This window comes from Olea europaea, unplaced genomic scaffold, assembly GCF_002742605.1.
Source record: "Olea europaea var. sylvestris unplaced genomic scaffold, O_europaea_v1 scaffold2229, whole genome shotgun sequence".
NCBI lineage: Eukaryota > Viridiplantae > Streptophyta > Magnoliopsida > Lamiales > Oleaceae > Olea > Olea europaea.
Genome location: NW_019240323.1, coordinates 22,270 through 94,358, shown reverse-complemented (window position 1 = coordinate 94,358; position 72,089 = coordinate 22,270). Strand labels below are relative to the sequence as shown.

The following is a 72,089-nucleotide window of genomic DNA, read 5'->3' as shown; positions in this document are numbered from 1 at the left end:
TTCTCTTCTTTAACATCACTTCTTTTAAGAACTTGGCATGGTTAGGCATTTGGGCCAAGGTTTCTGCAAAGGAAATGCTGATGTGGATTTTCTTGAAGACCTCCAGAAACTTTGCGAATTTTTCATCAAACTCCTTCTTCAAATCCCTCTGCGGGAATGGTAGTGGGGGCTTCAAGATAGGTGGGCCGGAAATGAAATTGAGTAAGGCTTATAAATCTTCTTTGTTGCCTCTGCCTCAGTTTTCTGCCCTTCAGTCTGCTTTTCCCTTGCAAGAATGGGATCCGATGTAGGTACCCTAACCTCTCTAAGCTTGCGTTCTTCAACTGCTTTACAACTTCTTAGGGTGATAGCATTGCAGTGTTCCCGTGGGTTAACCTCTGTGTCACTGGGAAATTGTCCTTTTTGTTGAGACTGTATTGCAGTTGCTATCTGACCAATCCGTACCTCTAAATTCTTCACTGTAGTCCCCAAGTTGGTCATATGTGTCTCAATGCTGTCAAGTCTTGCCTCATCTTTGTTGAACCTCGATCTGGTCTCCGAAATGAAGGTTCCTAAAATATCTTCCAGTGATGGCTTTCGCTCAAACGCTTGATTATTGAACCCCTGATAGTAGTTGTTTCTTGAGTAGTTTTCCTTTTGATTGAAATTCTGATCGTTCACATACTGAAGATGTTCATTCTCCCTTTCAACTTTTCGGCATACAGTGGATGTAGCCATAATAGATTCTGATTTCTTTTGTGATCCATGTGAAGTCAATGCAGCTATTTGATTTGTGAGAGATAACATTTGAGTTGCAAGGGCGGTAATAAGATCTACTTCATAAAGGCCAGTAACTTTCTTTGCACTTGAACGCTCACTCGGCCATTGATAGCTATTAGTGGCTATCCATCCAATAATGCATAAGCCTCATTTGGAGTTTTGGATATTAATGCACCTCCTGCTGCAAAATCTACCACTATCCGTGTCTAACCTTTCAAACCGTTGTAGAAGGTTTGTATCTGCAACCAATTCGGGTAACCATGCTGAGGACATCTTCTGAATAGATCTTTATATCTCTCCCATGCCTCATAGAATGGTTCAAAGTCTAATTGTCGAAACTGTCCATTTCACTCCGTAATTGCGCTGCCTTCGAAGGTGGAAAGAATTTTGTAAGAAACTTCTGCGCTAACCCCTCGCAAGTTGTGATGGATCCATACGGCAATGATTGGAACTATGCCTTGGCTTTGTCTCTTAGGGAAAAGGAAAATAGACGGAGTCGAATTGCATCTTCAGTAACGTCATTCATTTTCATTGTATCACAGATCTCTAGAAAGGACCCCAAATGAGCATTTGGATCTTCTGTTGGAGCTCCCCAAACTGATTCTGCTGCACCATGTGTATAAGTCCTAGCTTCAGTTCGAAATTGTTTGCAGCAATTGATGGGCAAGCGAAGCCAGAATAGTTGTAATTGACAACCGGCCTTATGTAGTCCCGAATAGCCATTTGTTGGTTATCCTTATTGGCTGCTCTAGCATCCTGTTCTACCATTATTTCCCATTTGTTTCTTTGTATGCCTCTGAAAATGCGAAATGTGCGTTCTGGTTCAGGATCAACAGGTAGTAGTTCTAGATTTCTCGCCCTTCGCATAAACAGTTGAAAATAACCACAAGGAAGCTCTTAAAAATAGACACAAAAAGAATAAAATAAAAATAAAAATTACGATAGAAATACAAATCTAAAGTAAAATGAAAGCTAATTGGTAATAATATCAATTGAATCAAATAAATCAATCCCCAGTAACGGCGCCAAAAACTTGCCACGCGATTTATGCAACGTGATTTTTAAACCGCAAGTGTACGGTGTCAAGTTTTGTAATATAGTAAAGAAGTTAGGATGTCGAACCCACAGGGATTGATATTCGAATCTATTGAGTACTATAATTATTTTAGTTTTCCCTTTATTTAGACGATCAAATTTTGAGTCAATATTTTTATGCTAAATTAAAATTAAATAGGATGAACGATGCAAGTAAACGAGGGCAAATTATGAAGTTTCTTATCAAATTATGAATGCCTAGGGAATGATTTCACCGTACATTCGACAATATTTTTCAACCCTATAACTATTTCTATCAATCTTTCCAAAATTTATAGGCAAGAACACTAAATTGATTCTACTTCCCTCTCTCGAGTGCCAAATAAAATCTACTTTTCTATTTCAATTCCTATATCTCTATTCCGAATTAAAAATATAAAAATTATCAAGCAAGTGGTTCTTAATTTAAAACATGCCTCAAAGATTCACACTTTCTTTCGAAACCTACGAAATCTAGGTTATGTTGTCTTAGATCACGCCTAAATTTGCCTCTCTCGAGTGCCAAAATTTAGAACATCAAATCAATCAATTAGTGACAGTTAATTGAAAGCATTGCGCACAAACAACATAAATAAATAAACGGAAAGATCAATTGAAATAATTAAAACGGAATCCAAACATGTCTAAAGTAGGCTACATCATAACCTAGACTTAAAATTTAGTGCATAATTAAAGGAATTGACATGAATAAATTAATAAGAAAGAACATAGAGAAGAAAAGGAATAGAAAAACTCATTTTTGTCGCTCGATTTCTTCTTCTGTTGTTGCCAAATTCTCTCAATTTAATTCCTCTTCTTTAATTGTATTGACCAGCTGTGGGTTTGTCTCCAGATTTTTGCAATTGGCCAGCTGGAATCCCCTTGGATTTGTCTCCAGATTGTCCCCTTGAAGATTCTTGTAATTGGTCGACTAAACTCATCTTTCCAGCCACGTGTTCTTGCCGGTTGCTTCTAGTTTTCCTTGCTCGTTCTCCTCCTCTTAATTAGGTCTTTTAGGTAGTATTTATAGTCTCCTCAAGTGTTGGACGATTTTGGGTTGGAATGGGCCGAGAAAGGAGTCCCAAAATATCAAAATACGTTTCCCCACATAGGCGGCGCCTCAGCGCCCAATATGGGCGCTGCGGCGCTACCCTTACTGTCAAATTCAGATTCATGGGCGCCACGACTCCCGGTTATGGTGAACCTTCTGCATGTCCTTCAGTATTTTTAGCATAACTTTCTCGTTCGATGTCCAATTGAGGTGATTCCAAACTTGTTAGAAAGCTAACTCAAAGGGGTACAAATTTTCTTTAGATATAATTCTCTGCTTCGATCGTTTGCTATGTAAAAAATGAGTCTGAATGTGAGGCTGAAATTCTAGAGCAAACTTTTCGGTTGGAAATTGATTTGTGATCATATTTTGACTAAATTTGATCCCTTTGACATCTTTTTTCATCCAATTGACTCCTAGCATGCTCGGATCTTCATTGCAAGGTTCAACACAACTTTTCAATATTTGCGCTTTAGTCCCCAAACTTGGATCTCTTACAATTTGGCAATTTTCTCCGATTTCGCCAACTTTTTCTTATTTCTTTCAATTTCATCAACCTACATCACAACATCAAAATACACAATAAAAAGCTCTAAAATGATCTCAAGAGTAACAAAATAACAAATTAGGTGGCATAAATATTATGAGTGTAGAGCACTCATCAATCAACGATCTAGAAGAATAGACAGTAATGTAGGTAATCAAGGATTAGCAACTTTGAATACTTTTGGACAATTTGTAGTTAGAATGCCTAGTAGAAGAATAGAAAGAAGTATCAGTACTAGAGAACTCTCAAGCTCTAGTAGACCTCTACAAGTAGAAATTACACAACTTTACCTAGAAATAGTATTGATATTGATTTAAGAAAAAGTGAGGAAGATAATTTCCTTATATTAACAGAATATTTCAATAATCAAAATAACTATGAAGAAATCATAGCCCTTGCAGGATCTTGTACTAGCCATATAAGAGCATACTTAGTCGATCATTTAGTAGAAGAAAATCTGCCACAAGGAATAACTCTTACAGATTATCATGGAATTAAATATGAAATTAAAACATTTGTTAATCTTGAAATAAGTTTTATTGACATAGAAGGAGAACAATTTAAGCTAAACCTTAAAATTCATAAAGATTATAGAAAAGGAAAAGATACTAGCCCAATATTACTTGGAATGAACTTTCTTGAAAAGGTATCACCATTTGTTATTCAGAAAAACATACTGCAAATAACAGTTGAAGGTAAACAAAAAATGTTGCCTAGAGTTAGTAAAAACAAAGAATTAATTTATATGATACAAGGAATTAGATCAATCAAAACTAGTATTTTGAGCCCATATATTGAGATAACTCTCAATTTACCAAACTACTGTATGATAAGATTTCATGCAATACTTGATACTGGATCAAGAATTTGCCTTTGTAAAAGAAATGTGTTCCCAGAACACTATTATAAAAGCGATTATAAGAAAACAACTTACGATCAAATAACTAGTGATATTGTTGAAATATATAGAGATTTTGTGAAAAATGTTCCTATTATTATTGGAAATAGAGAATGTTTTATTTCACGAATATTCGCTACAGATAAAATTGGATGTGATATTCTCTTAGGAGAAAATTTTATCTATACATATAGCCCTTTTATGCAAAATAAAGATAGTTTTGAATTTACTACACCTTGTAATCACAAAATAGTTTTGAATTTACTACACCTTGTAACCACAAAATTAAAACATCCAAAATTTATAAAGCAATTGGAATTGCACATCATCCGATTAACCAAAAACCTAGACATCAGAGTTCTACAAGTAATCGTGGCGGATGTTATACAGAAATCAATCAAAAACAAAGAATTCTTGTATTAAGAATTAACAAGTTAGAAGAAGAATTAGAAAATATTAAAAATGAACTAAAAGGATGTTATCATGAACATCCCTTAGCGAAATGGGACAAAGATAAACCTATGGTAACTATTGAATTAAAAAATCCAGATGTTAAGATATCAGGAAAATAATTCCCTTATAGCAAAGAAGATAAAAAGTAATTTGAAATACAAATTAAAGAACTTTTAGGATTAGGAGTTATAAGATAATCATCTAGTCCATATAATAGTCCTGCATTTATGGTCAGAAATCATAGTGAAATTAAAAGAGGAAAAGCTAGAATGGTAATTAATTATAGAGATCTAAATTCTAAAACTATACCTAATATCTATAAATTACCAATAAAAGATTTGTTAATAAAACAAATCCAAGAAAGTAAATTATATTCTAAATTTGATTGTAAATCTGGATATTGGCAAATAAAATTAGACGAAGCATCAAAACCTTTAACTAGTTTTACTACCCCTAATCCATTAGGACAATTTGAGTGGAATGTTATGCCATTTGGATTAGTGAATGCCCCAGCAATATTTCAACAAAGAATAGATAAGATTATTAGACCAATAAAATTTTTTTGTATTACTTATGTAGATGATATCCTTATTCATAGTAAAAATTTAAAAGAACATATCGAACACCTTAAAAAATATTATTATATTGCTCAAAAATATGGTCTAGCCCTATTAGAAAGAAAGGCAGAAATAACTTAAACTGAAATTGAATTCTTAGGAAATATTTTTACAGAAGAGAAAATACTCCAACAACCTCATATTGGAAAAAGAGATTATCGAATTTCCAGAAATAATTAGAGATAAGAAAGTGCTGCAAAGCTTTATTGGGTTATTAAATTATTCTAAAAATTTTATAAAAAACTGTTCAAAATACAAATTCCACTTTACCAAAAAGCTTAGAAAAAGGAGTTGTATGGGAATGGACACAAGAAGATATTGAAATGATAAAGAAAATAAAGAAAATATGTGAAAATTCACCTGAATTAAATATTTCAAATGATGATGATTTCTATATTTTAGAAACTGATGCATCTCTATTACACTGGGGAGCGATCCTCAAAAGAAAAGAAAATCATAAAGAATTTCTTTGTAAACCATTGTGTAAATGCCCAGAAGAACTTGGTGCATACACTTCAGGTGCTTTCAAGGATGCAAAAACTAGATATGATATTAATCGTAAAGAATGTTTGGCTGTTAAGAAAGGAGTAGCAAAATTTGAACCTTAGTTGTTACCAAAGAAGTTTCTTATTAGAACTGATAATACTCAGGTGAAACCATTATTGACAAATAAACTTGGAACAAGTGCAGCTGAAAGGCCACTTATTAGAATGCAAATGTAGTTTGCGCCATTTAAATTTGATATTGTCCATATTAAAGGAAAAGACAATTTTATTCCAGATTTCTTAACCAGGAATGGAGCAAATCAAGAAGGAACTTGAAACATTGAAGTTCGAGATGAATGTGAAGATTGCTGCGATAGAATTCAGGATAACAATGATGGAAATGGTTGCTGCCAAGCCAATATCTGAGAAAGCCAACAGGGCTATATTATCTGAACGCCCTAGTGCCAATAAATCTGAAGGTTTTTATGCCAATATTGAACAAGAAACATTAAAGCTTCATAATCTATCTGTCAAGGAGAATACTACTTTGTCTCCCTCACTGGAGAAAATTTATACAAAGTATAGTATCTCTATACCATAGCTAAATCGCTCAAATATTATCAAAGCGTGCAACACCCCTGGTGTTATAGATATAAAAAATAAAGATGATTTTATTTTGGTATACATATTGTTCAATCTTGCCTGCTGCTGGTTCACAAGTATAAGAGGATGGATGAAAACTCTAACGTATGGAACTTATAACAAAGTTAATCTATGTCCGAGAGCCCCAGCTTATTGGGTTCGCACTCTTTATGAAATGGGAAATATAAGTTGTATTTACCCGTCTGAATCATTAAAAGAAATTTCTATGCTGCCAAAGGATGTTATCTGAGCTATTGAAAGATATTGTCAAGTTCTTAAACACAAGAATATTTATATTATGTTTTTCTCTGTTTGTCCTGTATGGGAAGATGAAGAAGATAAGTTGCTTCCAGTAAGCCATGTCATAAGAATAGCTACCACCTCTAAGCATTTTCAGCCTGAGAAAAGTGAAGTTCATGAAACTACACTAGAAGATACTATCAAGATGATAGCTTTCTGTAGAGTCAAAGGATATAAGGAGCAGTTGGAGCATATCCAAAAAGTTGTTGAAGAAGAACAAAATATTTGGGTTTATGAGTCACAAGATCACATGATTTATAGTAAAGCTGTTGCACCCACTAAATAAGAAGATTGGCACTATCTCGACACATGGTGTGATCATATCTTTGAAGGACAAGCTAGTGGGACACAGAAAACAAAAGAAGAGCTGTGCAAACAGTTTTGATGTTATCCTAATCATAAGTGTGAATGTTGTTGCACTGAAGGCGACATCTCACCAATCTCTCTTGACCCATCAGAATTTTCGGAAGAGTGGTTTGAGTCACATATGGAAAAGTAAGGGACCATTTATCACTACTTTATCAAAATCATTTTGATAAAGAAAAACTGTGGGTTTACCTCAATTATTTTCAGATTACGACAAGAAAACTTTAGGCCATAGTAAGATACCCAATATCTTACACAGTTAAAGCAACAATAATGAAAGACAACTGTGGAGCTTTTTCCAGTCTATAAATTGAAGACTAGTTCTCAAGAGCGAGGAGGGAGTCTTAAATAAAAAATTTATCTTTCTACCTTGTATTCCAAGTCTTGTAACAATTTCAAATTTTTTTCTTTGAAGTGAAGTGTGTAATAAGGTAATCTCTATGGAATTCTAATTTCCTTAGAGAAAGTACCAAGAGTGTAGCCGAAGTATATATATGTACTCTTATGTGAGAGATTTTAGTGTGATGTGTTTATAAAAGTTGTTTGAAAATGGTGTTTTCTCATCCTTATTACTTTATCAAAAACTTTTTTCTTACTTATACTCCAACGGTGAAAACCTTGAGGGTTAGTGCAAGTATCTTGTTGCTGTTTTACCGTATGTAGGTGTTTTTAGCATTATTGAGAAAGCATTGAGAATCCTGTTACCATTCAAGGTGATGTTTTAACAAGGAGTTGAAAGGAAAACTGTGATTCCGTGTGATCCATTGTGAGATGTGCAAAAGAGTCAGAGAGAAAAACAATTATGTGCGGAAGTCATGTTGGACTATAACCCACTTTCTTAAATTCAATCAGCACCGATCACTTATATATGCGTATATTAATATATGGGTGCAAGCTCAAGGGAAATCTCATTGATATTACTCTGTCTTTATCTTCTGCTTCAATACTGTAAGATCTTTCTTATTTATATCAACTACTTGCATTAATTGTTGCACTCATGTTATTTATGAAGTTCTTATGACTTTTATTCTAGTCTAAGAAGAAAAACTTAGGGATTATTTATCATAATATTGATAGTTTGATGCTAGGATATACTATTAAAAGATTAGATAATTTACTAGAAAAATTGTTAGAAAATATAAATAATATTACTTCTCAGTTAGAAAATATTAATATACTATCTGAAGAATATAATAGACTTAAAGAAAAATACAAACAATATGTTATAAATTATTCTAATTTATTAGATCATAGAATGGATTTATATTTTGATATTCAAAATAGAAGGAATACAAGATAAACCTAAAAGATAGAACTAATTTTGCAATATACTTATTTGAATTCATTAAGGATAATTTAGACCTTTTATCAATTGAAAATGTTAAGTGATTTGATCCGACCATTTTGAAAATTATCCCTCCGTTGCTCTCTATTTTACATCTAGGACAAGTCCGCTCAGCTAAGCTCAGTATAAAATATTGATTTTAATCTTCTAATAAATATCAATTCTAGATGTTCAAACAATGAATTCATAATATTATTTTTCATTATCTTCATGCTATAAAAAGATACATCGCAATCTAATCATATTAAAGATCATTAACTTTTTTAATTTTCAAACTTATATCTTTAATTTTTTCTTCATCGCATTCTTATTATAACAATTCCCTGATCATAAAATCTTGTCATTAATCATAATTTTTACATTATTATTTGTTTTGCTTGTTTTAAAATACAATTGACAAATGAGTTTTTATACTCTAACTTAAAGAAAAATATGGAGAAAAATCATAATCATGAATAATTTATGTTAACTTGAAAATAAAATGTAATGAGAAAATTTCAGACATAAATGTAATAATGTATAAAGATGATTAACCATTCATACAATTAAAATATAGTTTAGTTAATAAAAATGTAGTGTGAATATATTTTCCCATCCTTAATTTGTCGATCAAAAGAAACAAGATAGTCACGTGATAAATGACGCTCGAATATCACAAAAAAATAAAAATAAAAATAACGATAAAAAAGAAATTTAAGAAAAAGTTTCATCATCCCCATGAACCCCAAGGCTGACCATGAAGGTGTGCACGTGGGTCGATATCACAGGCGCTAAAAATTATAGGGAACAAAAAATGATTTCGTTATATATATGAATGTCGGAAGGATATTTTATATGAAGTTAAGTCATTGTTAGATCTATATTATTTTTAAAATGGAAAAAGCTATTCTACCAGTTTGATTTCTCTAGAATTAGTACATATTACTCACAATGGGATAGGTCCCACCCAATTAAAAAATAGCACAAATAATACCACACCCACTTACCTGTAAAATGTAAATGAATCTGGTAGTGTAGCATCTCTCTTTTAAAATATAGTTTTCTCTCTTTTTTAAACAACACATTTTTTAATAAAATAATATTACGTGCAAACTAAATTTTTTATTTTTTTATTTTTGACTGCACATTCTTCGTTAATCACTATAGTAAAATATATATTTTTAATAAAAATGGAGCTCAAACAGACTCTAATTAATACAATATTTTAGGAAAAATTATCTAAAAGCCTACCTTTAAAGATTAATTTTCAGAAAATAGGGGGATTAAATTTTATTTCACAAATCATAGATAATTAATTTTTAATAATTATAATTAATAAAAAATTAATTAAATCTAATATGCATATCCACTTTACCCAAATCCTACCCGACACACCTAACCATGCATCATCCCTTTCAAAATCCCTAAAAAAATTTCTATCACTACTCATTTTCTCTCTCTCTCTCTCTCTCTCTCTCTCTCTCTCCCTACCTCAACAGTCATCCTCTAACTCCGGCAACTACCCACCTTAACGGCGTTGTGAGACCGCTGACAATGAATCCAACAACTTAGTAGTGCGAGACTAGGAGCCAATGATTTGTGTTGACATAGAGTGGTGGGCGGGGTCAAAAGAGCCCTGACTTCAGAGTGTGCTTTTTCGACGAAGTAGAATGTGGAGTTGGAGATGCTGAAAGCTCAGGACAGGGTGAGGCACACTTGAACATTGTAGAATTTTGACGATGGCATCTTGGATTTCTTGATCATTGTTACCTCAAATTTGTGTTTACCGCTGTGATTGAAACAAAAAAAATCTACTACTGATGAGAATGAAATTCTAAAGGTGTCAGATTTTAGGTCGAGTGCACTGGCTGCATCAATGAATTGTGGGTTAAAAAGATTGTTGTGTATCTAGGCATTTTTGTTATGCTGAAGGGTGATGGAAAGATTGATTTGAACTTTTAAGGATTAACCAAGCGAATTTTTTGATCTGATTGTAACGATGAAGGATGGGTAGTGTTTTTTATCAGTTCTATTATTTAGCTAGAGTTTTGTGGTGACCCCATGTGACCAAGTATGGGTTTGTTGTAACTGTTCGTGACCAATTTTTTGTTAATTGTGACCAGTTGTAACTTGGTCACAGTTAAGGTTGACCTTGTCACAGACAGTTATACTGAATACAAATTTGGTTATAGTTAATCACAGATAACATAGATCAGTGAATTTGTTACATACAATTGCAAATTAAACGATTACGTATGGTCACAGCGATAATAAGTTTGATCACAACTAGTTACATAAAACACATGCATAATCACAAACAATAAATTTATTTATAGATAAATTTTTGAATATTTTTCTACAGTGGAGCATAGATTTTTTATTTTTTTTTTGAGATTTTTTTATCACCGGTGCCGAAGCAATCGTCGGAGCGATTGTTGGAGCAATTGCGAGAGCTGATGGCCATCTCCAGTAAAGAAGTGAACGGAAGATAGTGTAGTGGGATGAGGTGGTATGGGGTGGAAATAATTAATGTATATTATATTATATTTCAATGTTTAATAAATTTATTTACCACTTGATTTTTGAAATATTTTAGTGAGCTTGTTATTTATGAAATGTAATTTTTAGAACTAGGATTTATGTATTGATCCCAATATTTTATATATAGGAAAAAAAAAACTTGCACAAAATGTATAAATGTTATATCGACAATTTTTTTTAGTTTGACATATTATTGAAAATCAAAAAACAAAAAATAATTATTTAATTTTTCCAATTAATGATTTATTCTTTAAAAAATTCTATTATTTAAACAAATATTTGTCTCCTCAGCCCAATGTGAAAAATACTGGATCAATTAACCCACTCGCTGTAATATTAGCCCCCGTTTGGCCCCGATTAAATTTCATTACATTACATTTCATTTTTCTCTCTCATATTTTCAACCACACAATTTTTCATAAAATAATATTACACGTAAATCGAAAATTTTTCCTTCTTTTTCAACCACTTATTTTTCAAAAAAATAATATTTCAACCATTTTCATTTTCTGAAAATGGGGGCCAAATAGGGGATATCAAGTGTCCAATTAATTACTTATTTTTTTTCTTCTTTAAAGTTTTATTTTCTACCTATTTTATTCTCAATTTTACGAATTTCCTTCAATAAAAAAAAAAAAAAGAAATAGATATTGCCCTTGTTTGAGCACCATTTTTGCCAAGAAAATGCATTTTTGAATAGTATAATGATGTGAAATGTATGGTTAAAAAATAAGGAAAAGTTTTCGATTTTCGTATAATATTATTTTATTGAAGAATGTGTAGTTGAAATGATGTCAAAACACTGTTTAAGAATGTATTTTTTTCAAAAAAATAAGGCTCAAACAAGGGCATTATAGTCCACTTGCAAATTAATAGTATTTTTTTTTTTGAAAAATGGATGATTATAAAAGAATGAAAAGATTTCGATTTGCATGAAATATTATTTTATTGAAGATTGTGTAGTTAAAAATAAGAGAGAGAAAAATTTAAATTAAATTGATGAATTTTAAAGGGAGCCAAACTGGGGCATATTGTGTTCATGCTGATTTTGATCTCCTTCATTCCATGTCGTGCCCGTATATAACATATAACACAAGAAACAGTTTTCAGACATAAGCAAATCACTTATTACAAAGAATCCTGATTTGAATCAAGATATTGAAGAAAAACTCAAGATTTTACTTTAAAAGCTAATTCCAAATCTAGTTAAAATTGCACTCGAAATCCTCAAAACTCCGATATGCATGCCTACAAGATAAATAAAACGACACAACATTAAGATACAGTTCCATTCACCATAATTATCCTCAATGAACACCCGAAATCCCAATTTCGTACATTATATGTTTAAATGATAGGTTCCACACTAGTTAAATATCAAAATACAGACCAACATATAAGGATTTAGATCACTCATTTTAATAAGTTCAACTTTTTAAAATGGAACCCCAAATCATAACAATATAAAAGTAATACATTCATAAGTTCAAAGCACGCAAATTAATTTTTATGCAATAAAGCCTTTGCTCTTCAAACTCTGAACAGCATCCCTGATAATCTGCTCAATTGGAATAAATTCGAGACCCAAGTCCATTAACTTCTTCGACGCGTCCTTGGCCCTCAATAACCCAGGCTGAGTATCCTTGGGCAGCCTACAAAAAGTGCCAACACATTCAGCAATACTTGCATTTGAGAATCATCAATGAGAAAGACTGTGCAAATATATTGAGAGAGCAAGTCAAGAGAAAACGGCATAGATACAAAATTTTAAAAACAGGCATTTTTTTTTTTAATTGTCGATGAAATTGGACTAGTCCATAAACACAATGCAGTCTCTCTTTAAGTTTTAATAAGTTCTTTGTATTCCACCATCGTTTCAGAGTTCAAATTGTGTGGATATTTTACAAAAATATGCAATCAAAGCACCATACCTTGGAACCTTGTACTCCGGAAAAAGTTCCGCCACCTTAGCAGCAAAATCACCATAATGAGAGATTGCTTCAACACACAAGTGCCTTCCAGTTGCTGATATGTTCTCATACACCAGTATGTGTGCTCGAGCCAAATCTTTAATATGGACAGATCCAAAAAAGATATCTTCAAATACTTCAGTGCAGCCTAAAATCCAAGGGGAAAAATGACAAAAGTAATCTCAACATTATTCCCAAGAATAATTCTGCATGAAGTTTTTATCATTGTATTTTTTTAAACAATTAGCAAAAAGATCAGTGCTTGCTACTGATTGCAACTAAGATTCTAATCTTGAAACTAGGCATGAACACAGATGGAGTGTAAAAGGGAGTAGTACAGATAATCTATCTGTTCTTTTTAATAAATTAGAGAACAGTTTATGCTCATAATTCATCTCAAATTAGAATTACCCTGAAGAAGGCGCAGAAGAATTAGCATGCTAGCATTTAATGCCGGAGGGATAATAGGGCCCATCGCCATTCCAGGATTTACCACAACAATATCCAAATTGTTTTCCTTGCCAAATTCCCAGGCAGCTTTTTCAGCCCGTGTTTTAGAAAGGGGATACCATAGCTAACACAGAGAACAACAAAATTCCATTAAAGTCAGCATTATATATATATATATATATATATATATATATCTTGTTCTTGCCAACGAAATATTGTTATCTGAATTTTGGCATGCTTCTTTACCACGGGAAGGAGGAGCATCATCATGCATAAAAAAAGAAATCTTCCTAAATCACTTTGCACCTTCCCTCGCTTATGTTTGTCCCCCTGGATCCCTTTTATTTGTTACACCAACAAAACTGCGAGATGGTTTGAGTCGATAACATCCTCAGAAAGTAAATCGGACATCAGTTGTTACAACACACATTTTAATCTAGTCAAAATCAATAGTTAAATTTTCAAAGTCAAGTCAAATGAGGACTTGTATGAAATAAATCATTTTTATTGGGACTTGACTGACCAAATCATTTTATTTGGGTTTATCTTATAAATTATAAATATTTTGAAGGTTAAGTTGGACAATAAAAAATTTTGGGATTTATTTATATATTTTTGGAAGTTGAGGATTTACTTGTATGTTGTAATTAGATTTAAGGGACTTTCTTTGCAATTGAACATGTGGGACTTTATATTCAACCTTTGACCAACATTTTCTCTCAAAAACCCACACTCACACACACTAAAAAAGGGGCAGCAAGCTGGAAGGGCGAGAAAGAGAGAAAAACTTGGGGAAAAAGGAAGAAAAAAAGAGAAAGAAGGAAGAAAAGAAGAAAAGGGAAGAAGAGGAAGTAAGGTAAGGTTAATCTCTTCAAGTTTGGGATGAATTTTTCCATTTGTTTCAAGTGATGAAATATGATTTATGTTAAATTTTTAGGATTTTAACTTGGAGTAATACAATGTCAAATTTAGGTGATATATGTACGATTTGGTGCTCAAGCTTGGGGATTAATTAAGTTTCAGTAGGCAGTAAAATTTTTGGGGAAACCCTACAATTCAATTTTGGATTTTTGATTAATTAATTGTGGAAATGATTATATAAATGGAATATTTTACTTGGGAGTTGATTTTATGAAACAAAATGTATATTAAATGGATGGAATTATGGTTACTAGTTTCACTAGATTGGAGAGTAAAATTAGTTTTAAACTTGGGAAGAAGGTTTTGTTGATGAATTAGTTATTAGAAAAAGGATTAGAAAGTGGGATTAGCTCCAATTGATCAAAAGAATATTTGGAAAATTCATTCGAGCATCGACCAATTTTAGTTAAGTATTATAGAAGTAGATCTTAAAGTTTCGTAATTTAATAGTGGTTGATTAGTCATCTTGTTATGTATTTCAGGTGGTGTCGAGGTATTGAGGAGATTGGAAGAGCCTACCGACCATCTTAGGTTCAGCTTGTATTATTTGAGTGGATGAAAATTTATTTTTCAGCAATAAGTATTTATTCAATTTAAATTAAATCAGAAAATTTATTATTTCATATAGTTGATTTGATAACATGATTTTCATAATAAACTTGATGTATAAACAGTTGTTTTTAAAGTTTGATCCAGTTTAGTTAAATCATTTCATTAGTATGTTTTATCGATATTACGTGTTTCAGAATATTTAAAGTTATTTCTAAAAACCACCAGAATGTACCCAGGTGATTTTACCTTCGTATGCACTGGTGTGAATGTGTTTTCACAGTGTATGACTTCATATTGTTATTTTACCCACTCTACGCTAGTGTGAATGTGTTTCCACAGCGTATGATTAGTATAGTGATTTTATCCACTTTGCACTATTGTGAATGTGTTTCCATAGTATCTGACTATTTTATAGCCCTGCGCGCGTACGACCAGGATAACAGAATTTCAGAATTGAATAACCTTGCTATATATATCGAAGTGATGTTTCAATATTACATAGCTTATCAGATTTTAGAAATGCAGTATACAGAATAAAGATGTTTATGATTACAGTATATTTTGGTTTTGATAGTATTATCAGATTTTAAGCTAGAAAATTCAGCTTATTCAGTTTAAATAATAAATATTTTAGTTTATATGTCTGTGGAAAGAAATTTTATGCTATATGTTGATTTTCAGAAAGATTTTATGAATGGAAAAGTATACTTTTACAAATATCCACTCACTGAGTTATAGGCTCACATTTTTATCACTATTTCTCTTATCAGATAGTAGCTGAGTTGAGCACTACTGGGCCAGTTGTTCTATCGTGTTGAGCCATAGATTGTTAAGCATTGTATGAATCATCTTTTCAGTTTAATAGTTCATATTTTGGGATAAACACCTCTTTTGGTCAAAAATTAGTTCTATGTGTTGGGCATGCTATGTTTTGTATATATATTATGCATTTTGGGTACTATGGTTTATAAATTGTTGCAAAAGTCGAATTGTCAGTGTTGTATTTGAATAGATGATATTATGTGGGTCAGTGTACCCTATTTTAAACTATATATAACTATTTGGGATATTGAATTATATGTTTCAAGTGGTTTTAGTCCATAATTCAGAGGAAATTCTGCCAAAATTTTTACAAAGTATATTACAGTCTAAACAGGTCAAAGTTGTCTTGATGGTGGATTCGGCACTTAGCTGACATCTATCATCGGCGCACGACACATGTTGGGTCTATTAGGATGATTCGGGACGGGTTGTGTCATCAGTGGTTGACGTTTCATATTTGTACAAGTTGACAAAATCAAGTCTAGTCCCAATGATAACAGAACGCCCATATCATCGTCTAGGTTCATCTTATCTTGACCTAACTACATGTCATACACTCATCTTCAATCCATGTGTCTTCCCTTATTGCTACTTTATCATCAACCACGGTCACTCAACTGAGATTGGGTGCAAGAAACATTTTCCTTATTTTTATTTTCTCTCTATAATGTAAAAATAATCAGTAGTCAATTGCACCTCCACGTGGTTGGCTATTTTAAAGAAGAATGCACTGATAATCGCAACTCCTACAGTTTTATTTTCCTTTTCGAGTTTCAAACTTCCAACAGCAATAGATATTAGCATATATCTCAGAGTATGCCCTGCCTTCTGAAACAATTGCACGAAAAAATCCAATAGAGATTTCTTCATTTGAATGCATGAGTTTTTAATTTTATATACATGCTCCTCATTGACCAACCTAACTAGCTGATTTGAAATCCATTCTTTCTTTTTTCTTTCGGATAGCATTGCAATTATGATTTTTGAAGCTGACAAAATCTATCTTTTTATACGTATAATTTATTCTTTTTAACAGGAAGAGAGACTGTACCCCCTTCTGCTTGCTGTATTCCTCATCAGTCCAGCACTCCTCATTCTTGAAAACATCAGCAGGCCAATTAGGGCTTGGGACGATGGCAGTTACAGAAGAGGTCACCACCACACGCCTAACCCCGAGTTCTTTAGCTGCTGTGAGAACGTTAATTGTGCCTTTAATTGCTGGTGCCAATAGCTCATTCTTCATCAAACAATCCAAAAAAAATATTACAAATACAAGTCAAACGCATGTACAGATAGATATATGGATGGGCAGAGAAACGTTTGGTGCGACCTCAGGATCACGGACTTCATCAACAGTGCAGGGAGAAGCGAGGTGGAAGACACCGGTGGTGCCAGTGATGGCGGTGACAATGGAATCATAGTTAAGGAGATCCATTTGGAAAAGCAGGAGACGAGATTTAGCTCCTTCAAAATCTTCCAAATGCTTCGTTTCTTTCTCATCCTCTGAGTAGCATAACAACATTAAGAGCATGTTTAGCTAAGCTTAAAAATAAAGTAGGGAAACCTTTTTTCTCCCCTCTTACTAAAAAAGTTACTTATTTTGAGGATTTTTGGCTAAGCTTAAAAAATTAATTAAAATACATGTTTTTTGATTGTGATAGTTAGAAAAAAGTAAATTACTTTAAAAGAAATAAACTTTAAATTAAAAAATAAGAAAAAAAGTAAGTATTTGTTTGAACACAAAAGTTTTTCAAAATTAAGTACTATTAGAATTGAAGTTTTTAAAAAAAAAAAAAAATGCTTTATCAATGCAAATTAATCACAACGAAGAAGATAATGTCCAAGTATGAGAACAAGAGATTATAACTGAGATCTTTGACAGTGGCATGGACAGTGTATCCACGTTCGAGAAGGAGACGGACCAGCCATGAACCGATGTAGCCGCTGCCTCCTGTTACGCACACCGCTTCTCCTTCTCTCTTTGCCATTTCAGTACTACCACTCACACTCAAACCCTTATCACAGAAACTCTGAATTCCTTTTTCAACAGTTGATAAGCCAATGAATATGAGTGAAACTAGCACAGAAATTTCTTAAGAGTATTACGGTGTAACTAATGAATTGTGTATCCATAACAGCAATTAATAAACACTGCAATTTTAATGATCATATGGGACTGAACGAAGAAATTTGGAAATTTCGGAGACATAATCAGAGAGAAAGAAAATAACCGGTGAGGAGGGAGGGGAGGGGGGGCATACCGGCGGAGGCTTCCTGACTTCCTGTTGTTTGCCTACTGGAGAAGATGGATTGGTTCTCGTCATTTTGTCTGAGGTTAAAGATAGGGCAGCCCGACAAGGGAGGGCCGTGGTTGGCCCACCTTTAGTGATGGACCTTTCGGACTTGATGGTCCAGGCCTCATATTAGCTGTTAAAGACTAAAAATTGTCGGCATGTAACTTAGCCCGTGTTTGGTCCCATTACTTTCTATTTCATTTTTATCTATCCTATTTTTAATTACATAATTTTTCATAAAATAATATTACATGTAAATCGAAAACTTTTGCTTTTTTTTCAACCATTCATTTTTCAAAAAAATACTATTCCACTCCATTTTATTTCTACAAAAAGGGGGCCAAACAGGAGCTTAGGGTTTAGGGATGACAAAAATATATGTTGAATCCGATATTGGCGAAACCGGCCTAATTACTTGCTTAATTGGATAATCGGGTCGGGTACGGACGTGAAAATTTTTATCCCGAGTACGAGTAAAAGGGGCCCCACACCGCCCCCACCAGCGTAAATTTTTTTAATAAAGAATTCAATACTTTAAATAGAAAAAATCCACGAAATTTCATTAATTATTATAGAAGATGGCAATTAAAATTTTTTAAAGAATATGATAAATAATAAAAACCTTAGTTTATCAAATATATTTGAATAATTTAACTTTTTGAAAATAAATTAATTAATTAAAAAATTTAATAATTATATTATTGTCTCACTTGAATGAATGAGGACAATAAAACGAATTATTAAAAATTATTAAAAAAAAAAAAATTTAAGCAGGTACGTAAATGGGGCAACTGTTTTGCCCCACCATGCCCAACCTCGCCTTGCCCTAAACTGGTAACAAGAAGGGTACGAGGTAAGAAAATGCCCGACATGGTGGGGGCGAGGGAGCCCGCCCAGCTCAGAACTGAACCCGCCCTATTGCCAATCCTATTAGGGTGTAAATGTAGCAGTTACAAAATTGATAGACTCCCTTGTCCTTACCCAAAACCTTATATGTCCCATTGCCAACCCTATTAGGGTGTGAATGTTGTAGTTACAAAATTGATAGAAAAGATTGTGAATTCAAATTTATTATATACATAATTGTATAAAATTGCAACTAATTGTAAACAAGTTCGTCTTGTGTACAATGGCATTTGAAGATGATATATGGCTTTAAAAGTAGGCGGGAGATATTGTTGGGAATCAATTTAAACATGCGCAGCAAAAATTAAAACAAATTTCGATTTCCACCAAGGATCTCTCCGTGTTTAGACAGAAATTGTGATAGAAATCGTACCTTTAAAAATTCTGCAAACTTTTTGCCATTCTTTTCGTTCCAGCAACTTCAATCTATCACCTACACCTGTCCAATTGTCCAACCTCCAACGGTGATTCACACAGAGGAAAAGATTGCAATGTTATGATTTTCTTCTTGTACTAACAAGAATAATGAATTCTCTACTAAATTGTAAACCCTAATCAGTTATTTATATAAGTCCAAACGGGTTTGGTCTGACCCGATCCAATATTTAATTAATCCATTTAATTCGGTCCGCCAATTAACTAATCCAATTAATTAATTCGGGCCTATAAATAACCAGCCCAATTAATTAATTTATCCAACGCTTGTTAAATTAATTAATTGACAAATTCTCTTTTGTGTGCGACCCATTAGGTTCCCGATCACGATACCTAACAACGTGAAATATTATTTTGATCTAATTAAAATTGACAAATTAAAACAACTTCTTAATTTATCACCAATTCACATTCGCCGTCTCAGATTGACATCTAGCAATGTATTAGGGCAATACATGTGACGGGAAATGTCACGTGGTACAATAAAATCAAACACGTTCGTTTACCGTGAAACTATAATCTATTCATCAATATGATCCAATCAATTACAAGATATAAAAGTATGTCAATCTCGATTATTGATCATATCTTTCACTCCACTATTAAGTCAATATAAGTCGAAAACTCTTTTTCGATTTATGAGTACACCTTGGCTAAGAATTTCGTTATCAACTTGATTGAATGAAATGCAAATCATAATTTCTTACTATCTAAGAGCGATGAATCCTCTATTGGTCATTCACAACCTTCATACGATTCTTAACATACTCGAACAATGTCGTATTGGTGGCCCTTAGCAGAGCAACATCCAACACCGTCAAAGCATGACTGTCCTCATATAAAGTACTATGATGACCTCAAGTCAAATGACCAATCCCATTACCGAACGTTAGAGATTAACCACTGACACTCAAATAGTTATCCATTTGGAATCTCTAGGCGGGTATCCAATGTTTTGTTCTACAACAAAACATCCACGTGTTCATTCAAGTGTCATCACACTTTAACTTGTAAGATCAGCTACTTACTTCACAAGTAAGAAATGCCACACGTGATGACCTATCCGTAATAACGATATCCGTATCTTATTATTACTTACGATCACGAACGATTTAAAATTCAATCATATGTAATTTGTATCTCACAATCACAAGTTCTCGTGATTAACAAATTACAAAGATTTGAATCTACGAATTCTATTATTTAATTTAATTGTCTATTAAATAATAAATCTGCCATTAAATCGTATTAATCATATATTAAAGGTATTTATGTCTAAGGTTGATTGAACCTATGGTATAACACTTACAAATTCCCACTTGCACTAGATCCAATCACTTATGTATCCAATATCATAAGAGTTTACATGACGAGCATGTTTATACTATGACAACTCTTTGTCAGTGGATCTGCAATATTGTCAAATGTGGGAATTTGTTCATCTCTTTAGGTCATTTCTATGCATTATTTCTCTGATGTGATTATACCACCTTAATACATGTTTGGATCATTGATGAAATCTTAGTTCTTTCGCTTTCGCGGTGGCTCTATTATTATCACAATACAATGGCATGTGATCAACAATATTAGGAACTACTCCAAGTTCACTAATGAACATCTTGATCCACATTGCAACTCTTTGCTGCTTCTGAAGCAATCATGTATTAGGTTTCTACTATTGAACCAACAGTTGCTTCACGTTTGGAACCTTTCCAATATACCGTTTAAGAGTAAACCAATTTCTCCATTTAAAATCTTTTCAAGATTTTATCTATGTAGATTGGGATGAGTTGAGCAATCTTCTATATCTATGTTTATAGATCAAGTTACTTGTCCCATATCTTTCATGAAAAATCCTTTAACAACTATAATTTCAACGATTAAAATATAGGGATGTCGTTTCCTATTAATAATATGTCTTGCATTTAATATTAGGAATGCGACAATGCTCTCATTATCTTGTTGTGAACACACGATTCGTCTTCATATTTTATAAAATCAAACCTTTTGATTCTACATCAAATTGAAGACTTCAGCTCCAAGAGGTTTTTTTAACCCATAGTCATGGTATGTAACTATTGCAACTAAAATTCGAATAAATTTCAGCATGACTACAGGCAAAAGGTTTCATCAAAGTCAACACATTGTCTTTGTTTGTTACCTTTTGCTACTAGCCTTGATTTGTATGTATGGATATATCCATCTACGTCAACCTTTTATTGTAAACTATTTACAACCTATGGATTTTATCCCATCAGGAGGGTCAACCAAGGTCCAAACCTCGTTCACATAGGTCGAGTTCATCTCGGGTTTCATGGCATCTTGCTATCTCTTTTAAGCTAACATTTGACTTTATTTTTGTGCAATTAGTAGGTTCATCGTCCTGGATCAGCAATACCTAATTAATAATCATGGATTCGCACATTCTTGAAGGTGGAATGATCCTACTAGATTCACATAGAGCTGACATGTTCTCAGGAGTCTCTACTCCCTGATCAAGAGTATGTCCCATATCAGATATGGGATCAAACGCGGATTTATCTACTTGGTTAACTATATCTGTGGACTCTTGAACTCTTTCAGATTCTATTTTGCTCTCACTGTCCTCTTCTAGAGTAAACATTTTCTCTATGAGGACGATATGTCGTGAGACGAAGACTTTCTTCTCAATAGGTTAATAGAACTGATATCCAAATATCTGCTTTAAATATTTCACAAATATGTATTTATCGAATTTAGTCTCAAACTTATCCAATTCAATGTGCTTCGAATAAGCGTCACTGTCCCAAACTTTCATATGTGATAAATTGGGATTATTTCCTTTCATAACTCGTACGGAGTTCTGTTAACAAACTTAGATGAGACATGATTTAGTCTATAGCGCACTGCAATCAGTGCATGACTCCAAAACGACTTTGGGAGATTTGCATGACTCATTTTCAATTGGATTATATCTAATAGTTTACGATTCCTCCGCTCAAATACACCACAACGTTGCAGTGTATATGGAGGAATTCATTGCAAGAGAATCACACTCTCTTAGATAATCTAAATTTTATCTTTAAGATGTTCTCACTTCGATCGGATCTCAATGTGATGGTATCTTTACCTATTTGTTTCTCTACTTCTAACTTGAATCCTTTGAACCTTTCAAGAACTTCATGCTTGAATTTCATCGAGTATACATGATAATTGATGATATAAAAGAAACCTCATCTGACATTAATTGACATGGGTTCATATATATAACTATGTATTATGCCAATATTTATGCAGGCCTATTCCTTTTCAACTAAAAAGAGATTTTGTCATTGTGCCAAACAGGCATGTTTTACACTTGTTAAATGATTCAAAATCAATTGAATCTACATATACATATTTATGTAATTTTGAAATTGCATTTTATTTATATGACCAAGTCTGCAATGTCAGATTTAGGTATTATTTAGATTATCACTTTTATACCTTTTAACTTCTATACTCATTATAGAATGCTTAGTGTTTAGAATATAAATGTTATTTTTGTAACTTACCATAACCATTAAGATCTTAATCAAAATAAGCAGGAACAACAATTGTCCTTAACATTAAAATGAATTTCATGTTCAGACATGAACTATTTATATAAATATGAGATTCACATCTGGTATCAAATACCTAAGAATCTTATAAAGTAGATGTAAACCTTGCAATATTTCTTCCAATGACATTTTCATTCTATAATGAAACCAATGGTCATTAGACTTGGTATCCTTCGCTTTGACCGTCTCAGCCATATTGGATGCTTTCCCCAAAGCCCCTTAAGACTTCATCTTAATACCCTTAGTTGTATCAATGGCTTACCCACTTCTAACATTGATATTGGGCATAACAGTCATAAGCATGTTAAGCAACTCAATAGGTGTGCATTCGAACTTATTCATATTGTTACGCTCCGATCTTACACGTCTCGGACTCGCAGCACCACATATTCCGACCTGAAAATGACCCTTTCGAAGTGTCTCCGAAGTGATATAGTGATTCCTGCTACTGACCTGCCGAAGCATCTCGTCTCCGAGGTCGAGGTCAAGTGGACCCCGGTTAGAAGATCCGCCGCCAATTTGAGATTTGTGCCAAGATCCTTCCTGTACCTAAGGTTTAAATTGATTTGACGTCTCCATGAGGCTAGTTGATGTGACTTATCAACTTTATGTCAATTGTACTCAGAGGAAACAAACTGTCCACCCACTCTACAAATGCGGCTGATTGACGCCTATGAGCGGACGCTTCATACCATCAGATGTATACACGCATCCCACATCCAACGGTTCATACCACCTATAAATACCCATGGTTTGGCAAGAGGCAAAGGGAATGAAACTCTTACTACATAGCACTCCATAGCAAGTTTATACATTTTCTCCTCCCCCTTTATCATTGATTTGCATAGCCCCTGGGTACTGTTCCGATCACTTAAACCTAACTTGACCGTCGGAGTGTATAAGGTTGCCGCCACCCCCACTGGTTCCAGCTTGTGCACCTGATTATTTGCTGATTGTGCGCAGGGAGGAACACGTGGAGTAGCTTTCAGTTGGTCACGTGGAAGGACCAATTTTCGGGGTCACCAGATTGGCACCATCTGTGGGAACCACTCCCCATTCGAAGTTTTGCGTTCTCCATCGGAGTAGTTACCGGAAAACTAGCGACTAACCCTAAAAAGGGGGCATTCTTGAAAAAGAACAAAGTTGAGGTACAATCCAAGTTCTCACTACCCTTGAAAAAAGAGGTAGGATGAGCTACGACCATGAAGATGACAACCCCATGAGAGAGGCCTCTGAAGAAGAGGTACTCCATAACAATGTTACTCATCACAGACCACATCACCGGCGTCGCCGAGGTGGAAGAACAGCCATACTCACTGAAGGAATGGATCAGATAGCTGCGGGTATGAGAGACATAGCAGCTCAGAATATGGCGATGCAGGAACTTCTCATGCAAGCCCAGGGTCATCAGGGCTATCAAAGGCCCCAAGGATCTTATCCGGTGCGAGAAGCCCCTTCACCTCACTCCCGAGGCCACATGAGCCGACACACAGAACGCCCCCTCGAAAGGTAGATGAACGCCGAAGCAACATCTTATGTGCAAGGGAGTCAGCCATCAAAACCACGCTTGGGGGACAATTTCCCTCAAGAACACAAGGACCAAAGGTCGGTAAGCGTCTTCGACAGGATAGGGGAGGATCCTAGCGATAGGGTCCGCCCGGCAAGAGGATCAGTTCGTCCGGATCACGAACAAGAACATGCTCTCCCTCTTGCTCCTAGAAATAGGAGAGAGAGGAAGAACCTAGTCGATTGGGAAAGTTAAGGAGAAGCACCTCCACCTCCCAAGGACATCCAAGATGATGAAGGGTCAGATGGGCCATGTTGATCTTATGAGATTGACGATGATGATGATAACCTCCCTTTCTCAAGGGAGATCCAAAGCTTCCCAATGCCAGCGAATTTCATGCCCCCTAAGATCCCCTAGTATGAGGGAAAGGGGAATCCGGAGAAGCACCTCACCAAGTATATGACACAAATGAACCTTAGGGGAGCCTCGCCTGCTCTAAAATGCAGAGCCTTCCATTTAACACTAGGCGGAGCCGCCGAGGTATGGTATAGCAGGCTTCCTCCCCTAAGCATCAGAAGTTGGCCAGATTTGAAGAAAGCATTTTTGAACCAGTACCTCTCACGCAGGGAAGGAGAGGCACCAGTTCAACGCCTGCAAGACATGAGGCAGGCCCCTGGGGAGACGCTGAAAAGCTATCTCGCCAGGTTTACAGACGAAATTACTTATTGCGAATAGGTCACCGACAGGGAAGCCCTTTCAGCCCTAAAAGGTGGGCTCAACATGAACACTTTGTTCTGGAGGGACGTGCACAGGAAGAATCCCTCCACATATGACGAGCTGGTGGAAATGATGAGAGTGGAAATTGTTAGTGAAGAAATGATTGATCATCGCAACCGTGCCGCGCAGGGACGCCCTCCTCCTCAGAGATAGGTAGGTCGAGGACCCGCAGCACACCTTGTTACTCAGCAATGGACCCAAACAGGACATACCATAGCTCCCACATCCGGACAGGCCCTAGCTTCCGCCACATTGAATGCAGTACCGGTGCTGGCATATGATAATGCCCCTGTCGAAGCGGGACCATCTGGAAGAACTGATAACAATAAGAAGAAGAAGAAGAAGAGGTCAAACAGACCCTTGGCAGGAGCAAGGTTTTGTACATTCCATCAACTATATGGACATGACACTAGTGAGTGTCGTGATGCCAATCGATGCCCTGATCAAAGCAACCCGCACACTTCCAGCAGAAACGAACACCGTCGCAGATCCACCTCCCCGAGGAGGGGAGGGAGAGGTCACCAGGAACAATCTCCTCGGAGAAGAGAAACGAGGAACCAAGGCCAATCCAGACAGGGAAACCAAGCCTAATTTTCTGGAAGCCATGTCATCAGGGAAATCGATACTATCATTGGGGGGACCCCACGTCGGTGGCAACACCAGGAATGCCCAGAGAAATTACACAAGAGAAGCAAAGGATCCCCCAATGATCACTTACATTGTTAACGAATCGAAATCAGCAAACAAGATGGTCCCAATCACCTTCTCCCAGGAAGACTCAAAGGGAGTTCACTACTCCCATTGTGATGCTTTGGTTGTAAGAGCTGTAGTAGCTAGAAACGGGTTAAAACGCATGCTCGTTGACAATGACAGTTCCGTGAACATATTGTTCGGCTCCACTTTTGACAAAATTCAAATTGAACATGGGTCGATCCCCATGATCGACCCACTATTCGGATTCACTGGGGACAGCATCATCCCACGAGGGCAGATCACCCTGCCTATCGAAATGGGTTCAACACCCCGAGTGGCCGAGCACTTCATGGAATTTCTGGTGGTAGATCACTGATCGGCTTATCATGGAGTATTAGGCAGACCCGCTCTGAAAGATCTTTGGGCTGTGACGTCCATTCACTATTTGTGCATGAAATTTCCAACCGAACATGGGATTGCTATGGTCTGAGGCGATCAGATGGGCTTCAGGGTATGCTACCTAAACTCGCTACGAAAGTCCGAGCCCTGAACTGTTAATGTAATCCTAGCTGAGGTACCCGCTGAAATCGGTACGGACGTGGAAATGCTCGACGCCCCTGAACAAGTGCATACCTCTGAACAAGAGGGAGACGTCGACATGGAAGAGGCCCCTGAACAAGGACACTCTTTTGATGAGTTAGACCCCCAAATAATTGACTCTGAACCGAATGCGACCCCAATGGAAGAATTGGAGACTTTCCCCGTCAACCCGGAAGACCCCAGTCAGGTCTTGCGTATAGGGAAGTCATTATCACCTGAAGCAAAAGCTGAGATGATACGCTTTCTGAAACAAAATCTGGATGTCTTCGCATGGAAACATGAAGATATGGTGGGAATAGATCCTAGGATCAGTTGCCATCACCGTAACATCAACCCCTCCTATGCCCCCATAGACAGAAGAGATGTGCCCTAAACCCGGAACGGTACGAGGCACTGAAAGACGAAGTAAGCAAACTTAGCCGCAGTGGGTTCATAAGAGAGGCCATCTATCCGAGGTGGATATCCAACCCGGTTCTGGTAAAAAAAGCCCAGCAAAAAGTGGAGGGTATGCATGGATTTCACAAACCTAAATAAGGCGTGCCCCAAAGATAGCTTCCCACTTCCAAGAATAGATCAACTTGTGGACTCTACTGCTGGGCATGAACTACTAAGTTTCATGGATGCATACTCAGGGTATAACCAGATACCCATGTTCCGACCTGATGAGGAAGCTACATCATTCATTACGGACAGGGGCCTGTATTGCTACAAAGTCATGCCCTTCGGATTGAAAAATGCCGAAGCCACATACCAGAGGTTAGTCAACATGATGTTTGCCGAACTCATTGGCAAAACCATGGAGGTCTACGTAGACGACATGTTGGTCAAGAGCCTCTAGGCTACCGAACACGTGAGTCACATCGACCAAACCTTTCAGATACTTAGAAAGTACAATATGAAATTGAATCCCCTCAAGTGCACCTTTGGAGTGGCATCGGGCCAGTTCTTGGGGTATATTGTAAATCAGAGGGGAATTGAGGCAAATCTGGTGAAAGTAACAGCCTTACTAGAAATGAGGTCACCTCAGAAACCGAAGGAGGTCCAAAGTCTCAACGGTCGGATAGCCGCACTCAGTCGCTTCATCTCCAGAGCCACAGATAAAAGCTTGCATTTCTTCAATGTGCTGAACCAAGGAAAGAGATTCCAATGGACTTCAGAGTGCGAAGAAGCCTTCGAGGCTCTGAAAAAGGACCTGGGGGAAGCGCCCCTCTTGTCGAAATCTCAACCGAATGAATCTCTACTACTGTATCTAGCGGTTTTGGACGTGGCAGTCAGCGCAGTCCTAATCAGGGAAGAAAATGAGCGCCAATTGCCAGTGTACTACATCAGCAAAGCACTTCTCCCAGCTGAAACACGCTACCCAGACATGGAAAAATTAGCACTCGCCCTTATCACAGCCTCAAGAAAGCTGAGGCCATATTTCCAAGCCCACTCAATACAAGTTCTCACCAATTTCCCTTTAAAGCAGGTAATGTAGAAAACAGACGCATCAGGGCGCCTACTAAAATGGACAATCGAGCTTAGCGAGTTCGATCTAACGTTCCGACCTCGACACGCCGTCAAGGGCCAGGCCCTTCCTGATTTTATGGTTGAGTTTACCAAAGCCCCAGAAACGGAGGCAATAATGGAACTAGCCGAGCCCCCCCACATGGAAACTATTCTTAGATGGGTCCTCAGGAGAGGCTGGAGCAGGGGCAGGGATCGTATTGGAGAGCCCGGAAGGCCACAAGCTAAATTGTGCAGTAAGGTTCGGTTCAAAGCCTCGAACAACGCAGCCGAATACGAGGCCCTTCTGGCAGGTTTTAGACTCGCTAAGGAGATGTGGGTCAGGAAGCTCCTGGCGAGCAGTGACTCTCAGCTCACAGTAAATCAGGTCAATGGAAATTTCGCAACCAAAGATGGTAACATGCTTGCATACTTGAAGTTGGTTCTGGACATAATTCCTCATTTTGAAAGGTTTGAACTGACTCAAGTCCCCCATCTAGAAAATGCACATGCAGACGCCCTCTCAAAATTAGCCAGCAGCATGGACTCAGGACTGCTAAACATCGTCCCTATTGAGCACTTATCGAAGCCCTCCACCTCCGAAGGTGAAGAGGTACTGTGGATAGAAGGCACCACATTATGGATGCAGCCCATCATCGCGTACCTGAAGGAGCAAACACTGCCTGCTTCCAGAGGTGAGGCAAGGAAATTAAGGAGAAGGGCTGCACACTTCGTCCTGTAAGAAGATACCCTTTACAAGAGAGGCTTCACTTCACCTCTTCTTCGATGCGTAGGCGGCAAAGAGGCCACATACATACTCAGGGAAATCCATGAAGGAATCTGTGGAAACCACTCCGGAGGAACGACTCTGGCACACAAGGTTCTCCGTCAAGGCTACATCTGGCCTACCCTTAAAAGGGACGCTTGCCAATTTGTCCAGAAATGTAACAAGTGCCAGCGCTTCTCGAACATACAAAGACAGCCTGCTCAGAGCCTCTCTGTGGTAACCACCCCTTGGCCATTCGCCAAGTGGGGCATTGACTTCATTGGTCCACTCCCAAAAGGGAGAGGAAGTGCAACTTTCGCTATTGTCGCCATTGACTACTTCACTAAATGGGTCGAGGCAGAACCCCTTGCCTAAATTACCAAGGCTAATACTACCAAGTTCGTTTGGAAAAACATCATTTGTAGATTCGACATTCCCCACTCCTTAGTGTCTGATAACGGACGGCAGTTCAACAATAGGAAGATGCGAGACTTATGCAACAAATTGGGCATAAAGAAGGACTTCTCGACACCTCATCACCCCCAGGCGAATGGGCAAGTTGAAGCAGTGAACAAGACTATCAAACACGCCCTGAAATGGAAACTGGATACCTCAAAAGGAGCCTGGGTCGACGAACTCCCCCACGTCCTCTGGGCTATTAGGACTTCTTGTCGGACTGCAACTGATGAAACCCCATTTTCCATGACCTACGGAGCCGAGGTAATGAGTCCGGTCGAAGTTGGGGTCCCATTACATCGACGGATACATTTCAATGAGATCAGCAACGACAAGGCCCGAATAAGCGAACTACACCTCCTTGAGGAAAAGAGAGATACCTCCCAAGTGATCTTGGCAAAATATCATCGAAAGATGACCCGTTATTACAACTCCAAGGTCAGAAACAGAACTCTCCGCTTGGGCGACCTTGTCCTCAGAAGAGTTTTCCAATCTTCAAAACCAATCGGGTCAGGAGTGTTCGGCCCAAACTGGGAAGGCCCTTACCGCATCCGTTGGGAATCCCGACCTGGTACCTTCGAAATCGAAGATATGTCAGGAAAGGCACTGCCTCATCAGTGAAACATAGAACACTTGAGGAAGTACTACCAATAATGAGACTTTGATCTAATCCGATCTCAATATGTTATAGTGAATCGATTGTCCTGATCTGATCTCAATTGTGAAATTCCCTAAGTGATGGAATCGCCTTTGTAAAGGGTGATGTAATTTATCTTAGTAATGAATCTTCGGTTCCGAGCCACATCAGTTAGTGAATAGTTTCCTCAGTACTTCAGAAGGTTCATTTAAGCGATTCGATCATCAATTATTAGCTGATTAACGTTAAGCGGCTCTTCATGTTTACTTAAGTGGTCCGATCTCAAATTATTAACAAGTTGGCATTAAGAGTCACTTCATACTTGCTTAAGTGTTTTAACTGGTTATTGTCGCGAGGCAATTAGTCTGACGTTTGTCGTTCATACATGTATAAACAGATAGAAAATACAAAGAAGCAGAAGCCCAAATACTTAACAAAAAATATCATTTCATTAATAAATTTAAGTACAGATGAGCCGAACCCATTACAAGAGGTAACCCTAATTTGCTGGAGGGACTTCTACATTGGCTGCCTCCTGGGCCTCCGGAGCCCCCTTGACAACCCTATCAGGCCGACCTCTAGTTGGTCCCCTAAACTCTGCCTCCAATGAAGAGATGTCCAGAGTGGGATGCACCTCCTTCAGTCGACCCAGTAAGCTTTGGGCACTCCATGAGGCCCAAAAGTTGGCAAAGTCATCATACAAGGGATGGTCTTCGAAGTGGTCAATGAAGTTCTAGACTGCCACCTCCCCCGCAGACTTCAACTCCTCTTTCAAAGAGGCAATCTCTTCTGACTGGGCCTCTGCCTTCTGCCTCAGCTCTGCCTTTTCTTTGTTGGAGGCCTCCAGAGCATCGGTGGCGAGCTTGTGGTGCTCATTGGCGTGGTCAAGTCGCCGAGTCAAAGCAGTCACTTGGCATTCCACCTCATACAACTCTTTCTTTAGCCGTTCCACTTCTGTTTCGCGGCAATAAGCTGGGCCTCAGCATCTTTGTTCCCCTCCTCTGCCTGCGTGGCTTTGGCATGAGCCGCTCGCACGACATCCCCGTAATGCATCGCCTCCTCGAGGCGCTTGGCGAGGTCCTCCCTCTTAGAGTTAAGATCCTTCACGAAGCCCTCAAGCTAGATGCTTGTGCTCAGGGCCCGAGCCACACAGGGGCTGTTTGCGGCCACCAAATCCTCAGCCGTGCAGGAGGCGGTGTGGTCTCTCCACTCCTCCGTCCAGTATTTATTGTGGACTATCGCCACTGCAGCTGTTTCGGGAGGAAGAGCCTCCAACACTTCCCTTACGGGCTCCTCAGGATTCATGCCCAGAAAGTCGACCTCCTTAGAGGGACGGGGCCTTTTTCTCTTCTGCTGCCCCGGCGCTTGGTCAATTGGCACTACAGCGAGGGGGGTTGTGGCCGGGGCGGCGACGGGCTCAGTTGGAGCGGGCCTTCTCTCTGGGAGGGCCACCCCCGTGGAAATTGTGGTCTGCCTCAGAACTGGGGGTGGCCTCGCCACAGTTGGGCGTCTCGGAGGGGCGACACTCTTCTTGCCCTTCCTTCGAAGGTCAGCGTCCGGGTCCTTCGGTACCTCCTCCTCCGTCGGGGGCTGGAGCCTCTTACTGGCCTCCACCAACTCCTTCATTTGCTTTTTGTACGAGGAGGAGGAGGCCTTCAACGCCCGCGCCTCTGCCATCATCTTCTGGATGGTCTTGAAGTCGGGGCGCACTGGCAGCTTCTTATTAAAGTTGTCTGCAAAGAAACAAATAAGGAATTAATACAAGTCTTGGGAGTTCGGAATAAAAAGTAAAGACTTCGGTCCAGTTACCTTGGGATGCCATTAAATCGTGAGTAATGAAATGGATGTTCTTTCGGATCAGCCTGTGGTAGGACCTCTTCTTTTGAGGCAGCTGATAAATGACACAGATGGTATCAAAGTCCTCGGTTGACAGCTCGCACCGAGGAAGAGCGCCTACAAAGGAAATGTAACTGTTAGACACAATTCGAACCGAAGAGAAATATAAGGAGAAACTACTACTATACTCACTAAGTGTTGAATACTTCGTTGGAACCGTAAGAAGTGCCAGGGGGTCCCCCTCCATCGTGTCCCATCGCCCTGCGGCCCAGCACCATGAGCTCTTCCATTCTTTGATAGAGCTCGGCAGATCGACCACGAATGGAGTGTGGGAACCCCATGACGTAAGGTAATACCATCCCCGGGTCTTATCCCCACCTTAGGAATATAAAGGGTTTGGAAAATGGAAAGGGGCATCTCCACCCCTAATGACGCCTCTTTCCACAACATCCAGGAGCCCACCATCTGGCTCCAAGAGTTCGGATTGAGCTGCGTCAGGGCTAGCCCATAGGACCTAAGCACCATCCTAAAGAATGGGTGAATGGGCAGCCTAAGTCCGGCCCTAAGGATCGCCTCACTAATGGCCAAACAGCCCGGCCTAGGGTAGTAGGCTCTTTCTTCCTGCCCGAGGAGGATCAAACTACGCTATCAGGGATCCTATACTCTGTCCTAAGTCTTCCCAGGTCGGCCTCCCTTAATTTTGATGGGTAGTCCGACGCCCCCAATGCACAGAGGTATCTGGTGGACTATCCGGTCGTTTCCATATATTTTCCCCCCTCCATTATTGCCTCGGCTATTTCTAAGGAGGTCGCCACAATCGGCTCGTCCACCCTCACCATTTCTAAACCCCTCCCCGAACCAGAACTCCCCTCTGAGGCCGTTCTTTCAAAATTTAAAAGCCTAAATAGGTACTGAAACTTATGGGTTTGGAGGTTTTCCTAGCCGGAAATGGTGTAGGGTCGCCGGAAGTATAGTTTTCTCGCCGGAAATGCTTACAAAATGCCGAAAATCGCCAATAGCTCGAGAGCAAAATATAATGTTAGTTTCGCAAGGGTAAAAAGCCTGAGAAAACCTCAGAGTCCTCCTTTTATAGAAAAACAAATTCGATCTCCACCGTTGAATTCAAATGCGATCAATCTAAGCCGTTTATCGCATCTTTAATCTAGGCCGTTGAAATAAAATGCCAGATTTGATCTACACCCAAGATGTCGCTGTGACTTTCACGCTTGCTTAAAATGCGTCACCTCGGTTGCAACCAGCCGTCAATAATAATTAGTAGCCGCAGCAGCCTTTTAGGAGAATGGGCATGGCACCCAACTGTCACCTTGAAAACACGCAACAGTTGTCAAATCATTTCACGTTTGAATCGCCTCGGATCGAGCTCCTCCTCCAACTTGAAGGCCCTTTTGGGTTATCACCTCGGACGATGCGTTACCTTCCATGCTTTACAAAGTTTCAACCATCTCCCAACGCGTCGGCCTTTTGGGTCAGCGCACCGGTGGCAGATGAGCTCCACCTCCAACTTTACAAAGTTTGGATGCACCTGATGAGAAGGCCCTTTTGGGTTATCGCCTCGGACGATGCGTTACCTCCCATGCTTTACAAAGTCTCAGCCATCTCCCAACGTGTCGGCCTTTTAGGTCAGTGCACCGGTGGCAGATGAGCTCCACCTCCAACTTTACAAAGCTTGGACGCACCTGACGCGAAGGCCCTTTTGGGTTATCGCCTCGGATGATGCGTTACCTCCCACGCTTTACAAAGTTTCAGCCATCTGCCAACGCGTCGGTCTGTGGGGTCAGCGCACCATATTCTCGAAGCTTCGATGCACCTTACGCGAAGTTCCATGCTCGTTGACCGCCTCATACATTACGCACAATAACGAAACTTTGGCACGTCTGCCTGTTATCATAACCTCGATTGCTGTAACAGATCAACCCCCAAAACTCCCATGACTTGCGGTCCGATCAGGAAAGCAAGTCCACGCATGATATAAATATTCATCCCCGGACTTGGGGGACCACTGTTACGCTCCGATCTTACACGCCTCAGACTCGCAACACCACATATTCCGACCTGAAAACGAACCTTTCGAAGTGTCTCCGAAGTGATATAGCGATTCCTGCTACTGACCTGCCGAAGCATCTCGCCTTCGAGGTCGAGGTCAAGTGGACCCCGGTTAGAAGATCCGTCGCCAATTTGAGATTTGTGCCAAGATCCTTCCTGCACCTAAGGTTTAAATTGATTTGACGTCTCCATGAGGCTAGTTGATGTGAGTTATCAACTTTATGTCAATTCTACTCAAACGAAACAAACTGTCCGCCCACTCTACAAACGCGGCTGATTGACGCCTATGAGCGGACGCTTCATACCGTCAGATGTATACACGCGTCCCACATCCAACGGTTCATACCACCTATAAATACCCATGGTTTGGCAAGAGGCAAAGGGAATGAAACTCTTACTACATAGCACTCCATAGCAAATTTATATATTTTCTCGTCCCCCTTTATCATTGATTTGCATAGCCCCTGGGTACTGTTCCGATCACTTAAACCTAACTTGACCGTCGGAGTGTATACGGCCGCCACCACCCCCGCTGGTTTCGGCCGTGTGCGCCTGACTATTTGCTGATTGTGCGCAGGGAAAAACACGTGGAGTAGCTTTTAGTTGGCCACGTGGAAGGACCAATTTTCGAGGTCAACACATATCATAATTTATAATTAGCATGAATAACTCTTTGACAGAGATTGCAGAGCTGAGTCATTACTTAGTTCGTAGTTCATGACCGAACCTCATTGAGACAACCTCTCAATGACGTACATGAGCACCGATCGAAGATTGCTGCGTCATTTTGCACCGATGTAATTATTTGGAAGTCTCATATCCTTCCACATATGATTATTATCATACAACTCTTTGTAATGAAGAATTATGTGTTAACATTTATACTCTCAAGTTGCTTTTGTAACTCAAGTGACATAGTTGCAAGCATCACATGTGTGCAATATTATCTCATCACTGTGTTTATTATAGTAGTCACATTTTCCTTAGTTGAGTCATCATCAGGTGTCTTTGGAAAATGGCTACTTAAGGACAACCAACTTTCTCATGCTTGAGAACATTTTTCAAATTGCAGTACCAATCAAGAAGATTTAATTTGGTTGTTGGCATCCAGTATGCCTCTCAAATACACATGGTTACTCATGATTCAATAATTATAAATGACGAAAAAGAAAAGAATAATATATAATTTAACATGGACTTTTATTAAATTAATTATGCTCACACTGTTTAGATAAAATTTGTGACCCTCTCACATAAATTTATGGAGTCCATACTTGACTCCCAGTCGGCTGGGCTTCCATCTGTTATATTAAGGCCTTGAGTGTACTCAACAAGTTTTAATAAAACATTTGGGTAGATACTATTATCAATTGTATCTCCATACAAATCCCAGATCATTAAGTCGACAACTCTTTGTTTTCACACATCTTATGTGTTAGCTTAATATGCTTCTAAAATTTATCTCCTTAATGTACTCAACAAAAGACAAATTTCAGTTAAGTTAAACTCGTCATTCAGAAATATCAAATATTTCATAGTATCAAAGATATCCCTAATAGACAATCCATGAGTGTACTCAACAAGTTGAGACGATTTGGGACTCCGATTTTTCACTATAATGATGGAAGGCAATTATAAATGTGACTTAATATTTTATTGAGGGGTTTTGCATTCAGAAGTCTCATCGTAACAATCATATATGTTGTATTACACATCTACCATACAAATAAACATATATATAATATAATGTAATAGTGTGAACGATTATGTATTTTACTATCTAGTCTTCCCGAACCATAAGGAAGACTAGTTGGTCAATTTCTAGGGAGTATTGAATTGATCAGTATCAATGTACCATCTCTGTAACACCCCGAATTTTTCTTATATGGACCTAAATTTAATATTGGTTATCTAACAAATGAAATAGTCTATACATATCCTTGTTGTCACACTAGAGTTCAAAAGTTAAAATGACAAACTCGACCTACTCATTTGCATAAATGATTTATTTGCTTACATATACTTCTAAAATTTTATCAAAAGTTAGTTGGGTCGAATATTTAAGTATTTAAAAGTTCATAAAAAAAACATATTGATATTTGTACCTCGTATTAAATAACATAAATTGGCTTAAGAAGAAATATTTTTAAATTAGTTATACCCGAATTATGTTGATATAAATAAGTATTCTAGATTTATATATTTTATTAATAAAATCAAGATGTAAATAATAATAAAATAATGAAATGAAAGTAATTGCATGCGTTGGAATTTGAGTATGAAAGTGTTGTAATACATTAAATTAATAAAACATAATTATCCCATTAACAATAACTAATTAATATAGTTCTTAATTAATTGTGGAAGGCTTTTGATTTTCAAGTGTTTAATATGAAATTATTGATTTAAGTTACCGTGAGAATTTTATATAAATAGGCGTCATTTTTTTCATTTTCATACTTATACACATTTCATTTTGTCTATCAATCTCAACTCATATTTTAGAATTTTTTATATCGATCAAGGTAAGAATACATCGTGCAAGTGGTAAATTCTTATTCCTTGATATTTGTATAATTTTTGGCATAAAATTCTATGAGACCTTCAGGTCGAACTCTATGTTAAATCCTTCAAGATGGATCGTTAGGTCAAAAATGTTAAATCTTTCAAGATATGGAGATTCTTAAGAAATTTCTTGTGCTCTAAATCTAAGAAGATGTTGGTAACACATCGAGCTATTTTATTTAAAAATTGTTAAATCCTTCGGGATAGACCGTTAGACGGGACCGTTTGATCAAAGATGTTAAGTCCTACGGGATATGAGAATTCTTAAGAAATTCCTTGAGCTCTAAACCTAAGAAATGTCGGTATGTTATGACAATTTCATACTTATATCATGTGAATAAGAATGTGTACGTATTTTTATGGAGTGTTTTCAAAATACTCACTCTTACTAAAATTTTAGATTAGAACGGGTCATGTGGACGCATAGCGGATTGACCAAATGATGCTTATGAGATCACCAAGTAAATGTTCTAGAAAAGATAATTGTCAAACTTTTACTTGAAGGACATTTTCATATTAAATTTTGTGCACATTGTTTAATAGCTATTTTTATGCATTTTCAATACTTAATGAAAGTGATACTTTCGTTTAAATTACACAAAGAAGATGTTGGTAACACCTCGAGCTATTTTATTTTAAAAAAATAATAATGAAAAAGATCTCGGGGCGTTACAATCTCCATGGTTACCTCCTTTTCGTGTGTCTTCAATTAGTCTAGTTGTAACATGTATCCTATACTAGTTGACGCGCAGACCTAGATGAAAATGGACTTGTAGGTCCAAAATGATTAATAGCTCGCAGACCCACAATAATAACAATAATAATGGGCTCGTAGGCCCAAAATAATTAAGAGCTTGTAGGCTAATAAAACGACAAGAATAAAATTAACCATTCAATACATCCATATGGCCGAGTCCATAATCATCTACTAATAATGTATTTCTCACATAAATGTATTCATATATAATATCTAATTTTATATACAAACATGTTTCAAGTTTCTAGCAATTAAGGTCGTCTAAACTCTTTTAGACAAATGGATCGAAACAATTAAATAATTAATTAATCATATTAATCAATTAATTTAATTAGCGGTCATATTTAATTAAAATCAAATTTTAATTAAATATCGAATTAGAGTCTTACTCTAATTCCACAATTATAGGGCGAAATTATTTAATTAAAATCAAGTTTTAATTAAATTTCAAATTAGAGTCCAACTCTAATTATAAAACTTAAGGCGGTTGAATTTAATTAAAATCAAATTTTAATTAAATAACAAAATTAGACTCTAACTCTAATTCCAAGATTTTAGGGCAAGACAATTTAATTAAAATTAAATTTTAATTAAATGTGAAATTAGAATCCAATTCTAATTACAAGAACATATTCGGGTGAATATTTAATTAAAATCAAATTTTAATTAAGTATTAAATTAGAGTCCAGCTTTAATTTAAATTGAATTAAGATTTTAATTTAGGATAAAACTCCTATATAAAATAAAATTCAATTAGGGGTCAAAGTTTATTATTTAAGTTAAAATCTAATTTTAACGAAAATATAAAAGTCATTAATTTTAAATAAAATTTTAAATTTGGGTCAAAATTAAAGTTATAGGTCAAACCCATTCAAAATATAATTTTAAAACAATTTTAAAATTAAAATTCAAAACCATTTTAGAAATTGCAATTTGAGCCAATTAAAATTTATTAACAGGGCCCTCAAATACTGAAATTGCATAGGAGCCCCTCCATTTAAAATTTACATATTGACCCCCCATTTTAATTGCAAGCAGGGGGCTCGTAATTTCACAAATTGCACAAGAACCCCCGCCTCCAACTCTCCCTCACCCGACTGTTGAAAACCCCTAGGAGACCAAAAAATATTTTTTTTTTTAGTTCCTCCCTGTGCCGGTAGCGATGTCGGCGTTCATGATGGTGGCGGAGGCCGCCGTCGCTAGCAGCAGTGCCATTGTTGTTGCCATCCAGCAGCGGCGCTCATTGCTGTTTTTGACAGCGGCAGCGGTGGCCGTTGTAGACCCGTGCTCGCTGCCGGCTCCTCGTCGTTATCGCCGCCTCAACCGCCCTTTTTTATTGATTTCGACCCAAAATTTATTTTCTTTTTAAATCAAATTTTGAATCAGATTTCAAAATTTATTTTTCTTTTCAAAGTCAAATTTTGAAAATATGAAAATCAAATTTTCTAAATTGCTAGATCCAAGAAAAACATGAAGAATCAACTTTTGATTTCATTAATATCTAAATTAATTTTTAACAAACACAAAGTAGGCTCTGATACTACAGTTGGAAATCTACTTAAACATGCGCAGCGAAAATTAAAACAAATTTCGATTCCCACCAATGATCCCTCTGTGTTTATATAGAAATTGTGATAGAAAATTATACCTTTAAAAATTCTACAAACTTTTTGCCATTCTTTTTGTTCCAGCAACTTCAATCTGTCACCTACAGTTGTCAAATTGTCCAGCCTCCAACGGTGATCCACATAGAGGACAAGATTGCAGGATTATGATTTTCTTCTTGTGTTAGCATGAATAATGAATTCTCTACTAAATTTTAAACCCTAATAAGTTATTTATATAAACCCAAACGAGCTTGACCTGACCCGGTCCAATATTTAATTAATCAATTTAATTAAATTCGGTCCGCGAATTAATTAATCCAATTAATTAATTCGGGCCTATAAATAACCAACCAAGTTAATTAATTTATCTAACGCTTGTTAAATTAATTAATTGACAAATTGTAATCTTCCAATTCTCTTTTGCGTGCGACCCATCAGGTTCCCGATCACGATACCTAACGACGTGAAATATTATTTTGATCTAATTACAATTGATAAATTAAAACACCATTTTAATTTATCACCAATTCATACTCGCCATCCCAAATTGACATCTAGCAATGTGTCATGACAATACATGTAACGGAAAATGTCACGTGGTATGACAAAATCAAACTAGTTAGTTTACCGTGAAATTATAATCCGTTCGTCAACATAATCGATCAATTATGAGATATGAAAGTGTGTCAATCTCGATTATTAATCATATTTTCACTCTACTATTAAGTCAATATAAGTCGAAAACTCTTTTTCGACTTATGAGTAGACCTTGGCCAAGAATTTCGTTATCGACTTAATTGAATGAAATGCAGATCATAATATCTTATTATCTAAGAGCGACGAATCCTCTATTGGTCATTCACAACTTCCATACTATCGTTAACATATTTGAACGACGTTGTATTAGCGGCCCTTGATAGAGCAATATCCAACACCGTCAAAGCATAATTGTTCTCATATAAGGTACTATAATGATCTCAAGTCAAAAAACCAATCCCACTATCGAACGTTAGAGATTAATCACTGATACTCAAATAGTTTTCCATGTAGAATCTCTAGGAGAGTCTCCAATGTTTTGTTCTATAACAAAACATCCACGTGTTCATTCAAGTGTCATCACACTTTAACTTGTAAGATCAACTACTTACTTTACAAGTAGGAAATGCCATACGTGATTGTCGATTCGTAATAACGATATTTGTATCTTGTTATTACTTACGACCACGAACGATTTAAGATTCAATCATACGTAATTTGTATCTCACAATCACAACTCCTTGTAATTAACAAATTACGAAAATTTGAATCTAAAGATTCTATTATTTAATTTAATTGTCTATTAAATAATAGATTTGCCATTCAATCGCATTAATTATATATTAAAAGTATTTATGTTCAAGATTGATTGGATTTAGGGAATAACACTTAAAGATATGAGATACTCAAATTTATAAATAGTAGAGGTTAGTGATATTTTTAAATGTGAATGTCTCTTGTAACATTAAACTTTTGTCATACATACATGACTCCGATTTGCCAATTGTTACTCGTGAAAACACTGTGACTTGATTCTTATTCTTAACAACATGACCGAAAAAAGATAAACCGATTTCTGTGCAAAGAATTTAAGGTTCCGCTTGGAAGGGATTTTGAGAATTGATTTTTTGACCGTTAGAAGAAAAGTGGGGTCTATTTTTGAAAGAAGAAGTTAAAAATTACGGCTGAAATAGTGAAATAACGGTCAAAAATCAATTTTTGGGGGTAAAAAATTCCTCCCAAACAAGCTCTAAGAGTTGCTGCATAATTTTGCTCGCGTAACAGAGTTAAAGTTAACATGCTCATGTGTAAATTTATCTTCAAACTCGATGTTCAGAATGTATTATCTGTTTTAATTAATTAGTTTATTTGTTTGTTTTTTTTACAATAAGGGGTATTCTAAACCAATCTTCTCCCATTCACAAAATGATAACGGGAACCTTTATTCTCAATGAATTTTTCTTTAGCATTTTTTGTTATCCATTAACAAATTAAATTGTTTACAATAATAACATTCTTTACCACGCATTCGCACAATAAAATATTTTACATACAAATCAGTAAAATTACTTTAAATTTTAACCACACATTCTCGAAATATGTTATTCAAAGCTCTATAATATCTCCGATAATAAAAGACACACAAGCTCTTAAATTCATTTTCAGTTACGCGTTCTCTTAATATTATAATTTTACACATAAATTTATGAATTTTCCTACTTTTCAACCATAAATTCTTCTAAAAATCATTATTCCAAAATTTATTTTTAACAAATAAAGGGGCTCAATTTCATTATGCATTAATTGAATTTCCTAGCTTCCAAACTCAATGTTAAGATTGAACTTTTAAGTTTTAACTTAAAATAATTGTAAAAAAAAAAATAATAATAATAAATAAAATAAATAATAATAATAATAATGCACGCCTAACTGCGCCTGGTCAACGGACGCCGTTCACCGCTAAATAAGGCGCTAGGCGAGGCCAATGCGAGCATTTTAGAACAATGCCTGTAGCACTATTCAAAAATAAATATAGTGAAGAGCTCCATATACACAAGCTCTTTTAGATTTATATTTTTAGCAGCGGAAGATACGACACAGTTGCAACAATAGATGAACACAATAAATCACTATTTTGATGGTTCAACAAGAATTCATGGTAGATGCGTTGGGTGACATAGGCTGTGCGTTCGACGATGGACCATACGGAATTCCTCCGAGGAGGTGTGGGAGACAATTTTGGATCTAATATTGAGACAAAATTCAACACAAATCTTTTTGCTTCCTTTTATGCCAAAATCTTTTACGAAAGGGGGAGGATTTAATGGTATTCTGAATGACACGTGGGCTACAATAGTAGAAGGGAATTGTAGAACTGTTTGTATCGTACAAGAGTTAATTACCCAAAAATTAAACATGAAATCACAAAATTATTTTTCATCCTTACAAAAATTAACATATGTCGACCAAAACAAACGAGATAGTACACGTGATAAACGATGAACTTATATAACAAGACAATAATGTTAATGATGCAACGTGGACGATAAGATCAAATTACAAATAAAACGAATGATCCTAAAAACACGTTAATTCACGAAGAATACCACGAATTTAAAAGTCAAATATTTGTTGATTCTTTGGAAAGCATACTGAAATCTTGATTTTGACTGTAAATCGTTGATTTCAATTAAGTACCAATTTAGGACCAACAAATAGAAATAAATTCAATATTTGGAGAAAAATTCTCACTGAATTTTATTATAATCAAAACTCATTTATTAAGGCCTACGACCCTTAATTAAAATAATGATAACGAATATAATCTGATCATTCATGAGTTAATTCTAGTTAATGACAAAAATTAAAATGTCTTAAATTGAATTTTAAATTAGTTTACTAAGGACCTGCTTGGGAGTATTGGGCACCAACTATGAGCATTTTTTTTTAGCATCAATTTTGAATGTTTATGTACAGTCGATTTTGAGTAGTTTTAGTAATGATTTTTACACGATTGAAAGTTTATTATCTATCGATTCTGAAAATTTTTTAAAATATCAAAATTATATATACTTCTTTAGTGAAATTTTCAATTTATGATTTCTTGTGTTATGTTTTTTACTCATATGTGATATTTTAATTTTTTACATATAAGTTAATATTTAACTTTAAAAAGTAAATGTTTACCTAAAATTTTTAAGCTAATATTTTTACTTATAAGTAAACTTTAAAATTATAAATTAATTTGTTCTTTTAAATAATTTTTACATATAAGTGATTTTTTTACTTATAAATAACTTTTTATATTTCCTAAATAAATTTTTATCTTATTAGTAGTATTTTTGCTTTATAAGCAAATTTGCACACCAAATTGAATTTTTATCTTATAAGTAATATTTTGCCTATGAGTTATTTTTAATTATAATGTCATTTTTTTGCTCTTAAATAATTTTTTTAGTTAATATAGCTGATTTTAAACAAAATATGTTGATTGAAATAATTATTTTATAAAGAATAAAACTAGAAGAGAACATGATAAAAAAACAAAAAATTGTCAATTTGGTTAGTTGAGAGAATCAATCAAAATTACATTACACTGATTTTGGATAGTTTCTAAAGTTGGTGTCCATGAAAACTCGCAAACAACGATTTTTCGAGCCCTGCATAGACGGTGCCACCAAAATCAGTGAATTTTTTTTTTTCCTAAGCATGCCCTGCAGAAATACTAACTAAAAGATAATTTAAAACTCCTAAATGTAAATGAAATATATAACACGGATAAAAATTGCATAAATTAAATTAAAATCAACCATATATCTACCTATTTTATTTTGACAAATTCCTCCCTTCAATAAAAACAATGGAAGAGAAATTGCAGTTCACAAGCAAAATTAACCATCAATTTCAATGGAAACCATTCAAAATAACCAATTGCACACCTAATGGCATAAGTTTGGAACGTCAGTGACAAAATTCGAAGATTTAGAACAAAATGCAAGAAGTTCAAATGCTTAACCTCTTAAACTTTACAAACCTCCCAACTTGTTTAACTTATGGAGATAAATAATGCTATTTGCGGTTACTTACTGTCGCAATCGTCCTACATAGCATACATGTGACGATTAATAATTTGATATATGAGATAAGAAAATATTATATTATAAATAAATCAAATCACAAACCGTGATGTAGGATGTCATATAGAGCGACTACTATAATGAGCGATCATAAATAACATTACTCTATGATAATAGATTGAAAGAGATTTATTTTTATTTTTATTTTTTTTTAAGGTTTTCCCAATGATTAATTCCTCAATTTTATTTTCCATAGAGTTTACACAGCCTTTAGCATTAGAATTGATTTTTAGTTTCGAGATTATACAGAGATATTGTTTCTTTGCTGATCTCTTCAATTTCCCCTAAAAGGCATATGCATTCAAAAGGAACCAACCACTCAATAATCAAAACAGAAGCTGCAGACGCCCCCCGGGGCACATCCAAGTTGGCAGAACAATCACATTGGGGGGCTCTGGAACCAAGCGTGGGGAGTTCGATTCCTGGAAGGCACAACTTGGAAGGCAAGATTTATCTTGGAAGGCAAGTTGCTGTAAGGCAGTGAAGAGGCTCCCTTTGGAGAAGGAGTAAAAGCCATGTGGGAACCTGGGAACCAATAAGGACACATCTCGCGATTTACCTCCATGAGCTGCTGAGGGGCCGGAAGTTCAGGGACGAGGATATAGTCTGGCGCAAGCTGGGACACCTCGTTATAAAAAACACAATAGGTGAAAAGAGAACATTTGGATATCCATTCACCATAATATAGGACTTCAATATAGAAGAAAAATCAAAATGGCTACTTAGAACATTTCTGAATTAACACTATTATAAATATACTCTTAAACCTGCAATGAAAATTGAGAAAAAAGAAAAATATGAAAACTAGTTTCTTTTGTTCTTGCCTATGATAAATTGTTCTCTGAATTTTGGCATACTTCTTTACCATGGAAAAGAGCATCATCATGCATGTAAAAAAATAAAAAGTAAAAAATCTTCCAAAATTTCTTTTCATCTTCTGATGAGGACATCTTTTTATTATTTTGGGCTATACTACTTTGGGTTTGTATTGATGGGCCTGACCCAAGCCCATAACTTTTAGGGTTATATTTTGTATAAGTGGCTTGTATTTGAGGGATAAAAGAGAAGGACAATGATGGGAAATTAACAGGCTTTACTGCCCTCACGTTTTCTCTCTCTTCGGGTATTTTCTTCTTTCCTTTTCTTCTCCTGCTTCCTCCTCTTTATTTCTCTGTTTTCTCCTTCTTCCCTGTTACTGCTGCTCTCTTTTCCTTTTCTTTGTTACACTAACAAAACTGCGAGATAGTTTCAGTAGACAACATCGACAGAAAGTAAATCGGACATTAGCTAGATCACTTATCATTTTTGTACAAGTTGACAAAATCAAGTCTATTCCCAACAATAACATGACCCCCATATCATCATTATACTTCTGCTAGGTTCATGTTATCTTGACCTAATTACGTGTCATACACTCTTTTCTGCCTTTCCATTTTTAGTCCATGTCCTTCACTCTAGCTACTTCATCATCAAGCGCCGTCACTCAACTGAAGTTGGCTGCATGAAATATTTTCCTTCTTTTCCTTTTCTCTGTGTATATCCTTCTTTGTATTGGGTTAATGTATATGCAGAAATAATCAGTAGTCAACTGCACCTACTCGCGGTAGCCTATTTTAAAAGACAAAGGCAACGTCTACATTTTTTTTCGTCTTCGAGTTTGAAACTTCAACAGAAATAGATATTAGCATATCTCCCAGCGTATGACTTGCCTTGTGACAATTGTATACAAAAATCAAATAGAGATTTCTTGAATTTTTATATATATTCTCCTCATTGCCCAACCAAGATGTGACCCTAGTTGTTTTGAAATCAAATTACAGCAATTCTTCCACTTTTCTTTTGGATAAATTGTAATTATAATTTCAATGCTGACAAAATCTATCTTTTTATATGTTTATAAGAGTTATATTATTAATTTATTCTTTTTTGACAGCGAGAGAAAGACAGTACCCCCTTCTGCTTGCAATATTCCTCATCCGTCCAGCACTCCTCATTCTTGACAATATCAGCTGGCCAATTAGGGCTTGGGACGATGGCAGATGTGGATGAGGTCACCACCGCACGCCTAACGCCTAGTTCGTTTGCTGCCGTGAGTACATTAATTGTGCCTTTAATTGCTGGTGCCAATAGCTCATTCTTCATCAAACAATCCAAACAAAAATACAGGAAGTCAGCATATAGCAGAGTACTAATAGAAGTCATATGCATGTACAGATAGATATATGGATGGCAGAGAAAAGTTTGTTGCAACCTCAGGATCTCGGACTTCATCAACAATGCAGGGAGAAGCGAGGTGGAAGACACCAGTTGTGCCAGTGATGGCGGTGACAATGGAATCGTAGTTAAGAAGATCCATTTGGAAAAGCTGGAGACGAGATTTTGCGCCTTCAAAATCTTCCAAATGTTTTGTTTCTTTCTCATCCTCTGAGTAGCATAACAACATTAAGAGCATGTTTAGCTAAGCTTTAAAATGTCAATCATACTACATGAACTTCGGGTTTGATATCGGGGATGTCCGCATACCCACACATGGATGGTCAGACCTTATTTTATTCACAAGGGACCCAAGCATCCATGTGAGTGGACGGTCATCCTCCCGGATCGTTCGGCTTTACTCTTAAAATGTAGCTTAACTCTTTTATTACCTTTAAGTAAGAAAAAAGGAAAAAGAAAAAAACTCCCTACCAGAAGAAAGGATGACAGGGGCTTTGATCGCCTCTCACAGGAGCCGAGACCCGCATGAATAAATAATTGGAAGAAAAAAGTGGCCTCACCCCCTATTGTGAGGGTCAATCAGGGCTTCGGTCAATTTTTTTCTGACAGTATAGCTCGGTTGAAAAAAAAAAAAAAAAAAAAGGGTTATATTGAGGATGTTTGGCTACGCTTAAAAAGATTACTTAATAAGTTTTAAAATAAATGTTTTTTGTTTTGATTGTGAAAGTTGAAAATAAGTGAATTGCTTATTTTGATATTAATGTAAGAGTTACTCTGAGAAATAACCTTTTTTTACTTATAAAAATAAGAAAAAGTAAGTATTTGTTTGGACACAAAAGTTAATTAAAAATATGTCACTCTTAGAATTAAAATTTTTAAACTTAGCCAAACATGCTCCATCAATCTAAATTAATCACAACGAAGAAGATAATGTCCTAATATGAGAACAAGAGATTATTACTGAGATCTTTGACAGTGGCATGGACGGTGTATCCACGTTCGAGAAGGAGACGAACCAGCCATGAACCGATGTAGCCGCTCCCTCCGGTGACGCACACCGCTTCTCCTTCTCTCTTTGCCATTTCACTAACATACACACACAAACACACACTTAGCACTAGTTTTCCAGAAACTGTGCATTTGTTTTAAACAGTTGATAATCCAATAAATATTGGTAAGACTAGCAAAGAATTTTCTTGTTTAAGTGTATCAAAGTGTGTAACAACTTGATCTTCCACACGCCCCCTCAATTTGAAGGGGAGACTTCGGACTTTCCGATTGTTTGTGACGTTTGTAGTGCTCTTGAAGACAATTTTGCTTCTCAGTCTAGAGCAAGAGCTAATATGTTTGTACACAATTGGCAAATGCCAAATACGGTGGACAGTCTGCATTAAAATATTTCCTTTCTATCATCAGAATTAACAACTTCATCTTCCAAACAGTGTAACTAATTAATTGCATATCTATAACAGCAATTAATAAACACTTAATTTACTTGCAGTTTTAATGATCATATGGAACTGAACGAAGAAATTTGGATATTTCGGGACACGATCAGAGAGAGAGAGAGAGAGAGAGAGAGAGAGAGCGAATAACCGGTGAGAGAGGAGGAAGACATACCCTCGTAGGCTTCCGTCGGCCAATTGACTTCCAGTTGGAGAAGATAATTGGAGATGGATTTGGTTTTGGTCACTCTGGGACTGTGGTTCTGCCTGAGGTTAAAAGGTAAAGTCCAGGCTCAATAATTAAAGTTCTCGTAGGTGTTCTCTCTTTCAAATCTAGCTGCTGTTTGTTGGAATTAAATTCAGATATTTTTAGTAGTGAATCATGATGTGTGTTATCGATATTAATTTTAATCATACATTTTATTAATTTTATCCAAATTTATTAAAATTTTAATTTTAATATACACGACAAGATTGATTGAAGAGATTGTGAATTCAATTTTTCAAATAAGTGATTAAACCAAAATGAGGGGCAACTGTCGAGGAATTTTAGAGTTATGTGTAATTTTTGTTTTCATAGTCTAGTCTGGGTCCCTCGAGACAATCTTCGTAAACAATTGAAAGCATCAATACTATGTTAATAGAATCTTTATTTTCATTTTCCACACATTTTTCCTTGAATTCTTGATACACTGTTTTTTATATGAAAGAAAAAAAAAAATCGAAACTATCAATTAGATTTTTATTTTTCCCAGTAACCAGAAGTTACTCTAAAATTGATTATGGGACATGATTAATTAATAATATTGAGGCAATACTTGAGACACCCTTTACGTATCACTAACCTCTCGAATATTTAGATGACAGGAGGGGTGTTGGGGGACCCTTAAAGTTAGGGTTTAACCTTTTAGATGACAGGAGCTCGGTTCACACTGTTTGTAGTTGGACCCCACATGTATTAGAAAGAAAAATTTGTAGGCCCCACCCCCACCTCTTTCTCACCTGGCAAGAGCATATGAAACAGGCTCACGTACATGCATCATTTTTCTATTTAGATTTGAGTACCGCACACAATCATTTTTTGCGCTCTCTCCCTCCACATGACATGAAGAAGTTCAAATCGATTTTAGTGCAAAAAGTGTTGCTTATGCTACTAACAAAGTTGAATTTAACATACTAATATATAATTTACCTTCATACCCAATATTCAGTATGTATCATTCATGTTGCATGTAAATATTATTTAATTAAAATTGAAAAAAAAAATTAAAGATTTGCTTAAAAAGAAATAAAGAAAAAAAGGAGCTTAAAAAATATTGGAACAGTCGACTCAAGACGGTTAACAGTTTGGTTGCCCCGACTGGTCCGCACAACTATTAATCGTCGGGTATAGTCATCGATATAAACACTAAAATCGCTACTACACTCAATAATCTACCTTAATAATGAAAATTAAATATCATAAACACCATAAAATACACAAATAAACATCATAAAATCCACAACTTTTTGAAACATTATAAATGAAAAATCGATATCATAATCCACAAAAAACCTAAATTGTTGAAGATAATGCATGCCAGTAGTTGGGTTGTGTGGTTGTCAGACGATGGGGATGCAATTTTGTCTAGATCCCAATGGTTAGACTGTGCGAGTTTTTTTTCTTTTTTCCTCTTCCACTCGTTCTCTTTGCACTGCAATGAGAGTATTTTTGGCTTTTTGTATTTAACTTCACAATTTTATCTTTTAACTCTTTTTTTTTTTAATGGTCAAAGGTTGTTATGGAAATATGGCCAGGTCAACCGGCCATTTCCATGTATTTCCTCCCGGTTTATATGACAGAAGATGTCTTAGTGTATAATACAAATATCATAACAACAAGAGTATACAAGCATTCAGTTCCATACACCATAATTATCCTCAGCCAACACCTGAAATTCCAATTATATTGGTAGTAAAGTCGTAGTTCAAAGCACGAAAATTACTCTTAAGAAATAAAGCCTTTGCTCTTCAAACTCTGGACAGCATCCCTAATAATCTGCTCCATGGGAATAAATTCGAGACCCAAGTCTATCAACTTCTTTGACGCGTCCTTTGCCCTCAACAACCCAGGCTGAGTATCCTTGGGCAACCTAAGGAAAGTGCCAACACATTCAGCAATACTTGCATTTGAGAATCATTAATAAGAAAGACAGTGCAAATATATTGAGAGAGCAAGTCAAGAGAAAACAGCATAGATACAAAATTAAAAAGAAAAGAAAGTAAAATCAGGCACTTTTTTTTTTTAATTCACGGGAACTCTTTCTCCTTTGAAGTTTGAAATAGCAACCCACGACCCAGAGAAATGAATATGGGAGAAAACAAGAGAAAAAATATGTATTATAATGATATTGGACTAGTCCTAAACAAAATGCAGTCTCTTTTAAGTTTCAATGTTCTGTATATTTCGCCAACGTTTCACAGTTCAAATTTGAGGATATTTTGCAAGAGTATGCAATCAGAGCCCCTTACCTTGGAATCTTGTACTCTGGGAAAAGTTCCGCCACCTTCGCAGCAAAATCACCATAATGAGATATTGCCTCAACACACAAGTGCCTTCCAGTTGCTGATTTGTTCTCGTACACCAGTATGTGTGCCAGAGCCACATCTTTAACATGGACAGATCCCATAAAGAAATTTTCATATACGTCAGTGCAACCTAAAACATCCAAGGAAAAAATGACAAGTGATCAAAAAATGTCAATTGATCTCAACATTATTCCCAAGAACAAATGGTATAATTCTGCCACAAATGAGTGTAATAGTTTTTATCATTCTTTTTTTGAACCAATTAGCAAAAAGATCAGTGCTTGCTACTGATTACTTACTTTTGCAACTAATATTCTAATCTTTGAAACTAAGCATGAAAACAGATGGAGGGTAAAGAGGAGTTGGACAAATAGATCTCAGTTCTTGTTAATAAATTAAATTACAGTTTACTCACTCATCTCAAATTAGAATTACCCTGAAGAAGGCGCAGGATCATTAGCATGCTAGCATTTAATGTCGGAGGGATAACTGGGCCCATCACCGTTCCAGGATTTACCACAACTATATCCAATTTCTTTTCCTTGGCAAATTCCCAGGCAGCTTTCTCTGCTAGTGTTTTAGAAAGGGGATACCATACCTAAAATACAGAACAAGAAAATTTCATCAACATACAGCATATAATACAGAAATTAATTATTAGAATAAAAGTATGGACGATAGGTGAAAAGAGAACATTTGGATATCCATTCAGCATAATATAGGACTTCAACATAGAAGAAAAATAAAAATGGCCACTTAGAGAACATTTCTGAATTAACACTATTACTCATATATTCTTAGACCTGGAATGAATTTTCCCCCCTTTTTTTAATAGGTACTTAGACCCGCAATGTAATTGAGAAAAATATGAAAACTAGTTTATTTTGTTTATACATATATCTTGTTCTTGCCTACGACACATTGTTCTCTGAATTTTGGCATATTTCTTTACCACGGAAAAAGGTATCATCATGCATATAAAAAAATAAAATATTCCAAGATCACTTTTCACCTTCCCTCCCTTGTGTTTGTCCCCCTGTATCCCTTTTCTTTGTTACACTAACAAAACTGCGAAATAGTTTCAGCAGACAACATCAACCAAAGTACTCAGACATCAGTGGTTGACTTTTCTAGATCACTTATCATATTTGTAAAAGTTGACAAAATCAAGTCTATTCCCAATAATAACATAACCCCCATAATTCTACTTCTAGGTTCATGTTATCTTGATCTAAATACATGTCATACACTCTTTTTCTGCCTTTCCATTTTCAGTCCATGTCCTTCAATTTTGCTACGTTATCATCAAGCACGGTCACTCAACTGAGATTGGCTGCATGAAACATTTTTCTTCTTTTCCTTTTCTCTATGTATATCCTTCTTTATTTTTGGTTAATGTATATGCAGAAATAATCAGTAGTCAACTGCACCTACTCGCGGTAGCCTATTTTAAAAGACAAAGGCAACGTCTACATTTTTTTTCGTCTTCGAGTTTGAAACTTCAACAGAAATAGATATTAGCATATCTCCCAGCGTATGACTTGCCTTGTGACAATTGTATACAAAAATCAAATAGAGATTTCTTGAATTTTTATATATATTCTCCTCATTGCCCAACCAAGATGTGACCCTAGTTGTTTTGAAATCAAATTACAGCAATTCTTCCACTTTTCTTTTGGATAAATTGTAATTATAATTTCAATGCTGACAAAATCTATCTTTTTATATGTTTATAAGAGTTATATTATTAATTTATTCTTTTGTGACGGCAAGAGAGAGATAGTACCCCCTTCTGCTTGCAATACTCCTCATCCGTCCAGCACTCCTCATTCTTGACAACATCAGCTGGCCAATTAGGGCTTGGGACTATTGCAGATATGGATGAGGTCACCACCACACGCCTAACCCCGAGTTCTTTTGCTGCCGTGAGTACATTAATTGTGCCTTTAATTGCTGGTGCCAATAGCTCATTCTTCATCAAACAATCCAAACAAAAATACAGGAAGTCAGCATAGAGCAGAGTACTAATAGAAGTCATGTGCATGAACAGATAGATATATGGATGAGTGCAGAAAAGTTTGGTGCAACCTCAGGATCTCGGACTTCATCAACAATGCAGGGAGAAGCGAGGTGGAAGACACCAGTTGTGCCAGCGATGGCGGTGACAATGGAATCGTAGTTAAGGAGATCCATTTGGAAAAGCACGAGACAAGATTTAGCTCCTTCAAAATCTTCCAAATGCTTCGTTTCTTTCTCATCCTCTGAGTAGCATAACAACATTAAGAGCATGTTTAGCTAAGCTTAAAAAAGTAGGGTAACTTTTTTCTTTTACTTATTTTGAGGATGATTGCTAAGATAAAAAAGATTACTTAAGTAAATAAGTAAGTTCTAAAATAAATATTCTTTGTTTTAATTGTGAAAGTTGAAAATAAGTAGAATACTTATCTTGATACTAATGTAGGAGTTACTTTAAAAGAAATAACGTATTTTACTTAAAAATAAGAAAAATGTAAGTATTTATTTGGACACAGAAGTTGTTAAAAATAAGTCACTCTTCCAATTAAATGTTTTAAACTTAGCCAAACCTGCTCCATCAATCTAAATTAATCACAGCGAAGAAGATAATGTCCTAGTATGAGAACAAGAGATTATAACTGAGATCTTTGACAGTGGCATGGACGGTGTATCCACGTTCGAGAAGAAGACGGACCAGCCATGAACCGATGTAGCCGCTCCCTCCTGTTACGCACACCGCTTCTCCTTCTCTCTTTGACATTTCACTACCACAAAACTTAGCCCCAGTTCTCCAGAAACTGTGCATTTGTTTTAAACAGTTGATAATCCAATAAACATTGGTGAGACTAGCAAAGAAATTTCTTGCTTAGAGTATTACAGTGTAACTAATTAATTGTATATCATTAACAGCAATTAATAAACACCTAATTTCAGTTTTAATGATCATATGGAACTGAACGAAGAAATTTGGATATTTCGGGACACAATCAGAGAGAAAGAGAATAACCGGTGAGAGAGAGGAGGAAGACATACCCGCGTAGGCTTCCTTCGGCCGATTGACTTCCAGTCGGAGAAGAAAATTGGGGACGGATTTGGTTTTGATCATTCTGTGACTGTGTTCTGCCAGAGGCCCACCCTGGAGGGCCATGGTTGGCCCACCTTTAGCGATTGACCTTTCGGGTCCGAGGGTCCATGCTAAATAATGGACTATGCTAGAAGTTTAAAACCAATTACAAAAAGTTTGATAAATTTGACACTTGGCGGCTGCCTGTTGGAGGGAAGGCTGTGGTGCCAACCACCCCTCCAACAGAGGGTCGCCAAGTGTCGAATTTGTCAAACTTTTAGTAGATTATTTTGTACACATATATTAATCCATAATTAGAATTATTCTTATTGTATATTGGGGGTGCCATAAGGGTCTATACCCATTGCACCATCCAAATAATTAAAGTTCGCGTGGGTTCTTTTCTCTCTTTCAATAGCATGTTTGGTGAGGATTAAAATTATATTTTTTAATAAATTGTGATAAAAATTTTTGAAATGTGCTTTTAATATTGATTGTTTGACTTTGACGTAAATTTAAATTAAAATCAAATTTTAATTCAAATCAAAGAGGCTCCAAATTTAGCTGTTGTCTGGTGGAATTATATTCTCATACTTTTAGTAGTGAATCCATGAAATGTATTATCAATAATTAATTTGACAGCTGTGATACCTGCACAGACCCATTTGCACAGGGGCTATCACATGAGAGGTGCACCCCATGTGCATTGAGCTTTTTTCTTAATTTTAATCACACATTTTATCAAATTTATCAAAATATCGACCAATAGGATTTAAATGTGGCCATTACAAAACAGAAATGCTTCACTACCAAAAGAATGGGTGATTCCTGGCCGACCCTCATGGCAATGGGAGACCCCACTTTTTTATTTTTTTGAGTAGTTTTTATGCGGGTCCCACAATAATGTGTCTATTTGTCAGCTCCTACGTCAAAAATCTTTTGGCAATTCAACTTTATTCTTACAAAAATAATAGAAGATATTATGAATTCAATTTTTTAAAAAAGTGATTAAACCAAATCAAAAGGGCAACTGTTAAGGAATTTTTAGAGTTATGTGTTGTACCGATTTTTGGTTTCATCGTCCACTCTGGGTCCCTCGAGACAATCTTCATAAACAATTGAAAGCATCAACACTATGTTAATAGAATCTTTATTTTCATTTTTTCCATGAATTCTTGATACACTGTTTTTTATATGAACCAAAAAAAAATAAAATGTAATTATCTATTAGATTTTTACTTATATATATATATATATATATATATATCATTTACGTTGCATGTAACTATTCAAAAATATATTTTTCCCAAAAATGGTATTCAAACAGGAGCTGACTAGTTAGTATGAACTTTTTCTACTTCGAAATTTGAAATATTCGGGTATGTACTTATTAATTATTCACATCTTGTAATGCATGCCTTTGACGCTTGTTCTTAACCAAAAGTAACGGAGAATTTGTTATTCTCTCTTTGTGTAAAATCATGAATATTAAGATTGATGCATAAAAATAATTGCTAGCTTTTGATAGCAAGCTTCCACAATTAGTTGGTGTATATTAACATTATTTTGTACGTTAACGTAGGGACATCTCACACAGTCGAGTACATAAGACAAATCAGTCCTTATTTTCAACTAATCTTCTGTGAATACCATAAACTTTGACATTTTGTTAAGTAAAATGTCTAAATACTTGGAGCCGTATTATAGTACAATTAATATCTAAATATTTATTAATGTCGTTTTTCCAATAACTTTCATCGACTTTCAACCACACAAATTTTATAAATTTTGATAAAAATTTATAGAAAAAAATTCAATTTTATGGCTAAACCAAACAAGGGCTATGACAAATATAATTATTGACATATTAAAGGCTTGTTCGGTAGTAATTATAAAAATTGATTTTTTGACGATTAGAGAAAAAAGTGGGTCCCGTCTATGAGTGAAGGAGTAAAAAATAACGGCTGTTCTAGGAAAGTAACGGTCAAAATTTCGATTTTTTGGGATGAAAAATCAGAACTAAACAAGCACTAGGCCTCTTTCATTTACTGACAAAATTTTGCCGTTGGAAATTTATTTTATAGACATACATTAAATCAAATAAAATGCCTCATTTTCTAATTATGTGATTATTATAAAATTTTATAATTTTTGTTAAAGAGGATTCAAAATTTAAAATGGTTGCTAGCTTTTGAGTGCAAGCTTCCAGGATTAGGTGTGTATATTCACCTTATTTTGGATATTGAAGAAGGGACATTCCATAGCGTTCCGTGCATAAGACAATCCAATCCTTTATTTTCAACCTATCTTTTGTAATTATCCTAACATAAACTTTTGGCTTTGCTTGTTTAAAAATTTAAATATGAGAGAGCCGTATATGTTTGATATGTCATGCAGGATAAATCAATAAATAAATGATAATTACTCTTTTTTTACGTGATTGAATACCATTTAAAGTTTGCTTTTAAGTAAATAAGTAAGTTACTTATTTGATTATGTGATTTAATTAGTAACTTCTAAATTTAAAATTTAACTCAAACATTCTCACTGTCCTATCTCTTTTACATGTCGATCAAATGAAATGACCACGAAAGCACAATAGAGAATGGGGGCGGCATATATTCGATCATTATATTATTCAGTATTATATGATAAAAAATGACCTTAAATTTAAAGTATTGAGCTATGTAAGATTACAACTTCTTGAAATTGTCGTTAACATGTTAAGTTTGTATTTCAAAAACATGTAAACCTAGGAAATTGAAGTTGTTTACTGAATTACATTAATTAATTACTTCTTTAAATGATTAATAACAAAATTTACTGACAAAATTAAAAATCAACGAGTCGTGTATGTTTGATATACCATGCTGGATAATTCAACAAATAAATGATTAATACTCTTGTTTTGCATGATTGAATACACTTTCAAGTTTAGTTTTAAGTAAATACGTAAGCTACTTATTTGATAACGTGATTTAATTTGTAACTTCTCAATTTAAAAGAAGAAGATAATTTTAATTCAAGCATGCTCACTATCCTATCTCTTTTACATGTTGATCAAATGAAGTGACCACGTAAGTACGATAGAGAATGGGGTTGGCATACATTCAAACATTATACTATTCAGTATTGTATACTAAACAATGACCTTAAATTTAAAGTCTTGAGCTGTGTAAGATTACAAGTTCCTAAAATTGTCATTAACATTTTAACTTTGTATTTCAAAAACATGTAAACCTAGCAAATTGAAGTTGTTTACTGAATTACATTAATTAATTATTTCTTTAAATGATTAATAACAAATCAAGACTACATTATCGTTGGCAAGACAATATTTTGAAGGCCAAGGTTTTTTGAGATTAGTATATATCTATTTACACTTAAATAATAAATAGTGTACTTGTCAAATCATTTTAAATTAATCTCATATTTATTAATTTTAATTTCAAATTAAAAGCCCCGTCTGGTGAGATTAAAATTATATTTTGACATTAACAAATAAAATGTGTTGTTGAAAAATTGTAAATCCCATGAAATTAAATTAAATTTAGATTTTAATTCATACCAAACAGGAGTTAAATAACATTACGTAACAATCAAAGATTTTGAATTTATATTTCATCATTTATTATTTGTAAAAATTTCACATGTTATGCATTTATGAAAAATACATTAAAAATAGAGTTGTTACGATTGTACAATATTTTGAATAAATAAATAAAGTTGTATAAACACGTGTATATTTTATAAGTGGCCTTACAATTAATAGTGAGACAGTATAATGTGGGAGTAAATAAGGCTCACGAGGAATAAGCTCCGCCGGTTTCAAATTAGTTAATGAGAAGCGACAAACACACCTTAAATGGCACGCACAAATTGTAATTGATTATATATTATAATTTGAATTAAAATACAAAATATATCTCGTACTCTGTGTAATTTTTATTTTTTTCTTGGACTTTGGATACTTTTGTTTTTCTAAGAAATAATCTTCACAAAGCATCAATGTCTGTTTATAATTAATTTGCCACCGTCAACTCCATAAAAGGGCTGCAAATTCAACTAAGAATGCACCAATTTATTTATTTATTAAATATTTTTTTCTTGTCAATATATCCTTGTCGAAAATAAGATTATAAAAAACATTTGTTGTTTGATATTGACGGTTTAAATTTTTAGATGTACAAAATGTTTATTGGTGCAAATTAGAAATTGAAGTGAGACCTAGCCAAATGGTGAGATACCGAGTAACTGTTCGATTTGTTCAAGCTCTTTTTACATTTTGTCATTGTTCTTTTATAAAAGATTATAAACGTGAGAGATCTTTGATTGAAAAAAGAAAAAAATAATCTAGTTCGTATGTAAAGGCACATGCTGAGAATATTTGAACGAACTTTTTCTTATTTTTTACCTACTCATGCCCCCACTGTGATGACGCGAGGTGAAAACATGAAAAATGATGGAATTTCTTTTGTTCTTGACATAAAAAAGTTTATAGTGTGAGGCTCCTACAAAAAGTTATTAGTTCATTGGTAGAGCGCGATCCTATTAATAGCTCAATGGACTTCTAGGTTGGTAAGTCTTGCTAGGTCTTGATCTTGACTATGAATCCTTTTAATTTACTTGTTCTTAAAAAATAGTTATTATTTAGCTTCAACAAGAATAACCTAGCAATTCTTATAAAAAAAAGTATTTGTATTTTAACTTCGATAAGAATACACATTCAATTAAATTTAAAAATAAAATAAAAGGAAAGTGACTAGAAAATAGGAAATGTTTGAGTCTCATTATATCTTAATAATGTATTTTAGAATAGTAGATTGATGGAGAACATGAGCTTAAAAAATAAGAAAAAATTTTGAATCTACATTTAATATTATTTTATTAAAGAATGTATAATTAAAAAAAAAAAAAAAAGAGAAAAAATTTATTTTAAAATGAGTGGAATCAAACAAGGACTCAACCTCACTGCCAATTTCAAAATCCTGCTGTTTCATGTCACGAGGTTGCACGCCTTCGTAACGCTATTCAATCAAATATTTATTTGGATGCATAAGAAAAGGGAAAAAATTAAAAACGAAAATAAATTAAACAAAGCGCACGATACATGAAGGGGCTGGTGGAGGGAATGAAGGGTGTCCTTTTTTTTTTCTTTTTTTTGCCTTTTTACTATATAGTCCTTGTTTGATCTCCATTTTAGGGGAAAAATACATTTTAAATAGTAGATTGCTGAAGAATATGTAATTAAAAATTAAGAAAAAAATTTAAATTTGTTTGTAATATTATTTTATTGAAAATTTTGTAATTAAAAATGAGTTTTAAAAAAATAAATTTTTAAATTAATGGGAATCAAATAAGGGAATAATTTTTTTCATCTTTGAAAGTGATGATAAAAAATTATATTTTTTTCTACTTTTAGTCTTTTAAGAGTCATTTATATATGTAACATACAATTGACTTTTTGTTCACATATAGAAATATAGATTTCAACTGTTAAATTCAAATTCCTCACGAAAAAGCATCTCCCACTTACGACCAATGTACAACAAACAGAGATAAATCCAGAGAGAGAGAGACAGAGGGAGGAAGCGGAGAGAGAGCATGTCAATGATAACGATCACAAGAAGAACCAAATGGCACCCAACACCACCGCCACCGCCAAGCCCCAAAATCCTCAACCTCCCTCGCAGCCGCAGAACCCGCCGGAAACAGCCAAAAACCATCACCAAAAACTACCCTTTTGGTTTGCACCAAAAGTACTACACTTACAAAGGAAAACTTGAATCCCTGTTCGATCAAGAAAATGATTTGGAGCCCCCCATAGTGTTATTGAATTCAAACTTAAACTCAATATCATCACCGAGCGCTGAAAGAAGAGAGAGAGTTGAAGAAAAAGAACAGTGTGGAGGAGGTGGTGGGTTTGAGGAGGAGAAATGGAGGTTTCAAGCAGAAATTTTAAGGGCTGAGTGTAATTTTCTTAGAATGGAAAGAGAATTTGCTTTGAAGAAATTGGAAAGGAACAGAGTTAAAATGGAGAGGACTCTCAGATCAGCTGTTCAAACCCTTGTTTCTGTTAGTTTCTTTTTTCTTTTCTTCTCAATTTTTCCCCTTCATTTTTTAATGGTTTACATCGTGTTTGATATACAGTACTGGACGAGACTCAACGATACTGTCCTCTCGTGTCCTAAAGTAGTTTCTTTCATTGCTTTTCCTTTGTTTTTGGCTCTATTTTTCTTTTCTTTTCTTTTCTTTCAAGAAGCCACGGGAGAGTCTATATGAGATTTTTCGATAAATTTGAACTTATTTAAAACAGATTATTAGTGTACATTGATTTAAGACTGTATGTATTCAATTTTCCTTACATCTATCACTCAAATCAATCAGACTCTAATAGTTATTGGATTTATTTTTTATTCCTTGTTAATTTTTAGGGAAGAAATAAGATTTTTGAAGGGAAGAGTGTAAGTGCAGTGTTGGAGGAAGAGATTGAAGATTTAGCAGAAAAGCTAGAGGAGTTAACAAAGAGTTCCAAAGCTAAAGGCCATGAGTTTCGAAATTGTAGTAATTTCGATAAGAAAGTGTGTGTATTACAGCGCCGGTTAGAGAAGCTTGGAGGGTTATCGGATAATAATTCTGCGAAGGAGTTGCAGGAACTAGCTGAATCGAGCTCCTCCATCACTACATGTCACGATATAGTTCAAGAGAGCTCTGCTTTAAGTCAGATAAGCAAAAATAAGTCCACCAATGTAAGATCAAGTTCTCTATTTATTTCCATTGCCATTTGATGAACGAACGACGATGTTTAAATTTATGTGGAAAAATGGATATTACGAGATTTGATCTCATGACATTTTGTTTATCCCTTTTCAGCAAATTTGCATTCATGAAACCCTTGTTTCATTTCTAGACCCCAATCGAAATGCATAGAGTGAGAAAGCTATGCATTTCCCTTTACTTTTGAAAGCTCCCAATAGCATCATTTACTGTATCTTTCCATGTATTTTTGGTGCTTAGTTTGAATAATTATTTATTTTATCTAAAGAAAACTGGGCTATTTATATTTATATGTTTATGTTTATAAATTGAAAAGCATGTGCAGGTGGATAAGCTGAGAAGAAATATGGAGGGACTTTCAAAGGGTATGTTAGATGGTGATGAGGAAGATTTTGGATCACTTCTTTCTAGTACTGCCAATAGTTCCATTGCCAGTTCTGCTTCCACTTCCAAGAGAGTCGATCAGGGTCCCGATCAGGTAAAGATCCAATGTCTTCTATGCTACAAAACTTGACGTATTAAGGAAGAAAATTAAGATAAAATCTTGATTGTTATACTGCTCAGTCACATCAAATGTGCTGCAGTTTAATGTGCTTCCGGCATTACACTGCCCAATAACTCAAAGCCTGCCCAAAAATGCCAAAACATAGTCCTGGACCACTCTTATCAATTCTGTTGCATGTTTCAATTTTCTTCTGTTTTATATGTTGGATGAGATGACTTCAGAATTTAAATTTAAGCACAGTTACTGACAAAATTTAACTCTTCTGGTCAAGAAAATCCAAAATTTTAGCAAATAAACTGTTCAATATCAGGCAATTCCAACATTGCCTATGTTTGTTTACTTTTATTCTTGTATTGGTTTATGGAATGCAGGATATTCCATTTCAGGAAGAAATGTTTTTCCCTCAATCTGAACGACAAGGTGGATTCTTTATTTGCTTATGAAATGTTGAGGATTATCATGAAAAATTGAAATAAATTGACTAGGACAGGATGAACAAAACGTCTGTCTAACAAGCCAAGAAGTTTTTAAATTTCATGAAAGCACCCTTTTCATCGAATGTATTCCAAAAAGAAATTCCTTCTCCAACAGGAATCCATGTTGCACGAGAACAAATGCTCTGGACGTTGCAAGGCCATTGTGCGGAAGATTGTAGACCAGGTGAGAGCCGAGACGGAGCAATGGTCCCAAATGCAAGAAATGTTGAGGAAGGTGAGGGGAGAGATGGAAGAACTGCAGGCATCACGTGATTGCTGGGAAAATCAGGCTAACAATTCAGAATATGAAATTCAATCCCTAAAACAAGCCGTAAGAGCCCCTCAATTTATTTCTTATGTTCAAGTAGCACAATGAACATGATTCTAAGTCCTTTTCTTCTTTAGTATTGTCTAGTACTATTTAGTTCACATCACCAAACATTCCATAATTGTATTTGTTCTGATAACTTTTCTTGGTGATATAGCTCTCATGTTGTTCTTGCTGTTGATTTTTTTTTTTTTTTTTTTTACTTGTGTGCGTGTGCACACGCTTAGATGGAAGACTGGAGAAAAAAAGCTCTCAGTTTTGAATACAAGGCCAACGAACTACAAACTGAAATATCTACACTTAAGGAAGAGCTTCGGAAGTCAAAGACAGAACCAAACTCAAGAGAAAATAAGGAGAGAATATCAGTTCCAGATGAAAAAGAAAATCTCCTGCCAATTTGTTCCATGAAGAAAAATCATCATACGGAGGATAACGGTTGTACGAGGAAGAATTCCATGGAAGAGTCGAATGTAGAACGAAGAGATGAGTTGATGATAACCAAGGATTTCCCTCAAATTTCTTTGAGCAAACAACTTGCAAGGGAGAAGCGCTTGCTTCTTCGTCAGTTGAGGGAAAATCGTTGTGCAAATAGCAAAGGCAGCAAAGAGGAGCTTGATGGAAGAAGAAAAGCACAAACACAGGCAAATGTACATGCGGCACCTAAGCAGTCGCCATTGCGAGATATTGGCAATATGTCACCATCGGTGAGGCAATATAGTAAAGCAATTTTCCCTTCGCAAAGCCCTGAGAATCGCAGAATGAAAGAAAGCTTTAGAAAATGATCCGACAGGGAAAGGAATACCTGGACATCTAACCGGGAAAGCAATTGCTAGAAGAGGAGGACCGAAGGCAAATTTTCTTTTCATTTCTTTTTTCATTTTTTTTTAATTATTTAGCCGAGAAAACTGCTCATTTTTGGTACATCAAGCTAGCGCAGCAGAGTAACATCTTCTAATTATGATAATAATGTGCCATGGTGTCCAACGATTGTTTCAGATCCAAACCTTATGATTTTCCCCATTACGTTTTATGATTTCTTTTGAGGTCACCTCATGGTATGTTATGCCGTGTGGGAACATACATGCTACAATACTTGAGACAAATGGTCGCGATCCTCCGAGTGTGAGGTAACCCCAAAAACCCATTCTCGGTTTGGATTGCAGGCTGCAACTTATCTGCATAAAGTTGGAATTGATAATAATTGCCAATTGGCCATATGACGATAAATATGTTCATGGGTCTTATACAAAACACCAGTTACACTATAGGATCTGTCCATACCGAAAATCATTGTCTTAACTGCAAGACCGGGTTGATGAAAACAAATAGATAAAAGCTAGAATATTGGGGTTGTAGAAGAAGAGAAGATCATTAACAGAAGAAATTCCCCAGCTCAGCATAGCTGAGCACCGTTTATCCAGCTGTAAACAAATTAGTTAGGAAGTTAGTTAGTTAGTGATAGTTAGCCACGTGTAATCACTGCATTAGTTGCATGGTTAGATAGTTGCATGGTTAGATAGTTGCATGGTTAGATAGTTAGTTAGTTGGTAATCATTGTATTTATACTCACGGTGTGTAACTCATTTGTTTCAATGAAAGTTTTCTTTCTTCCATTTCAATATGGTATCAGAGCAATAGATTGCTTCCCTTTCTTCATCGCAATTATCTGCAATTTTTTCAAATGGCAGAATTTGTGAATCAAAATCAATCGCTCAATTCCTCTTCATCTTCGATGAGCAATTCCGCCATTGAAGATGGATCGAGCCCCTATTTTCTACATCATTCTGATAGCCCAGGCCTAGTTCTCGTCTCACAGCCTTTGATAGGAGAGAATTATACTTCCCGGAGCCGTGCGATGACCATTGCTTTATCTGTGAAAAACAAGATCGGTTTTATCAATGGATCAATTTCAAAACCTGAAGCCAATGATGATTTGCTAAATGCCTGGATCCGAAACAATAACATGGTGATTTCGTGGATTCTCAACTCAGTTTCTAAAGAGATTTCAGCTAGCATTATCTATGCTGAATCTGCACAAGAGATCTGGGATGATCTCAAGGAAAGATACCAGCAAAAGAATGCCCCTCGCATATTCCAGTTAAGGCGGGAACTGATGAATCATATCCAAGGTCAATCTTCTGTAAGTGTGTATTTCACAAAATTGAAAACTATTTGGGAGGAGCTTAGTAATCACAGACCACTATGCACCTGTGGGAAATGCAATTGTGGAGGATCAAAGAAGCTGGCAGATTACTATCACATGGAATACGTTATGTGCTTCTTGATGGGGCTAAATGATTCCTTTGCTCAGGTAAGAGCCAAATACTGGATGATGGATCCTATTCCATCCATAAATAAAGCTTTTGCCCTTATATCTCAAGAGGAACATCAAAGAAGTATCAATGCAAATATTAACACCAATGGTAGTGTCGATTCAATGGCATTCTATGTCAAGAATGACGCGAAGAAACCTGGTGTGAACCAAACTCACAGCAGCAAATATCAAAGGAAGGAGAGACCCGTCTGCACATACTGCGGGTACACAGGTCATGTAGTTGACAAATGCTACAAATTGCATGGATATCCACCTGGATATAAAGCAAAACAAAGGCCTTATCCAACTCAACCATCCTCCAGCAGCAGCCAAATGAATAATGCTGTTTCAAACCAAGTATCTGAGTTTATTCCTGAGCAAAATAGCAACGCTGGAGAATTTATGCAGACATTAAACTCCACTCAATATCAGCAGCTGATGAATATGTTAAGCAATCACCTTACAACTACCAAAACTGACACTAAGGCAGGAGCTAATTCAGTACACATATCAGGTACATGTTTATCTATATCTCATCAGCCAACATTTAATTCCAAAATTTGCTGGGTAGTGGATTCAGGGGCCACAAGTCACATATGCTGTAATAAGTCAGCTTTCCTTTTGATGAATCCAATTCAGAATGCATTTATTACTCTGCCTAACCATGAAAGGCTTTCTATACATTTTACTGGCACTGTGAAAATAAGCTCAGATCTGGTGATTCAAGATGTATTATATGCTCCTATGCTCAAATTCAACCTCCTCTCTGTCAGCTCCATAACAAGGAAAGCATCTATAAATGTTAGTTTTCTCACTAATTCTTGCATCATTCAGGACCTCAACACCTTGAAGACGATTGGTAGGGGTAAAAGGATAGCTGATCTATACGTATTGGATGCTGCCCAATCTTCTTTTGTTCAAAATAATGATGCTTTGTTTTCAATCTGTTCTGCAATAAATGTTGTAACTATGGATACATGGCATAACAGGCTTGGACATTTGTCTTTTCAAAGGTTAGAAATATTGAAAGACAATTTAGACATCAGTTGTAATAATCACAAGACTAGTGATTCAATTCCATGTTTTATCTGTCCTTTGGCTAAACAAAGGAGACTTTCTTTTACTTCGAATAATCATCTGTCTTCACAAGCTTTTGATCTAATTCATTGTGATACTTGGGGACCATACCATGCCCCAACACATGCTGGTCACAGATTCTTTCTCACCTTGGTTGATGATTGCACTCGCTTCACATGGACTTACTTGATGAAGAGTAAATCTGATGTTAGTCACATTATTCCAAGGTTCTTCAACATGATTGAAACTCAGTTTAGCAAAGTGATCAAGAAGTTTAGATCAGATAATGCTCCTGAATTGCAGTTTACTGAATTTTTTGCCTCCAAAGGAGTTATACATCAGTTCTCATGCGTTGAACGTCCAGAGCAAAACTCAGTAGTTGAAAGGAAACACCAACATTTGCTTAATGTTGCAAGGGCTTTATATGTCCAATCTCGTGTCCCTATCCAATTCTGGGGAGATTGTCTCCTCACAGCCACATTCCTCATTAATCGAACCCCATCTCCAGTCCTACATAATAAAACTCCTTTCTTTCTTCTATATGAAACTGCAGTCCAGTATGATGCCCTGAGGGTGTTTGGATGCCTATGTTTTGCATCCACTTTAACAGCTCATCGCACAAAATTTCACCCAAGAGCCTCAGCTTGTGTCTTTATTGGTTATCCACCTGGAATTAAAGGGTATAAACTATATGATATTGTCTCCAAAACATTCTTCGTTTCAAGGGATGTAATTTTCCATGAAAACTTATTTCCCTTTCATTCTATTCCACACGAATCTGAATTAATTGATCCATTTCCTAATCTTGTTTTACCTAAGTCTGCAATTGATATTGCCCCCTGTCCAACTTCTTTTCAGCCTCATAATGGTGACTCCACAGTCCAAGATCCACCCTTCCAAAGTCCTGATAATGCACCTATTAATGATCATTCATCTAACACCTCTTCACAGATAGTCACTCGAAGATCAACTAGAGTCTGTAGACCACCATCTTACCTTCAAGAATTCCATTGCAATCTTCTTTCTAACATTGATCCAATCTCTGATCACAATACCGCTTACCCCTTAACAAAATACCTTTCCTATAAAGCCTTTTCTCCTTCACACCGTACATACCTACTTAACATATCTTCCAGCTTTGAACCCCAATTCTATCACCAGGCTGTTCACTTTGATCATTGGAAAAAGGCAATGAAAGATGAGCTAGAAGCGATGGAACTTAACAACACATGGTCTGTAATTCCCTTGCCTAAAGACAAGCATTCCATAGGCTGCAAGTGGGTATACAAAATCAAGCACAAACCTGATGGAAGTGTTGACAGGTATAAGGCACGTTTGGTGCCCAAGGGATACACCCAACAGGAAGGCTTGGATTTTATTGATACATTTTCTCCGATGGCTAAGCTTGTAACTGTAAAGATCTTTCTTGCCATTGCTGCTATAAATAAATGGCAGATTACCCAATTAGATGTTAATAACGCATTTCTAAATGGTGATCTTTTCGAAGAAATCTTTATGGATCTACCTTTGGGTTATAACACACATTGCAAAGATGGTTCTCCGGCGGGAAAGAAGCTGGTATGTCGATTAAATAAATCCATCTACGGCTTAAAGCAGGCGTCAAGACAATGGTTTGCAAAATTCTCTAATGCTCTTATTTCCCATGGTTACATCCAATCAAAGTCAGATTATTCATTGTTCACAAAGGGATCTGGAAATACATTTGTTGCTCTTCTAGTCTATGTCGACGACATAATCATTACAGGATCAAATACTATGGCTATAAATTCTTTAAAAGCCCTATTACATAGTCTTTTCAAACTCAAAGATCTTGGACATTTAAAGTACTTTCTGGGCTTGGAGATTGCCTGCTCACACAAAGGCATCTTCCTCTCCCAACGTCACTATACATTACAATTGTTGGAGGACACAGGTTTTTTGGCTTGCAAGCCAGCCACACTGCCCATGGATCCCAAAATCAAACTTTGCTCATTTGAAGGGGACCTTCTTCCTGATGCTTCCAGATTTAGAAGATTGATTGGCAGACTTCTGTACTTGACTATATCAAGACCGGATATTACCTTTGTAGTTCATAAACTTAGTCAGTTCGTTGCTCAGCCTAGAAAGCCTCATCTTGAAGCTGCTCATCACCTCTTGCAATATCTGAAGGCATCTCCAGGACAAGGACTTTTATTTTCAGCTAACTCGTCACTTCAGATTCGTGCTTTCTCTGATGCTGACTGGGGTGTATGTCTGGACACCAGGAAATCTGTGACAGGCTACTGCATATTCCTTGGTGACTCTTTAGTATCTTGGAAGGCTAAGAAACAAACCACAATATCAAGGTCTTCAGCTGAAGCTGAATATCGTGCCTTGGCCTCCACTACCAGTGAACTCATTTGGATCTCTCAGTTGCTTCGAGATTTTCATATTTCTTCCTCTGCTCCAGCTCTCATTTTCTGTGATAATCAAGCTGCCATCCACATTGCAAGCAATCCCATTTTCCATGAACGAACCAAACACATAGAAATAGATTGTCACTTCGTTCGTGATAGAATTAATGATGGATTCGTCAAATTGTTGCCGGTGCGAACTCAAAATCAGCTAGCAGATGTCTTTACGAAGCCTCTTCCTGCTAATCTCCTATTCCCGCTAATGTCCAAGATGTCCATCATCAATCCCCACTGTCCATCTTGAAGGGGACTAACAGAAGAAATTCCCTAGCTCAGCACAGCTCAACACCATTTATCCAGCTGTAAACAAATTAGTTAGGAAGTTAGTTAGTTAGTGATAGTTAGCCACGTGTAATCACTGCATTAGTTGCATGGTTAGATAGTTAGTTAGTTGGTAATCATTGTATTTATACTCACGGTGTGTAACTCATTTGTTTCAATGAAAGTTTTCTTTCTTCCATTTCAATAATCATCATACTCCCGTTACGCTATTCTTTCGTGACACGAGTCACCAAAATATTTTCGGTTTGCTTGAGAAGTTTAAGTCGAAAGCATATGACCAGTGTTAATAATTAGTGTCGATGCAAAATAAGTAAACAGCGGACTGACAACAATAATTTTTGCAGCTCGATTCAATGTATTGCTAGCTCTAGCAAAAAATCAAAAGCAGCTGCATGTTTAACAACTGCAAAAAGCCATTCTAGTTTTTATAAACCCGTCCTTTATCATCATCCAATTTATGAACGGAAGTCTCTTAATTAGACCCAATTAAGTGGGTCGTTATTAAATAATAATAATAATAATAATAACTAAAAAAAAATTCTAAGAGGACATCTTTTGTATGGATGGGATAATTTCCATATATTTTGATGAACAAAATAAAGAGAGATTCAGTATTCCACTTGGAAATCTTATTCTCGGCCTGTTTAAAGGCAGCAGGCAATTTATGAGGATTTAGACACAAAATGTCCTTTTATTGAGGTTATTCCAGACAGCAAAAGCACCAGCAGAAGATTTTAATTTCTCATGGTAGATTAAGGATGGAAAACAATTACAATCAAAGAGGATAACCCATATCCTGAAATGATCGTACGACACAACTAGATCAAGATTTAAAATCGAAGGTAGAGAATTGAACTGTGGTCAGGAGACTATAATAGTATAACCACGCTGAAGCAACAATTTGACGATCCATGAAGCTAATGTATCCTGATGCTCCTATTACACACAACGTCTTTGTTGCCATGCTCATTCTCTCTCTCTCTCAGTTGGGCTTTACAAGGGAGTCGGGGTAGCGTTGGAGTGCCTGAATTAACGAGGGAGAAATCCTGCATGAATTAAGCTTCTTGTACACCTTGGTGTATAAAAAGCTTGAAAAAATAAAAGAAAAAAAATAAAAAGAAATTTCAATGCACATATAACAAAGTCCATCCAGCATTATTGTCTTATCTTGTATGAATAATACTACTTGTACATATGGAATTACATAATTGTTTACATACAAATGAGGTATCAAAAAAGAACAAATTCTGACCCTAACCATAGCTCAATGTCATGTAAACAATTAGATACTTTTTAGCACAACCGATCCTACATATAACCGGTGGCGATCATGCTTTTATGATTGTGGGCTCAAGTGGAAGTGAGTTTTTCAAAATCAAATTTTTCTATTAATTTTTAAGTACATATTCTTTTAAAAACTTGTTCTTCACATCTTTCATAAATTTTCGTACTTCTTAATCACATAATTTTTAAAAAAAAGATCAATTTTACTTATGCATTGAATTAAAATTCAAAGTAGGCTTCTTATTTTCCAAAGACAATGATTGTTTGGATAATATTAATTTTTTCCAAACAATTAAATAATAAAATAACTTCGTAGTTTCTAGGGATGTAATATACTTGTTCACGAAAATATTCTTTGGATTTAAAACTTCGCAAGTGTATGGTTCTTTAACAAGTAATGAAATTGATTTTTGAGCCCAAATATTGTCCTCTAGGGATTGTACTAGTTTAAATTCGAATTAACTTAGCTTTAACTGAAACTATTGAAATTTGTGATTTTTTAAATATAAATTAAATAATCTACTTATGAATGCAAAACCTAATTTAACTTAAATAAATGAAAAACCTCAATTAATTACAAATTTTATAAACTACTTGAAAAACGTACTAAGATTCCAAATCCACTTTATAAATGTACTTGAAATTTATATATTTGACAACACAATTTAATTATAAATACAAATATTCTTAATTTGTCTAACAATCTCTTTCGAATAAAATTGAACTTATTTTACATGGAAAGTGTTATAAGTACATAATTTTTGATACATATGGGTGTCCACTCTTTCACATGGGTGGAGCCCGTTCGAATAAAATATTCGAATGGACCCCACGTGCATTTAAGAGGGTGGATATCCTTATTTATGAAAAATTATGTACGAGAATTTTTATCCTTTTACACGTGACCCAACTGTACTTTTATGATGGATGCGAACATGTAAAAATGCATTGATCGATTTGTGAATACTTAAGGACCACGTAAAGCATAATAGTACATTTTTATCTCCATATCGGACTCTACGAATATCTCTCAAGGGTAAAACAAACCACAATAATCATACAATTAGTGATCAAGTAATTGTAGAAAAAATAAATTCATGTTAATGATTCAATAATTAAAAACGTATTTTAACGTCAAAATAAATAAAATTCAAAAGTTAAAAGTTCATATTACAAGATCCATCACAAATCTTAGTACGAAATAATCTAGTCCAACATAATGTCGAAATCAAATAAAGAAATGATAAAAGACATCATAAAAAATAATTGAAACGTGATTAATATTCAAATTCCTTGCACAATTTGTTGATGAATTTTTGCACACAGCAATCTGAAATTATTTCTTCTACTGCCGCCTCTCTACGCGTCTGTCCCTTTTTTTCGGCTTTTTTTTTTTCCCTCTACGTGTATATATTTCCACGGCCAGGCGCCCTTTTTTTTTCCGCCTTTTTTTTCTTTTTCCTCTACGTGTATATATTTCCACGGCCAGGCGCAATCCTCTCTTTCCTGTGCGTGTTCTGTGTTTGTGCCCTGTATCTCCAGCCACCGTTTTGCATGTGCATGTTGGTATGTATATTCTCAACAGCCCTCATGTTTGACTCCAAAAAAACTTTATTAATTTCGTCAATTGGTCCAACGTCCAGAGCCCAATTACTTCCTTCCTTTTTAGTTTGATCCAAGCTCATTCAGTGCCATATTTCACTTCAAGGTTTCATCTTCCTCAAATAATGCAAGTTAGTCCTTCAGTTCACCAATTGTGCAACTAATGTCCTTCTCACATTCAAACTTGTGGAATTTGATCCCAAAATTATAGATCTCATTCAATTTCATCATTCTTTCTTTTCTAACTGCTTTGAACGAGTCCATAACTAAAAATAAAAGAAAATTATCCCAAATTAGGTCGAAATTAATAATTTGACGACATAAAAGTTTAATAATATGACTCGAATAAGTACAGAAGACGCACTTATCAATACCAAAAATAAAAACCAGCACCTATTATTGTTATTACGTGCCTCTACAAGACATCACTTCTTTCTAACGAGAATGGCAATGAATGTTAAAGATAAGAGACATGCTTATCGATCAGCCTCGAGCCCAGTGTCTTGATTGCTTCTGCTTTGATTTACCCCGGCTCCCGAGTCGATGCTAGGGCCGAGCCCAGTGTCTATTAAGAGCGGGATAGCCGGTTTATTTCACTCCTAAATCCATTTAGCCAAGCACTAGACCCGTGGTCCTTTACTTTAATCAACAAAGCTGCTTTCCCTGCTAACCTTTCTCGGAGATTACATTGCCAAGTGTGATATGATCCCCTAACTTGTCAAGCTGACAAACACATGCTTTTGTCAAAAACTTTAAAAATTTTAATTATTGTTTAGCTTAATATAATCAAGGAAAACACTACTTGTCCAAGGCCACACAAACCCTAGACAAATAGGGGCGCCAAATAAGGGATGCCATTTCTGTCCAGGCCTGGACATATAGCAGGCCTCTATAATCAATCAAATAAATCTAGATATAAATTAGTACTTTGTGAATGTGATTTTTTTTTCTTTGAAGAGTGTGTTAAAAAGAATTAAGAAAAAATGCAAAAAATATTTTTTTGAAAAAATGTGTGGTGGAAAAGAATAATATTATTTAGCATTACTGATATTAAAACATCGGACTAGGTGATTATTGGCATTAAATGAGATGTATAATTAAATGAATAATTTATTTCTACATTTCATTGAGTATATTATTTAGCACTATTTGGACTTGTGTTATAGCACAAGTTGTAGGTAGTATTATTCGGATAAAAATGATTGCGAGAAATATGTAATTTTTAAATTACCACTAGGAAATAAGGACTTAAGATACCGAATAATCTCTCTGTCTATATATAGGGGATAGGATCATCCTACCAATATCATTGACATGTATTTGATAAAAATCTCAATTCTTAGTTTAAGTTAATCTACCAATTTAAATGATTTAATTAAAATCCTTTAAAAGCTTAAAACGAACCCACCTCAACCAGACCCGGTCCTGAGGCCAGGCGGATGAGGCCTGTGCCTCAGGCCCAAAATTCAAGGGGGCCTCAAATTGTTGGCCCCCTTTTTTTTTTTTTTTTTTTTTTTGAAATATGGCAGCCCAGGCCCAGCCATTCAGCCAAGAGCAGCCTAAAACCCTCATGCTCCAGCCCGTAATCCATTATTTATCCCAAATTGAAATCCATTTTCCCCAAATACTTGTCTCCGTCTGACCTTCTCTGTTACTCGACTTCTCCTTCCGCTTCCAGTTCCAGAATCTAGATGCCAGACTTCCAGTTAAAGTATTCCAGTTCGGCAGTTCCAGTCTTCCAGAATCCCAGATTTCCTCTTTACGGCTTGGCTAGTTGGCTTCGCAATTCGCTCAGTTCACTGGACCTGGAGCCTCGAGTCCCACTAGCCACTATCTCAGATTCCCAGTGAGTTCAAAGTTCAAACATCGAGTGGCCTCCTTCTGTCAAGTGGCTACTGGATGGGCATTTTTGTTGTCGAACGAGTGAGTTCGAGTTTCCTTCCCTAGGGCTAGTGACTAGTGAGTTCAACTCTTTTACCATTTACATTTAGGCATTTACTTATTATAATTTTGATGGCTTGATTTTAATTGATAAATGGTCTTTTTTATTCTATGTGGACTGTGGGGTATACTGTAATTGAATTTCAGAGAAGTTCTTGGAAAGAGTTGGGAAGGGAAAAAGAAATGGGACGAAAGAGTTGGGAAGGGAAAAGGAATGGGACGGCCCTGACGAGGGTTGAGTGTTACCGTGTTAAAGTTCTTTGAAGAGGGTATTTGGATTACAGTACAATACATAATTAAACTTCAATGCCTTTACTGAATTCTGTGGGTATG

General features: G+C 35.8%; 5 protein-coding genes and 1 long non-coding RNA gene across 11 annotated transcripts in view; 2 read left to right on the top strand and 4 right to left on the bottom strand.

The window, feature by feature from the left end:
- The window catches only part of LOC111380906, a 1,670-nt gene extending 638 nt beyond the window's left edge, over positions 1-1,032 (bottom strand). The window contains exons 1-3 of the mRNA XM_023004570.1: positions 971-1,032; positions 229-871; positions 1-148 (exon numbers count right to left, since the gene is read on the bottom strand). The exon at positions 1-148 is cut by the window's left edge and continues 638 nt beyond it. Coding sequence (XP_022860338.1) covers positions 1-148; positions 229-871; positions 971-1,032 — 853 coding nt within the window. The remainder of the gene's footprint in view (positions 149-228; positions 872-970) is intronic.
- Positions 1,033-12,322: 11,290 nt separating this feature from the next.
- LOC111380908 (cinnamoyl-CoA reductase 1-like) lies at positions 12,323-18,140 on the bottom strand. Of its 4 annotated transcripts, none has more exons than XM_023004576.1 (7): positions 18,034-18,140; positions 17,640-17,810; positions 17,103-17,275; positions 16,824-17,009; positions 13,439-13,601; positions 12,989-13,175; positions 12,323-12,709 (listed from the first exon to the last, which is right to left on the bottom strand). In XM_023004576.1, exons 2-7 carry the CDS (start codon positions 17,758-17,760, stop codon positions 12,565-12,567), a joined length of 975 nt encoding a protein of 324 aa, XP_022860344.1. In that variant the 5' UTR covers positions 17,761-17,810; positions 18,034-18,140; the 3' UTR covers positions 12,323-12,564. The 4 variants fall into 4 exon arrangements, with proteins under 4 accessions (XP_022860344.1, XP_022860341.1, XP_022860342.1 ...); XM_023004573.1 differs by having other exon boundaries at positions 17,640-17,802; positions 18,004-18,111; XM_023004574.1 differs by having other exon boundaries at positions 17,640-17,802; positions 18,034-18,111.
- LOC111380911 lies at positions 14,024-16,049 on the top strand. The gene is made up of 2 exons (XR_002700254.1): positions 14,024-14,929; positions 15,721-16,049. It is a non-coding gene; the product is annotated as an uncharacterized LOC111380911 (long non-coding RNA).
- Positions 18,141-44,894: 26,754 nt separating the features above from the next.
- Positions 44,895-47,394, bottom strand: LOC111380905 (cinnamoyl-CoA reductase 1-like). The gene is made up of 6 exons (XM_023004569.1): positions 47,246-47,394; positions 46,852-47,010; positions 46,587-46,711; positions 45,663-45,835; positions 45,362-45,547; positions 44,895-45,005 (listed from the first exon to the last, which is right to left on the bottom strand). The coding sequence occupies exons 3-6, from the start codon at positions 46,705-46,707 to the stop codon at positions 44,895-44,897; spliced, it is 591 nt and encodes a 196-aa protein (XP_022860337.1). The 5' UTR covers positions 46,708-46,711; positions 46,852-47,010; positions 47,246-47,394.
- A 1,463-nt stretch (positions 47,395-48,857) lies between these two features.
- Positions 48,858-52,778, bottom strand: LOC111380910 (cinnamoyl-CoA reductase 1-like). 2 transcript variants are annotated; one of them, XM_023004577.1, is made up of 7 exons: positions 52,687-52,778; positions 52,294-52,451; positions 51,727-51,899; positions 51,425-51,610; positions 50,074-50,236; positions 49,582-49,768; positions 48,858-49,202 (listed from the first exon to the last, which is right to left on the bottom strand). In XM_023004577.1, the coding sequence occupies exons 2-7, from the start codon at positions 52,412-52,414 to the stop codon at positions 49,058-49,060; spliced, it is 975 nt and encodes a 324-aa protein (XP_022860345.1). In that variant the 5' UTR covers positions 52,415-52,451; positions 52,687-52,778; the 3' UTR covers positions 48,858-49,057. The 2 variants fall into 2 exon arrangements, with proteins under 2 accessions (XP_022860345.1, XP_022860346.1); XM_023004578.1 differs by lacking the exon at positions 52,687-52,778 and adding an exon at positions 52,661-52,678.
- Positions 52,779-58,217: 5,439 nt separating this feature from the next.
- LOC111380907 (golgin subfamily A member 5-like) lies at positions 58,218-61,821 on the top strand. 2 transcript variants are annotated; one of them, XM_023004571.1, is made up of 5 exons: positions 58,218-58,792; positions 59,152-59,466; positions 59,811-59,972; positions 60,591-60,806; positions 61,031-61,821. In XM_023004571.1, the coding sequence occupies exons 1-5, from the start codon at positions 58,322-58,324 to the stop codon at positions 61,583-61,585; spliced, it is 1,719 nt and encodes a 572-aa protein (XP_022860339.1). In that variant the 5' UTR covers positions 58,218-58,321; the 3' UTR covers positions 61,586-61,821. The 2 variants fall into 2 exon arrangements, with proteins under 2 accessions (XP_022860339.1, XP_022860340.1); XM_023004572.1 differs by having other exon boundaries at positions 58,219-58,792; positions 59,820-59,972.
- Positions 61,822-72,089: the final 10,268 nt, after the last annotated feature.

Coding starts and splice junctions, on each gene's coding strand:
- LOC111380905 (XM_023004569.1), bottom strand. CDS start 46,707: ATGGCAAAGAGAGAAGGAGAAGCGGTGTGCGTCACCGGAGGGAGCGGC. Junction 45,548..45,662: donor ATGAAGTCCGAGATCCTGAG/GTTGCAACAAAC, acceptor TGTTTGATGAAG/AATGAGCTATTGGCACCAGC. Junction 45,006..45,361: donor AATATTGCAAGCAGAAGGGG/GTACTGTCTTTC, acceptor TACCGCGAGTAG/GTGCAGTTGACTACTGATTA.
- LOC111380908 (XM_023004573.1), bottom strand. CDS start 18,096: ATGACGAGAACCAATCCATCTTCTCCAGTAGGCAAACAACAGGAAGTC. Junction 17,803..18,003: donor CCTCCCCTCCCTCCTCACCG/GTTATTTTCTTT, acceptor AAAGGAATTCAG/AGTTTCTGTGATAAGGGTTT. Junction 13,176..13,438: donor TCTTCTGCGCCTTCTTCAGG/GTAATTCTAATT, acceptor CTTGGATTTTAG/GCTGCACTGAAGTATTTGAA.
- LOC111380907 (XM_023004571.1), top strand. CDS start 58,322: ATGTCAATGATAACGATCACAAGAAGAACCAAATGGCACCCAACACCA. Junction 59,467..59,810: donor GCAAAAATAAGTCCACCAAT/GTAAGATCAAGT, acceptor TAAATTGAAAAG/CATGTGCAGGTGGATAAGCT. Junction 60,807..61,030: donor TTCAATCCCTAAAACAAGCC/GTAAGAGCCCCT, acceptor GCACACGCTTAG/ATGGAAGACTGGAGAAAAAA.
- LOC111380910 (XM_023004577.1), bottom strand. CDS start 52,414: ATGTCAAAGAGAGAAGGAGAAGCGGTGTGCGTAACAGGAGGGAGCGGC. Junction 50,237..51,424: donor AGTATTGCAAGCAGAAGGGG/GTACTATCTCTC, acceptor TCTGTATTTTAG/GTATGGTATCCCCTTTCTAA. Junction 49,203..49,581: donor CCAGAGTACAAGATTCCAAG/GTAAGGGGCTCT, acceptor CACTTTCCTTAG/GTTGCCCAAGGATACTCAGC.